Source organism: Puccinia triticina, chromosome 12A, assembly GCF_026914185.1.
Source record: "Puccinia triticina chromosome 12A, complete sequence".
NCBI lineage: Eukaryota > Fungi > Basidiomycota > Pucciniomycetes > Pucciniales > Pucciniaceae > Puccinia > Puccinia triticina.
The window spans coordinates 1,590,604-1,662,692 of record NC_070569.1 but is presented as its reverse complement, the minus strand read 5'-3'; the positions used below and the strand labels follow the sequence as shown (position 1 = coordinate 1,662,692).

At 45.8% G+C, this 72,089-nt stretch overlaps 5 protein-coding genes across 5 annotated transcripts; 2 read left to right on the top strand and 3 right to left on the bottom strand.

Annotated features, from left to right (window-relative positions):
• Positions 1 to 7,381: 7,381 nt before the first annotated feature.
• On the bottom strand, positions 7,382 to 8,182 carry PtA15_12A167 (uncharacterized protein; the record flags this gene model as incomplete). Its single annotated transcript, XM_053161749.1, has 3 exons — positions 7,382 to 7,784; positions 7,842 to 8,094; positions 8,173 to 8,182. 3 exons carry the CDS (start codon positions 8,180 to 8,182, stop codon positions 7,382 to 7,384), a joined length of 666 nt encoding a protein of 221 aa, XP_053025736.1.
• A 22,547-nt stretch (positions 8,183 to 30,729) lies between these two features.
• On the bottom strand, positions 30,730 to 32,085 carry PtA15_12A166 (uncharacterized protein; the record flags this gene model as incomplete). The annotated part of the gene is made up of 2 exons (XM_053161748.1): positions 30,730 to 31,937; positions 32,025 to 32,085. The coding sequence occupies 2 exons, from the start codon at positions 32,083 to 32,085 to the stop codon at positions 30,730 to 30,732; spliced, it is 1,269 nt and encodes a 422-aa protein (XP_053025735.1).
• Positions 32,086 to 60,679: 28,594 nt separating this feature from the next.
• PtA15_12A165 (uncharacterized protein) lies at positions 60,680 to 61,216 on the top strand (the record flags this gene model as incomplete). The annotated part of the gene is made up of 1 exon (XM_053161747.1): positions 60,680 to 61,216. One exon carries the CDS (start codon positions 60,680 to 60,682, stop codon positions 61,214 to 61,216), a length of 537 nt encoding a protein of 178 aa, XP_053025734.1.
• A 7,518-nt stretch (positions 61,217 to 68,734) lies between these two features.
• On the top strand, positions 68,735 to 70,141 carry PtA15_12A164 (uncharacterized protein; the record flags this gene model as incomplete). Its single annotated transcript, XM_053161746.1, has 2 exons — positions 68,735 to 68,843; positions 68,940 to 70,141. The coding sequence occupies 2 exons, from the start codon at positions 68,735 to 68,737 to the stop codon at positions 70,139 to 70,141; spliced, it is 1,311 nt and encodes a 436-aa protein (XP_053025733.1).
• Positions 70,142 to 70,472: 331 nt separating this feature from the next.
• Positions 70,473 to 71,795, bottom strand: PtA15_12A163 (uncharacterized protein; the record flags this gene model as incomplete). Its single annotated transcript, XM_053161745.1, has 3 exons — positions 70,473 to 70,739; positions 70,849 to 70,968; positions 71,553 to 71,795. The coding sequence occupies 3 exons, from the start codon at positions 71,793 to 71,795 to the stop codon at positions 70,473 to 70,475; spliced, it is 630 nt and encodes a 209-aa protein (XP_053025732.1).
• Positions 71,796 to 72,089: the final 294 nt, after the last annotated feature.

Here is a 72,089-nt window from a genome sequence, read left to right as displayed (position 1 = left end):
GTTTTCCTGAGATCAAACTGCTAAAGCAGTTTTTGTGGGAGCAAACTCCACAGTAGGGATGGCAAAGAGGTACCCGGTACCACCCAGGGGGTACCGCTTGTACCCGCCTGACACCCGTCCGGCGGTGCCGGGTGCGGTGCTGGGTACGTGATTTTCCCAAAAAAAAGGCACACAACCGGGTACCGCCCAGACATACCCGCCATCCCCGTCCATATCCCCCTACCCCCGCCGGGGGTAGGGGGATTTGGACGGGAAGTCCAAGCCGGAAATCAAGTTCCACCTTGACATCCAACCACAAACCAACCTGCGATGGCCACCCGCAAGCAAAAAAAAGCCAACCCATCCCGTGATTCATCCGCCTCACCCCCTGCAAATGACAAACCCAAGGCAGCCAGCAAAACTCCTCTCAATATTACTCCATCTAGCAGTCAGCCGCCTGCGTCTGGAGGACGCCCTCTCACTGACAAGGAAGAGTTATGTGTGTAAAACCTTCCATTTTCTATTTCAATATAGTTCGACATTGCTTTCTGACTAAGTAATTATCCAGGAAAGGCTCAGAAAGTAGCTACAAATGGAATCAGTTCCAGCTACAAATCATATGCGACACCCGAGCTGTCCAATCAGCTTGACAAGCACGGTCGCCGAATGATTGCTTATCCTTGCCAAATGTAAGATTGAATCTGTCTTCTAAGTCTCTCTTCCAAAATAATCTATGAGCTAACATCCTTAATCAGATGTGGAACAATAATCAACCACCCAACATCGGACTCCTCTTGTGGAAACTTAAACAAACACGCTTCAATCTGCCTCCGGAAACAAGCCAAGGACAAAAAGAAATCCAATTTGGCCAGTTGTGGAATCAGGGGGACCGGAGACATCAATCCAAAAGAGGTAAAAATCTTAATGTGTGAATTGATTGTGATAAGAAAGCTGACATTTAAACTACCCAACTAGGTTGCCCAACTCTGTGCGGTATGGTGTGCCGAGGCGGCGAGGCCCTTTTCAGCTCTGGCTGATCCTAGCCATTGGGCAATCCTCCATCCAACAGTTGACAAGAACTTACCATGCAGACAAACGGTTTCGAGTGACATCCACATGCTTTACTCAGCAATACAACAGAGCTACTGTTCTGTTTTGAAAGTGAGTCAGTTTCATTTAATATTGATTTGTTGGCTGACCCTTGTTCAATGTTATCTTAGGCACACACCGGGGCAATGTACTTAGGTGTGGATGTGTGGCAGTCCCCCAACGGGTTTGACATCCTGGGGGTTGTGATCTACCGGTTAGAACTCCATGAAACCGGCGATATAGATACAGAAGCAACGCTAGAGGCCATGCCTCTTGACTTTATTTGTCTCTCCCAGAGTCACACTAGTGAATACTTAGCTGAGACGGTACGTCTGGTAGTTGAGAAATTTGGGATTCAGCAAAAGGTTAGACTTTCATCATCTTTTTTTGGTCCACATTGTCTTCTTTTGATCGCTCCAAAGGCTGAACATTCTTATTTACTTCAGATATGGGGGATAGTAAGCAACAACGCTTCCAACAACAAAGTCATGGTAAACAAGCTCAAGAAGCTCAAGTTGACTTGCTTCCAAGGGGAGGCACAGTGGGTACGTTGTTTCGCCCATGTGCTTAACTTGATTGTCCAAAGTATCCTCCGCCCCTTTGGAGCTCAGAAGAAAGCAAAGTCTTCACAAAATCCAACAACAACGGTCCCTGACGGCTCAGACACTTTGGAATCATCCGACAATGACAATGCAGCACTGCAGATAAGGCCGTAAGCACCACTCCACCTTGTTTTGGATTCAGGCCCTCGCCCCTGAGTCTCTCTTTTCTCCCAGCTTCACCCGCGAGATAGACGACCAATCTGATGAAGAAGATATTGGAAGCGAGCGGGATTCTATCAACGGACAAGACTCAGATGATACTGAATTGCTCAGTCTGGACGACATTGATAATGCTAGCAATGAGGACAATGATGATTGCTATACAAGTGATTGCTGCAGAAGATCTCTGGCTAAAGTAAGACCTTAAATTGATTATATTGATTGAAGGAATCAGAACTGACACCTTATTTTACAGTTTTGTGCTGTTGCTAAGAAACTGAGGTACTCCCCAAACTCCAAGGCTCACTTTCCCAATATCTGCGCTGAAATGGGGTGTGCAACACCTCATACAATTGAACGCGACGTACGTACCCAATGGAATTCAACTCTTTTGCAACTCCAGGGCATTATCAGATGCGAGTCCGCCATGTAAGTCATTATTTTTCCAGATTTCCTCATATATCTACAACTAATGCTTCACCCCAGCCTCAAGTGGCAGTGTCATAAACGGCATGGGTTTGACCGGAAGTACTATTTGAACCAGTCAGACTTGGACTTGGCTCATGATTTGGTCGATGTGCTCAACCGTTTCTACAAGATTACGCTTCAAGTGTTGGTAACAGGCTCGGATTGCTTGGCAAACATTGTCATGTTCATTGATCAAATAACTGAACATCTATCAACAGCAATCAGTTGTTCTAAATATCCACCCGCTTTAAGGAATGCCTGTCGGCTTGGTTTGAAAATAACCAACAAATATTACAGCCTAACCGATACATCCTCTCTTTATAGGATTGCAATTGGTATGTTGAAGTTTCTTATCTACATCTCATGCGTTTGATCTAATACATTTCAATCCAGTCCTTCATCCATCTTTTAGGGACGAGTACTTCAAATCAGCCAAATGGTAGCCGGAATGGATTGCCAAAGCTATACAACTGACTCGGGATATGTGGGTAACATTTTATAAGCCTGAACCACCAAATTCAACCCCTGTGGCATCATCAACAGTAAACACAATTACTTCCAAGGTAAAGTTCTCCGTTTTTTGACAAAAACTCAGTTGGTTTTGTCATCCTGAAGACTAATATCCACCTTAATATTCCACAGCCTAGGACCAGCATGCTTGCCGGACTTGGTAGTGCTGCTGCACCTTGAGGCGGACACCTCTTGTCTGACCCGTTGGATGCTTGGCTTGCCGGGGGACTCATACTGGATGGTAACGAACCCGTAAATCCGCTGAGGTGGTGGCTCCAGCAAAAGATTTCTGGAAAAACTCATGGGGGTCTCTTATATATGGCACTGGACGTCTTGAGCTGTCGGGGTGAGTTTGAAATTTAGAGAAATCTTTCATGTGTTGAATTAACTAATCATCCGATTCAACCATCTAAACAATTACAGCAACCTCTGTTGATGTGGAGCAGGCGTTCAGCTTTGGGCGCGATTATATTTCAACAAGAAGGCACAAGCTCTCAGCTCAGTCCTTAAGCAGAGGTATGACGGTGACTTTCTATTCAAAGAAGGGAAAGATTGCGGTAGGGACCTTGGCTAAGTGGAAGGATGATATTCAGCAAGCAAAGAAAGGAAAGGCAACAGAGACAAGAGACAAGGGGGGGAGAAATATTATAGTAGTAGAATGAGTACAGACCAAAGAAACACAATCTAAACCTTTTTTTGAGTGTTTTTTTTAAGGGCGGTACTGCCGGTATACTGGCAGTATACTGCCTGACACCGCCCTGGCGGTGCTGGGTGCGGTGCCGGGTATGAGGTTTGGCCCACAAATCAGTCTGGTACCCGGACCCGCGGGCGGTACCCGGGTCCTGTTTGCCATCTTTACTCCACAGGCAAACTGCCAAAGCCGTTTTCCTGGGAGCAAGGCAAACTGCCAAAGCCGTTTTCCTGGGAGCAAACTCCACAGGCAAACTGCCAAAGCAGTTTTCCTGGGAGCAAACTCCACAGGCAAACTGCCAAAGCAGTTTTCCTGGGAGCAAACTCCACAGGCAAACTGCCAAAGCAGTTTTCCTGGGAGCAAACTCCACAGGCAAACTGCAAAAGCAGTTTTCCTGGGAGCAAACTCCACAGGCAAACTGCAAAAGCAGTTTTCCTGGGAGCAAACTCCACAGGCAAACTGCAAAAGCAGTTTTCCTGGGAGCAAACTCCACAGGCAAACTGCAAAAGCAGTTTTCCTGGGAGCAAACTCCACAGGCAAACTGCAAAAGCAGTTTTCCTGGGAGCAAACTCCACAGGCAAACTGCAAAAGCAGTTTTCCTGGGAGCAAACTCCACAGGCAAACTGCAAAAGCAGTTTTCCTGGGAGCAAACTCCACAGGCAAACTGCAAAAGCAGTTTTCCTGGGAGCAAGCTCCACATGTCAGCCTTAGAGTCAACACAGCTGACCTAAAGTCTGCCTTTTTTCTACTTTTTACATATGAATTACTACATATCGTTTTCATCTTAAGAGATATCCTTGTTCTGAATTCAGATTCTGCTTCCTCATGCAATTTCAAACCTAGTCACAACTTACCAATTCTTTGTAACTCTACTCCTTCCCTGAGTTCTTGAGTTGTGGCGCGCATGCGCAGTTGTGACGTGTCAGCGCCACCAGGCGCGCCAAACACATGTACATATGTAATTACATAAGCAAACTATGAAAATTTTAGAAGTCAGGATTCTACAAACCACGCCCCAGATAACCCAGGATCACCACCAAAGAGGATACCACGCTGCCAGTACACCTGCCGTCACAGGCGCCTAGGTTATTGACAGTAAGTATAATATTTCTCTGAACCTTGATTATCCAGAGTGCTACTCTGTGTCTCTTGATTGCTTCTCTTTATTTCTCTTCACACCAACCCCTCAAAAGATCAAGGTTACTCTGTTAATCCTAGACTTAGTCTAAAAATCAGAGCAGATTAGATTTACTATTCTGTGTCCCCCCACCGTCTCCTTGTGCGCGCGGAGGCTGTAGCCCCTGTTGGTATGGCACAGCTGTCCTTACCACTTTTCCAGGTGGTTCAAGTTGACTTTGAGGATCGTCTTATAAAGAGTAGATAGACCCCCTCCAGATCGTTTCTTTCTCTTTCTCCTTCTCTTTCTCTCTCTTTTTCTCTCTCCTTCTGTTTGTAGTTCTTTATCCCAAGAAATACAACCAGTGTCACCCATTTCTCTTGTATCCTGTAGTCACTTTAGAGGCTCAGGCTCACACCACAGGCAAACTGCAAAAGCAGTTTTCCTGGGAGCAAACTCTGCAAAAGCAGTTTTGCTGGGAGCAAACTTCCAAATCAGTTTTCCTGGGAGCAAAATCCACAGGCAGCTTTGCCAGGACGCCAAACTGCTGGCTGAGCAGTTTAAGGTGCTGGCCAAGCGGGTAACAAGATTTTTGTCCTATTGATTGATTAGGGGGTTTCAAAGTTGGCCAGATGCGACTTGCATGCACTTTTGCAAGTCAGTGTTCAAGTTCATTCTTGAACACCGAGTTGCAAAAGTGCATGCAAGCCACATTGTACTACACCCCTTAAGCCTGCTTGAATTTATTTTTGAAATTTGGTGTTCAATAAAAGCCTTGAACACCAACTTGCAAAAGTGCATGCAAGTTGTGCATGGCCAACTTTGAATCCCCCTATTAAACTTAAACAGATAACTCAACCTTCAGTCTCAAAAGTCTCAGCTTTCTATATCTTTAATAGCTTCAGCCGGCTCCTGTGCCACTCTTAAGTAAAAACACAGATTTCTAGCTTAATAAAAGTCCAGTATTTGTAACTAGTTCTAGCTCTATCATTGAAGCAATAACACTCTTAGTTGTTCAAGTTTTACAGTCTTGTAACACTCAAACCAGTCAACCTCAGCAAATAGCTAGGAGTGGAACAAAAAATGGCTGGTAGATCTTGTGAAACAGTAAACTCCAGTGCTTTCAAACCCTCTGCAGTAAATTAGAGTACAAGTGACAATCAAGACTCCATAAAGTGCCCATAACTGGAACCAGATGGCAACAAATTTCTTATCTGGAAGCAAAAAGTGAAGCTGTGGTGAGATCAATCAACCATTAACAATGTCAAGATAGTATAGTTTTAAATTATAAAATACATTATAAACTACATATTAATCTTTTTAGTACAAATATTTTACATTAAATCTTTTTCCTCAGATTTCACGTCTTTTTATCACCCAGAAAACCTGTGATAGTTCACTCAGCAGAATTCAATAACGCCACAAATTAGCACAGTAAAGTATTAGTTTCACACGTATATTCAAGCTCATATTAGGCGCACAGCCACTTCTGTCTGTTTTGTTTTCACACAAAATTCCCCACAGTGATTTACATTTCACATGTTGGTAAATCTCATCTTAGATGTGATTTTCTTTCCCAATGTAGCCATTTCATTTCACAACACATTAATTTCTTTTCAAACCACATTAATTTCTTTTTCACACTATGATAATTTATTTCACACTACATACATTATTGCAAATCACTAAAACCACTCTCAGACAAGTTTTCATCTATAAAAGGAGGCCTTCCTTGCCCCTTCCTGTTACCTTTTTCCCCATGCTTGCACTAAATAGTAATATTAAGAGATTACTTCCGCATTCATCACTTTATTATAGTTAGATCATCATAGTTAAGAATTAGATCATAAATTTAGAAATTGATAATTATAACTTGCCCTTGACAACAAACCCAATCACGTCATTCATAACATCTCTTTATGCGCACAAAACCTGGTTCTTAGGTTCTGAAAAAGCTAGATAATAGAATAATTCAGTAGATTGCGCCACACTAAAATTCTTGGTGTCAAATTTTTCCAAAGTTTATTATAGAAAGGCAGCCCTTCAAACACCTTTAGCCTAAACTTCCCTAGTTTTGCTATTATTCCCTTCCAAGCTCAGATCACGCCTTGTGTAGAAGTCCCACAATGCACACCCCTCTCCCGGGGGGATGCCCACGCCAAAGCCCTTGAAAAAGGGCGTGTGGGGCCACATGCCCGCCCCACTCCCTATTTTATCCCTTGGTGTGGGACCCAAAGGGCGTGCAAGGGCGTTCATGCCCCTACTTACATAATGCACTATGTAAATCCAAGTTTATTAAAGACACAGTTTTTCCAGAATTAAAAAAAAATAAGATCAAGGGTTCCCCCTTACAATTATAAAAAATGAGAAAAAAACATCATGGGTTTCCCCATCAACCAAAGTTCAAAAAAAAAAAAAAAAAAAACAGGTGGGGTTTTCCCACTACAAAAACCAGGATACAAAAAAAGGGGCATTTTACATAAGAAAAATCTGAGTTTATTGACAAGAAAATCTCTACCAGCCTTCCAAAGTGTGTGACTTGTCCCTCGTCGTCGGGCCGGCCTCTCCCTGCTGTTGTCCTCGGCGGGGGTGACCGGCTGGGGGAGGCGGGACCTGCTCAAGATGCAAGGCTTGATAAGCCTCCAGATTGCTACCACCAGAGGGTTGTTTGACGGGTCTGACGACCACGGAATGGTGGCTGGGCAAACGTGGTCTCTGATGTCCAGCGCTGGCAGATTGAGGTGCTGTGTTGTTTGGATTGTCGCTCTAAGCAGGGGGAGTGCCTGGATTGGTGGTGGGGCTCAATTGGTGATTGGCTGGAGAAGGTTTTCCCAAACGGTTGGCGGAGTGGCTCAAATACAGTTGGGGTTCTTGAGCAGCTGGGGGTGGTTCCGAGGGAGCAGGTTGTTTGCGCCGGCGCCCTAGTCTGATGGAGGTGAGCCCATTCCAGGAGTGGTTTCCATGGCGTGATTGATTGCTATATTTGCCGCTTGGGTGCTCGCCACTCCTCCCAGGGCCTATCAATAGGCCTCGGATACGTGATCTGGAGCGGGATTGCAAAGGCGAGGTCTGTTGGACGGTCCCCGCTGGGCGATGAGAGGAAGTTGTCCGACTGGGTGCATTGCTGGCACCCATGTTGGAAGCCGAAGTTGTACAATCAGGCGTGTGACTGCCCAAGTGCGACACATCAGATGGCTTGAACGGCAGCCCATTGGGAAGAACTCACTTGATTTCAGGCACGTTAGAATGATCAAGAACAAACACCTTTTGACATTGGGATGGTGGCCAAGATTGGGCGGGTTTGCTGGTGCAAGAGTCCTTATCTTTGATGGATATCAACCAATGATTTTGCTTGATAAGACAGACGATCTTGTAGATTTTGATTATCTTCTTACTTTGAGGGATTTTGTCCAATTTAAATTTGAACAACAAAATTCCAGCGACCGTAAAGTAGCAAGAGCTTGTGGATAGCGTTACGGCTGTTGATGGTAGGGGCAAAAAATTAGCATCAATTATTTGAAGCTAGCAATGATTGAATGATCATGATTACATTCAACCCAACACCATCTCCACTGACCCCTAACTGTTTGGATAGCTGGGTCACATTGAGATTGATAAATGCCTGGCATTGCCAGGCATTTGCCAGGCATTGCCAGGCATTTGCCAGGCATTTGCCAGGCATTTGCCAGGCATTTGCCAGGCATTTGCCAGGCATTTGCCAGGCATTTGCCAGGCATTTGCCAGGCATTTGCCAGGCATTTGCCAGGCATTTGCCAGGCATTTGCCAGGCATTTGCCAGGCATTTGCCAGGCATTTGCCAGGCATTTGCCAGGCATTTGCCAGGCATTTGCCAGGCATTTGCCAGGCATTTGCCAGGCATTTGCCAGGCATTTGCCAGGCATTTGCCAGGCATTTGCCAGGCATTTGCCAGGCATTTGCCAGGCATTTGCCAGGCATTTGCCAGGCATTTGCCAGGCATTTGCCAGGCATTTGCCAGGCATTTGCCAGGCATTTGCCAGGCATTTGCCAGGCATTTGCCAGGCATTTGCCAGGCATTTGCCAGGCATTTGCCAGGCATTTGCCAGGCATTTGCCAGGCATTTGCCAGGCATTTGCCAGGCATTTGCCAGGCATTTGCCAGGCATTTGCCAGGCATTTGCCAGGCATTTGCCAGGCATTTGCCAGGCATTTGCCAGGCATTTGCCAGGCATTTGCCAGGCATTTGCCAGGCATTTGCCAGGCATTTGCCAGGCATTTGACAGGCATTGCCAGGCATTGCCATGAACAGAGCCAGAAGTTCATCAAGGCCACCTTGATCATTGATGACCGGAGCCGGACAGTCATTAAGGCATAGAGAATGTCAAAATGGACCTGGGTACCGGTTGGACTGCCTGTCAGCTGGTGTACCCGCGTAGGGAACAGGCTGGACAAGGAGTTAGTAACTCTATATATATAATTACTACAAAAATCTGGATACAATAGTAATAGAGAGGAAGAGAATATAAGAGAAGAATTAGGAAATTTATTTTAGCATCTATAGCGCTTATACTTGTCTTGTCCTTATGGACTGTTTAAGCTGCTTATAGCTAGCCTCTCCAATAGAATTCTATCAGAGGTTAGATCAAAGATATTTCTAACATATTTTGGTTTCTTTCTGGCTATGATTGCACGGTTGGGTTATTACCAAAAAACCCAAGAGTAAATTTTTATAGTATTTGTGTTTGTAGGAATATTCATTATGGATAGTAAAAATGGAAAGTGATTTGGAAAGGATATTTATAAGAGGGGACTATCCTATAACCTTTTGTAAGGTTAGAGAGTTTAAACTTACAGAGGAAGTACCTGGTAGCAATATCTCTATTGAGTACAATGGCTTAACAAGTTCTAACGGATCTGAGAAAAGGGTCAGAAGATATTCATATCAATTATTCTCCTGTTCTGATTGCTAAGGTAGAGTAAAGAAGATACTAGATAAAAGATTCTGACACTTGAGTACTAAAATTTAGCAGTCTAGTACAGACTCATCCTGAGTAGTATGTTACTTTTTGTTTACGATTTTGGGTAGCAAGTTGAGTAAAATTATTGATCTGTTTTTTCTCTGAGGGGGAGAAGAGAATCTCTCCAACTATTTCGAAGAGAAAAATATTCTCTCTTCTTTGGCTTTTAGAGATCACTGAGTGGACCTGGGTACCTGTGGCGGGTGCGGGTGCCTGCGGTCATTTTGGGAATATTTAGATACCCGGACTCGGACCCAGCACCTGTAGGGCAGGTACCGGCGGTACCTGTGGCGTCGAGGATGGTGTAACCTCTTCATGACCAACACAGACCGGTCATCAAGGGTGTATATACCCTCTCAATGCCTGACCTGGGCCGGGTATTGAGAGGGTGTATGTATACCCTCTTGATGTCCAGTCTGTGCTGGACACCAAGAGGGCATACAGTCTTGATGACCAGCACAGACCGGACATTGAGATGGTGTGTGTATACCCTCCCAATGTCCGGTCTGTGCCGGTCATCAAGAGTTTACACCACCCTTGAAACCAGCATAGACCGTCATCAAGGGTGTATATACCCTCTTGGTGCCCAGTCTGGGCCGGATATTGAGAGGGTATGTCTGTGTGTGAATTCTTGATGTCAGTTCTGGGCCGGACATCAAGAGTGTATGCCCTCTTGGTGTCCAGCACATACCGGACATCAAGAGGGCATACATACACCCTCCCGATGTCCGCTCTGTGCCGGACATCAAGAGTGTATGCCCCCTTGGTGTCCAGCACATACTGAACATTGATAGGGCATACATACACCCTCCCAATGTCCGCTCTGTGCGGGAAATCAAGAGTGTATGCCCTCTTGGCGTCCAGTATGTGCTGGACACCAAGAGGGTTAGGTTAGCGGGGGCCATGATTGCGCTGCAAAAGGTTGTCCGCGACTGCTTGTCTCCAGACCTTTTGCAGCGGGTACCTGGACGGGTACCCGCCATCCAAAATTTACCTACCTGGACCCGCACACGGCACCCGCGGGCGATCTCTACTGGCTTTGTTTGTGATCTTCTCATCAACATGCATGTCAAAGTTTTTCTTCACTATTTGCTTTCTTTGTTTGTTAATCCTTGATTATCATTTCTACAGCTTATGGTTGTTCTTACCTTAAGCATGTTTGCATTATTCTGTTTTCTTGCGCGCAGCTCTTGCGCTCCATAGCACTGATCTATCACATAGCTTATCATTACACATTCTTTAGCTCTACGCTCTGTGCTCTGCGTTTACATTTAATTAGAACAGTTTAATCTCTGCGCCTGCACATCTTATACAATTTTATATTATATTAGTAGTTATGATATTTTGCAACCCTCTTGGACGTTCTAAATGTCTCAAGGGTTGACACCGCCAGTACCCGCGTCTTTTTTACCAAAATCAGGTACCCGGCACCGCCGGTACCTGCCGGGGTTTTTTCAATCAAACCTCACTCTCACAATGGTTTCACCGTTGCTGCTCGGCGGGCAGCACATTGCTGTACCTGCTTGGCGAGCAGCACATGCCTGTACCTGCTCGGCAAGCAGGTACTTGTTTCCGCTTGACTTCGCAGCGGCTACAGGTATCTGCTTGACGAGCAGGTCAACCTGCTTTCAAAGCAGGTATTGTGTTTTGAAGAATCCTTGGACGGATCTGCAGGATTTTCCTGGATTTTCGCCCAAGGTTCAAATTGCTGTCCTTCGGTTTTTACCCCTCCAAGGCCATGATGTCGTCATTGACAATCATCTCGGCCACAGCAGCCAGTAGTCAAGTGCACCCGGCCGGCCCCAGAGCAGTCAACTAGCATCCAGCCCTCCACCACCGTCCAACAAACCCAAACCTCAAAGCCTCAGCGACAAAAATATTGCAGTACGGGATCGATCTTTGTGCTAGGGAAACCCCACTTCCAGGGTGCCTCTCCAACATCGAGCACTGGCGCATTCACCAAAATGATCCGCTACTGGCTCAACTCTGCTCTTTCCAAGCTGTTCAGTAGGCTTGCAAAGGGCAAGCAACTCAAGGATTACAGCCTGACAAAGAGTGACTGGAGGGTGATGAGCAGCGAGATGAGGAGGGGCGAGTTCATCATTGATTTTGCTCTTGCTTGGTCCATCAGAATCCCAAGACTTGTTCTCAAGCAAAAAGAAGTCTCTGTAGGCGCAGCCCACCGCAGACAGGACTTAACTCTCACAATCTGGCAATAAAAAAAAATCTGGAAGTGTCGCAGGGAACTGTTTTTGTTTCACAATATGATCAACGATACATGAGTCGGACGCCAGCAGCATCACACAAGGCTGGAGCTTGCTCGCCTCGATGGTAGGTAGCGTTATCACATACAACAAAGGGTTCATGTCAGGGTAGCATTTGATTCTAGGAAGCTTTTCAGCGGGGGAAAGTCAGTGGAAATTCTGATGATACTGGCAACTGATTGGCTCACCAAGCCAAATTCCAAAAAATACTCGGATCGGCGACCGCTGAACATCTGAAAAGTTTTTGTGAGGGTCACCAGTCCTTCAATTGATATCGCTGGGAGAAAGCTGAGTCGGGCTACAGAGCAGGTCCTTATTGCAGAAGGCACTCTCATCTAGACAGCCAACCAATCAAAAACTGTCAGCTTTGGGAGCAAAAAAAGACTGTTTAGTTGGATATACACACCTGTTGACACTAAGCACTTGGCTGGATAAAACTCCATCCGCTCCATGAACGCTTATTTAGCAACCAGACATTTCCGAATGTTTTTGGTTTCAGGTTTTTTCAGGGTGATCACCAAACATATGACAAGGTTACGGTGGACACCTGTGGTGCTGAGAAGGACTTCGGTTGAGTTATACAGTTTCTCTTGAATCTCATGCAGAAACACACCTGGTTCGAGTCGTACGAGCTCGATCATAAAGGCACATTTGTCTCGAGAGAGGGCCGCCGGTCGGCCACGTGTTTTGTAAGAATCCGGGTCCCTGATCACACACCGAGTTTCTTGGTAAAGATCCAGCCGTCGAGCAAATGAATGCCGCAAAATCGGACATCAAGGAAGCTGGCAAATCATTCGGACGGCATGAAACTTTGTGTCCGGAGCGTAGGGCCGGAAACCCATCGTGCAATGCGTATTTGTGAGGCCACCGTTGTTGAGAGAAGCGGACCAAAGGCTGCCGTGGTCGTGATCGGATGAGGTGGGACGCCTGCCAATGCTTGATCACAGCAAGGCATGTGATATGACAACTTGCCGCTGTGGGTGGCAAAAACCAAAGGCAAAAATTGCTGCTGTGCAGCAGTAAGGACATAACTCTAAGTCATTGAGTTGCTCGTTTGTCCAAGACTTCATCAAAACACAATAAAAGCACCTGCTTGGCAAGCAGGTCATCATGATGGCCGAGCAGGTAGAGGTACCTGCTCGGCAAGCTTTTACCTTCTCGGCGAGTAGGTCAACCTGCTGGCCGAGCCGGAGCAGCACTGTACCTGCTCGGCGACCAGGTCATCCTGATGTCCGAGCAGGTAAAAGTACCCTCTCGGCGAGCTTTTACCTGCTCGGCCAGCAGGATGACCTGCCGGCCGAGCCGGAGCAGGTACCTGTAACTGTACCTGCTCGGCAAGCAGGTCATCCTGATGGCTGAGCAGGTAAAAGTAGCCTCTCGGCGTGCTTTTACCTGCTTGGCGAGTCGGTCAACCTGCTCCGAGCAGGTACTGTTACCTGCTTGGCCAGCAGGATGACCTGCCGGCCGAGCCGGAGCAGGTAAGCAGGTCATCCTGATGGCCGAGCAGGTAAAAGTAGCCTCTCGGCGAGCTTTTACCTGCTTGGCGAGTCGGTCAACCTGCTCCGAGCAGGTACTGTTACCTGCTTGGCCAGCAGGATGACCTGCCGGCCGAGCCGGAGCAGGTACCTGTAACTGTACCTGCTCGGCAAGCAGGTCATCCTGATGGCCGAGCAGGTAAAAGTACCCTCTCGGCGAGCTTTTACCTGCTCGGCGAGTAGGTCAACCTGCTCGCCGAGCAGGTGCTCAGGTGCCTGGCGACAAGGCACAGTTACCTGCCTGGCCAGCAGGTTGACCTGCTCGCTGACCAGGTACCTGAACCTGCTCGGCCAGCAGCTTGGCAGGTTGACCTACTGGCGAAGCAGGTATAAGTATCTGCTCGGCAAGCAGGCTGACCTGCTCGCCAAGGAGGTACCTCTAAGTGATCGGCCAGCACTGCTCGCCAGTCTGAGCAGTCTGCTTGGACCGGCAAGTCGACGTCTTGGACCAGCAAGCAGGCTCCGGCCACTGTGGTTCGACGTGCTAACTGCCGGAGGGCTCCTCCCCGGGAAAGTTATCCGGGGAGGGTAACTTCTCCCCGGAGAGTTTCTCTTGACCAGTTCGATTTCGTCGGATGAGCTAACAACCGATGATTCAAAATCATCGGCTGTTGACCCACCGATGATTCGAAATCATCGGTGAGTTAACAGCCGATATTCATTTTGCTCGGTGGGTCCGCAACCGAGCTTTCATATGATCGGTTATGAATGACCGATCATATGAAAGCTCGGTTGAACTGTCAACTGAGCTTCCATTGCTCGATTGGTGGCGGGCGAGGTTAACTCGGCTGGCCACTGATCGAGGAATTCAATTCCTCGGCCAGACAGCCTGCCGATTTTGGCTCGGCCGCGGAGCAGCCGAGTTTGAATCGGGTGGCAAAACCCTTGGGTTACTGTCCCCCGATGTCAATTCGGATGCGGATTGCATCGGATGCGCGCAACCAATGTTAAATCGGTTGTGTGCATCCCAGACTAACAGGGATGCACGCATCCGAGGCTTATATGCTGGCAGTGTTGGGTACCTGCTGGCTGTGGCGGGTACCCACAACGGGTTTTCCAGGGCCATCTCTAGCGACCATGACAGGATCCCAAACTTGCCCTGCACACCAATGATGTGAGAGGCTGAGTTGAAGCTCGGAGAAAGTCAGTCAACCAGTCCTGATCACCATCTATTTGTTTTTTATCCATCCAGAGGAAGGCAGGCCTCTACCAACCACCAAGTCAGAAAAAAACTTTGAAATCTTGGAGAGGGCCAAAATACACATTTGCTTTAAGATAACAAGTGGCATACAGATAAGTTTTTTTTTCCCAGTTGGCCTGTGCCCACTCCTTCAACAGTATCAAGTCAACAAAAATTAAGCTTCATCAAACACTTTGAACTTCAGTGCCCCCACAACTAGCTTGACTTCAATCTAAAAGGAGCCCTTTCAATAGCAGTCATTGAAGGGAGTACACTCCTTTTGATGGCAGCAATTGAAGGGAGTACACTTCTTTTGATGGCAGCCATTGAAGGGAGTACACTTCTTTTGAAGGCAGCTATTGAAGGGAGTACACTCCTTTTGATGGCAGCCATTGAAGATATTACACTCCTTTTGATGGCAGCCATTGAATGGAGTAAACTCCTTTTCATGGCAGCCATTGAAGGGAGAAAACATTCCTTTCAATGGCTGGTACAACCTGGCTGTCAGCCGGGCTACTAGACTACGTTAGAGCCCAGCTAACTACTCTACATGCTATGCATACTATTAGCGGCGCAGAGCGCCAAGTAGTCGCGAAACCTACACAGCTTCAGCGACTACGACTTTCGGAGCATTGAGTGCGGCGCAGAGCGCCGCAAATAAGAATATGAATATGCAAAAAAGCCTCCCCTTGATCGATTGATAGAATCAAGGAGAGAGCGTACAAACTCCGGCCGCAGGTATCGGCCAGAGAAAGAATAGTAGCCATGATCCAACAACCCGTTCTCAGGCCAAGAGAACGGGTTTGCTATTGTTGAACTAACAAAAAACCCGTAGAACATTCTACAGGAAACGGCCGGAGGAGAGTAGCGAAGAAGTAAACTGCTGCGTCTCCCCTGGCCAAAGATGAACTACCACGAAAGCGTCATCAAGAGTGGAACTCTTCCTCGGACCGAGGAAGAGTAATACCTGCTGTTGAGTAAAGAGGACAGGAGCTATGCGAGCAATAGAACGCTCTACTACTCCTGTCCTAACTAGTTCTTCCCGCGGCTGAGAAGCCGCGATGAATTTGGAAATAGACCAGCGACCCTACCGGTCGCCGCAAGGATATATAAAGGGAGGCTTCTGAGCGAGAAGGGGCCTCCCCAGATTCAGACCAACCACCTCGTCGCCGTACCAGCCCCGCCCTGTCTATCCGACCGGTCGCTCGCCTGTATTGTCACGATCTCGGTTTGTTGAGTCGTTTGCCGTCCTTTTCCGCGGACCCTCTTCACAAGTAAGTCCGCCGTTTTCATTTCTTTATCGGGATCTCTATCCCCTAGCCTGGGAACGATTATTCGTTTGAAAAACACCCTTAGTCGGGCCCCAGAAGTCACAGGTCTCATAACCACCCCTGCGCATCTATTGCGCAGGCCCTGTAAGACCATCGGAGGGCACTTAAATACCCCAGGCGCTCCTGGCCCCTCCGTTACAACCCTTTTGGGTTTCCTCTTAAAAATAACTTTAAGTTATTTTTGCCTTTCCACCGCGCTCCTATTGCGCTTACCACCGCACTGCGGCGCAGTCACCGGTGTAGCTAGAAGAGTTCACCTACTCTTGGCATCACCGCGCCTGACAATTGGGGGTCTGGCCGGGAACAAAACCTTTTTTACCCATAACCCCATAATCTACATAGTTTTTTTCGTTTATCCAACGAAATAAACCGAACCAAACCCACTCCTAAGCTTACTTAAGCTTACTTAACTCTTACGTCAAGTCTAAAACTCCGCGCTCTGAGCGCAGTAGGCAATATTGCCCCTTTAAACTTAATTTATTAAGTTTAGTGCCGCTCCCTACCCGCTCTCAATCGCGTACTACCCGCGCTACCTAGCGCAACCTACTCATAGCACTCGTGCTCTCTACCTGCTCTCCGCAGCTCGCCACCTGCGCTACCTAGCGCAGAACTATCCTCGCGCTCTTTCGCGCTATCCAACCGCTCTCCATAGAGCAACCTAAACCGCGATCTCTTCGCGCGTATCTTCAGAAGCCTTTAACCCTTCTGTACCATCCTCTTTACCGCAGAAAAATAACTCCTTTTTCTGACAAAAGATTTCTTTTTTTTTCATTCTTTTTCAGTGGAATTACAGAGAAACGCTGAACTGATTCAGTATTATCTCCATTATCTCAAAGAACAGAGAGAAGAACGTGCCCGGAATTACGTCCCTACCGCCTGGGAGAAGCTTTCGTACGCCGAGCAGCTCAAGATCGCCACCGACCGAATTGAACGCGAACAAAAAGAAAGTATCGAAGGAAAACTTCGATTTCAGCTTTTTTTACGTGAACACCGCGCTTGCAAAGCCAAAGCTCGTCTAGAACGCAAAAGTGAGCTCGAAATTCCTACCTTTTTTTAACTACCCTTGTTAAAATAAGCGCTAACCCTCAATCTCTTTTCTCTACAGTGGTTTGGAAAACCCAATCCAAAAAGAATCTCGCAGCCGCTGCTGCCCCGAAGCTCGAAGTAGACGTTCCGTTGAAGAAACCTACTAGTACGTTTTATCTCGCTTCTATTCCGCACCGCCGGTAGAGCTAACAATCGTTCTTGCTCTGGTAACATTAGTGCCTGCTCTGAAACCGACCTATATCGCCGGTACTATACGCCACCCGAGAGATACTCGTAAGTAACTACATCCTGCGAAATCACTCGCCCATCACCCCCTTTTACTGACTCCTCTTCTGTATTGTCGCAGCGGAAATCAAACCTGCTCCCGCTGAGAATTTAGAGGACATTGAAGTCAGCGACTCAGAACCGGAAGTCGAAAGTTAGTCCATTTCTTTTTACTAAAAAGACTGACTATTTGAAAATAAACACTAACTACCAAAATGTCTACCTGCTCTTCCAGACCTGACCTCGAAGGACCCCTTGCCACTCCGAAGAGAGGCAGCCGCAAAGGGTCCGCCATCGGAGGCTCCGTCGTCGGAGGATCTGTTGGAGGAGGATCCAGCGGACTTCGAGGTCCCGCTTTGGTTCAAGAAGAACACGGACCCAGCTCCGAGCACCTCGAAAGCCAAAGATCCGGTGAGAACGGCCAAGGAGCTGGAGGAAGAGCAAGTCAAGATGATCCAGAACTTGGTGTACGTCCACCGAGCCAACTGGAGACAATGCATCGCTCTCCAAGCTCAAGGATCTCCGGAGAAGCTCAAAGCCGCTCTACGCGCAGCTCAAGAGAGCCAAAAAGCGGCTCAAAAGTTCCTCTCCCGAAAGGAGTTAGAGGCCTTCGTGGAGGGTTGGAACCCCTGGACGGTGAAGAAACAGATCGCCCCTCCAGCGAGGACTTCGAAAAAACGAAAAGCTCCTCCAACGGATCAAACCAACCAGCTCCGCAGAGACCGCGCCAGATGGGCTCAAGTCATGAAGGCAGCGAACACCTTAGAACAAGCTTACGACCAGATGTAGTTGATAGAGATTTTATTTTCCATATGTTTGATAACTTGTATGGAAATTTGTCTACATTGCATAGTAACTCTAGCAACCAGTATAAGTTTACAAACAAGAAAATTGTGGAATGTCATACTTCTATTATTAACACTCTTGAATCTGCTGTCAGTCGTGCAATAAACATGTCTCAAGAACATTTTGTTAAAATCCCTGAGTTTCGCCAAGATATTGGAGAGATTAAGAGTAAAATGAGTGAGATAACAAAAAGCCTTGAGAATATGACTGGTACAAATCAAAGTCTACAAGACAAACTTACGGACATTGACATTGATATGGCAGATTTTAAAAGCCAAATGTTGTCTACCTTGAAAACTGAGGTTATCAAAGTAAACAGAGAGCGTGAGGAACATCAATCCGCCCAGTTACAAATTTTGATAGACCTAGTGAGTCATCAAGAAGATAACATGAAAGAGATGGTGAATAAAATTAACATCTCCACGGCAGAGAAAATCAGCTCTCTGAAACAAGAGATAAAAACTCTTAAACAAAATGTAGCAGGAATACAGACCCCCCCGCATCTGAGTCATAACCCCGAATTTGCTCAGACGGAGGAAGTTAGGTTTAACAATCCTTTACTAAATAATAGGAACAGAGTGTTCCAATACCAAGAAAGGTCTCCACCTCCTAAGGAAGAGGAACCAACCAGGTCATCACGCCCAAACGCGGCCAGTGATTCCCAACCTTACCAGGACCAACCAAGACAGACTACTTCTTTCATGAATAGTTTAGATCCAGTGACCAAATGCAAACTGATGCCGCCAATGAAAGAATGGCCTAAATTCTCTGGAGAAGGAGAATATGATCATATCCACTTCATAGATTACGTAGATCATCTCCTTGAATGTTACGAAGCTACTGACGAAGTAGTAACGGCCAGATTACCAAGGTTATTTGAAGGCGTAGCTTTAGACTGGTTCGTCAGAAAAAATAAATCTGTCGGAAAAATAAGCTGGGAAGAGTGGAAAAAACTGATCCACAAACAGTTTGGTACAGACGTCTGGGAGGACAAAATGCTAGCCGCATATGAGAATGATTTCTTTGATCCTACCAAAGATGACCCATATAAATGGTGTCTGAGTCAGAAGAAAAGGATTGATTGTATCTATAACCAACCTGCTCAGAAATTTGTCACTAAGAAAATCTTGAAAAAGTGCCCTAATTACTTAGAACATGATGTAATGTGCAGGTTGAAAGATGCAGACGTAGACTTGTCTGAATTAGTAGCCACCATAGAAATAATTATTGTGGCTAAGAAATTGGACAGGAAACCCAAGACATACGACGAAAGGCGTAATCTAGCTCCTAGAGAAAACACGGCTGCAGAAAGAAAAAATGCAGAGGTACCTACTAGAAAACCAAATAGTATTGAGTGTTATAATTGTGGAGAGAAAGGCCATAAGAGACCTGATTGCCCTAAACCCCGTAAACGCATCAACAATATAGAAGTAAAGTCAGATGAAGATGACCTATCTGATACGGGATCCCAATTCGACATCATCAGTATAGAGCCTGAAGTTGGAGATTGCCTTGATGAACCAGAAATTAATGCCAAATGTAACGTAATACAAGCTGATCTAGGCGATCCATTGTGTATTACGGTAATCCAAGGAGATTCCAATTTGCCACAGAAATGGAACTCTTCACTGGGAGTTGGGCACGTATCAGACGCCAAACTGATGACAAATAAACCAGAAGAAGGCATGAGTTATACTTTGGGAAAAACTAGCTATACAACAGTTATCTTCGATGAGAGAGAAGTCAGAGCTCTTTTAGACATTGGAGCATTTTGTTCTTGCACTAGCACCAATTTACTAGACTCTTGTTACCCTGACTGGAAAAATAACCTTCTCCCTACGCCCAAGGCTAAATTTAGCAGTTGTAACTCAGCCCTCAAACCAATAGGGATAATTAAGTTACCTCTTATTTTTCCGCACACAAAAGGTTCTTTGAGATTACACATAGAATTTGTAGTCCTAGAAGATGCTGTGTGTGATTATCTCATTATAGGTAATGATGCATTCTGCTTATATGGAATAGATGTAATTCAAAGCAAAAACAGATACTACACTATAGGTGGTGATTGGAAAAGAAAGTTTGAGATATGTAACATTAGCTTTCAGAACCCTCCGGGTAAAAGTCATGAGAATAAAGAACTGATCAAGTTCAGTCAAAATTATATGTCTCAAGCTGCTATTAGTAGTAATTTAACCGCAGAACAACAATCAGATGTATTGCAAGTCTGCTTTGAGCATGAAGAAGCTTTTTGCACAAAGGAGGAACCCATAGGGAATATCTCAGGCCATGATATTGAGATAGAACTTACGTGTCAGCCCCCCTACCCTCCAGCGTTACGGAGAGCCGCCTATCCTTCCAGCCCTAAGTCTAGGGAAGCCTTAGAGATCCACATCAAGGAACTTTTAGAGCTTAAGGTTTTGAGGAAAGTAGGCCATAATGAACAAGTGGAAATAACTACGCCCGTAATTATAGCATGGCATAATGATAAATCCCGTATGGTAGGAGATTTTAGAGCCCTCAATAATTACACCAAGGCAGACAATTATCCTATTCCAAGGATAGATCATTCACTGCATAATTTGGCGAAAGCTAAATACATCACGACAATGGATGTTCTTAAAGGGTTCCATCAAATACCTATTAAAGAAGAGAGCAGAAAATTTATGAGAATAATCTGCCATCTAGGAGTATATGAATATTTAAGGATGCCATTTGGTATAAAAAATGCTCCGTCACACTTTCAGCGTATGATGGACAAAATATTTGGATCTTTTATTAGACAAAGTTGGATGATGATTTACATAGATGACATTATCATATATTCTATAAACTGGGAGGATCATTTAGAAAAAATAAGATTGGTCCTCCGTACAGCTATTACAGCGGGTTTGAAAATGTCAATCAAGAAATGCAACTTTGGTTTTCAAGAGCTCAAGGCTTTAGGTCATATAGTCTCCGGATTATCTCTAGCCATAGATCAAAACAGAGTAGCAGCAGTTCTGCTTAAACCTATGCCGCAGACAATGACAGAAATGCAGTCATTCTTGGGATTTTGTAGTTATTACAGACAACATATCCCTAAAATTTGCAAACATCTCGAAAAGTTTATACGAGTTGCGTAGCAAAGATGTCTTCTTTGAGATGACGTACGGGAGAGTAGAGCAATACGAGCAACTAAAAAGGCTTATTACTACAGCTCCCGTACTGGCGCAACCAGATTACTCTTTGCCATTTATACTGTACATAGACGCTTGCTTCGAAGGTATAGGAGCAGCTTTACATCAAGAATTCATAATTGATGGTATTCCTGTAGAAAAACCTGTGCTGTTCATTTCTCGACAAGTCCGTAAGACAGAAATGAGGTATGGAGCCAGTCAGATGGAATGTTTATGTCTTGTATGGGCTTTAGAGAAACTACATTACTATCTAGAAGGTTGTAAGATCATTGTAGTTACAGATTGCATAGCAGTAAGAACCCTAATGAACATGAAGACGCCCAACCGTCACATGCTCAGATGGCAGATTGCAATACAACAGTATAGGGGACACATGACCATTATCCATAGGGCGGGAGCTAAGCATACTAATGCAGATGGACTAAGTAGATGGGCCTTGCCTAATACTCCAGATAATCCTGCCTATGATCCGGAAGATGAGGATGTATTCCCCATTTTAGGAATTCACGTATGTGACATTGACGACGCATTTTTTGAAGAAGTCAGAATCAGCTATAGTGAAGATTTAGAACTTCTCAAGTTAATCAATATCCTGGATAATGAAAACAGTGCTCCAGAATTGATTGCTAGCTTACCGGATTGTCTATTGATCCCATACAAAGCAGGAAAGTTTATTCTGCTAGATGGCATAATATATTTTAGACATAGACATTCCAGTGTGATAGTTCTGAATAAAGAAATTCACATCAAAAATATGTTGTATGAATGCCATGATAATGCTGGCGCAGGACACTTTTCTGAAGATAGAACTTTGGAAAGGGTTAAACAGACAGCCTGGTGGGTTGATTGGAAAAACCAAACTAAAGCATATGTTAAATCTTGCGAAACATGTCAAAAAGCCAATAAACAGACTGGAAAGAGGTTTGGATTATTGCAGACCATTGCAGAACCCAAAACTCGGTGGGAAATCATTAACATGGACTTTGTGACAGGATTACCACCGGGAGGAGCCTTCTCTTATAATTCAGTCCTAGTAGTGGTAGATAGATTTTCCAAAAGAGCCAGGTTCATTCCGCATCACAAAGATGACACAGCTATGGAAGTAGCTATGCTATTTTGGAACAGAATTATGGCTGATGTGGGTATCCCAAAAATAATTATCAGTGACAGAGACCCAAAATTCACGTCAGAATTTTGGAGAAATCTTCACGATATGTTGGGCACCAAATAATTAGCTTTTTCAACCGCGTATCACCCGCAGACTGATGGATTAGCAGAAAGGATGATCCAGACATTAGAGGATCTTCTCCGAAGGTTTTGCGCCTTTGGACTAGAATTCAAAAATAGTGACGGGTATACACATGACTGGGTTAATTTACTCCCTGCCCTAGAAATGGCCTACAATAGTAGTAAGCACTCTACTACTAAAGAAGCGCCGTATATCTTAGAGAGGGGTTGGATTCCCAGACTACCAAAAGATACTATTAATGACAAATTACCACTAGCACATCCTACAGCTTTAGACTTTAAACAGATGCTGGAAGCTGCAAATAAACATGCGGCTAAATGCGTTCAAGAAGCAGCTGAGTACAGTAAGATGCGGTGGGACAAGAGTCATAAAGAACCAGAATTCCGTATAGGAGAGAAAGTCCTTCTTTCAACGGTAAATTTTAACAATCTGGGTGGATGTAGAAAACTTAAACCCGCCTTTGTAGGACCATTTGTAATCAAAAACCTGCATGGTAAAAATGCGGTAGAAGTAATCCTCACTGAAGAATTCAGTAGGAAGCACCCAGTATTTCCAGTGAGCTTAATAAAAAGATATGTTCAGAGAGAGAATGAACCAACTCCCAAACCTATACCCGTACCTATAGAAGAGCTGCCACCTAAGGAGCAACTTAAAGTACATAAGATCCTTAAAGACAAAAAAGAAAAGGTTTTAGGTAAAGACACTAGGTTGTACGTTGTAAGATATAGAAACCAATCAGCAGATAAAGATGAATGGCTCCCGGATGGAGCAATTCACCTACGCAATTACAGAGTTTCTAAGCGTAAGTAGTTCAGCTAAGTTACGAGTAACTTATCTTGGTGGGAGGGAATGTCAGCCGGGCTACTAGACTACGTTAGAGCCCAGCTAACTACTCTACATGCTATGCATACTATTAGCGGCGCAGAGCGCCAAGTAGTCGCGAAACCTACACAGCTTCAGCGACTACGACTTTTGGAGCATTGAGTGTGGCGCAGAGCGCCGCAAATAAGAATATGAATATGCAAAAAAGCCTCCCCTTGATCGATTGATAGAATCAAGGAGAGAGCGTACAAACTCCGGCCGCAGGTATCGGCCAGAGAAAGAATAGTAGCCATGATCCAACAACCCGTTCTCAGGCCAAGAGAACGGGTTTGCTATTGTTGAACTAACAAAAAACCCGTAGAACATTCTACAGGAAACGGCCGGAGGAGAGTAGCGAAGAAGTAAACTGCTGCGTCTCCCCTGGCCAAAGATGAACTACCACGAAAGCGTCATCAAGAGTGGAACTCTTCCTCGGACCGAGGAAGAGTAATACCTGCTGTTGAGTAAAGAGGACAGGAGCTATGCGAGCAATAGAACGCTCTACTACTCCTGTCCTAACTAGTTCTTCCCGCGGCTGAGAAGCCGCGATGAATTTGGAAATAGACCAGCGACCCTACCGGTCGCCGCAAGGATATATAAAGGGAGGCTTCTGAGCGAGAAGGGGCCTCCCCAGATTCAGACCAACCACCTCGTCGCCGTACCAGCCCCGCCCTGTCTATCCGACCGGTCGCTCGCCTGTATTGTCACGATCTCGGTTTGTTGAGTCGTTTGCCGTCCTTTTCCGCGGACCCTCTTCACAAGTAAGTCCGCCGTTTTCATTTCTTTATCGGGATCTCTATCCCCTAGCCTGGGAACGATTATTCGTTTGAAAAACACCCTTAGTCGGGCCCCAGAAGTCACAGGTCTCATAACCACCCCTGCGCATCTATTGCGCAGGCCCTGTAAGACCATCGGAGGGCACTTAAATACCCCAGGCGCTCCTGGCCCCTCTGTTACAACCCTTTTGGGTTTCCTCTTAAAAATAACTTTAAGTTATTTTTGCCTTTCCACCGCGCTCCTATTGCGCTTACCACCGCACTGCGGCGCAGTCACCGGTGTAGCTAGAAGAGTTCACCTACTCTTGGCATCACCGCGCCTGACACTGGCCATCAAGGGTACACATTGGCCAGTGTCATCCAGCTGTAGGAAGGAATCACCCTTGGATGGCTGATTTGTGCCAACCATTGAACGGGGAGCGTAATCCTCATCAAGGGAGTGATCATTTTGGGACAGATGGTTCCACCCCCTTGGCTGACTTGCCTGACCTCTGCCTAATTGGGTCAGAAGTACTGCCAATACCTGCCAAAAGTACCGCCAGTACCCGTCAAAAGTACCGCCAGTACCCGGAAAAATTACTTCCAGTACCCGCGCGGAGGTGCCTGGTGTGGTACCTGCTGCCTGTTTTTGGCCAAATTTCAACCTGGTACCCGGGTGTCAACCGGTACCCTGGTCCCACAGGGCCATCTCTATGAACCCCTTTGGTGATTACTTTTGGTTTTTAGCAGCATTTTGTCATTTCAGGTTCAACAGGGAGTCATTTCAACCATCCCCAAGTTCTCTTTTGTATTTCTCCAGTTGTGGTCTTTCACCGCAAGTTTTGATGAAAAAATTTGATCAACATTTTTACAAACCAAAATTACAACAAAAAAGATTCCCCTGCCCCCATGGCACACACCAACGCAGCACAAAAGCCCCCAAAAACAGCTAGAATTAATCAAAAAACTTAGCCCCTCCAACACCAGCAAGATGATGCACTTTGATCCACCCTTCATCCACCGTAAATTGCAGGTTTGAAAGCTCCCAGGTTCAAAGTTTTCCAATGGGGGGGGGGGGATAACTATTGGGTCAGCCTAAATGCACTCCAAAAAAATCCCAAAAGCACTCCAAAAGTGAGTGTATGGAGTGTGCACTCCAATGATTGTTGGAGTACAGACTAGAGTACTCCAAGTCAATTGGAGTGCGGAACCGGGGACTCACGACTCTTTGGAGTGCACCACAAAGAACTCCAGTGGCCAGGAAATGTAATGAGTGCCCATGAGTCTCACTCCATCAGATTGGAGTGCATTCCCCCAGCACTCCATTCCTGATATTTCTCCTCCTCAAAAGGGGAGTGCCTACAACTTCAACCGGGCTATGTACAAACACACCCCACTTGATCCTCCTGATATCCATGACCGGTACAGACCGGCATTGAGCGGATTAACATCTCCTCTCAATGACCGGTCTGTACCGGACCGCCGGTCATTGAGGGAAATCACCGCAGACCGGTCATTGAGGGGAGTAACATCTCCTCTCGATGACCGGTCTGTGCCGGTCACCGACCTCTCAATGACCAGCGCGGACCGGTCACACCTCCCAATGACCGGCACAGACCGGTCATCGAGGGGACTCGCACCTCGATGATCGGTTACACCGGTCATTGAGCCTAATAACACCTCCTCTCAATGACCGGTCATCACCGGTCATCGAGAGGGCTCCCACCTCTTGATGATTGGGCAGTCCGGTCATCGAGGGTAATAACACCTCTCGATGACCGGTCATCACTGGTCATCGAGGTGAGTCACATCTCTCAATGACCGGTCAGACCGGTCATCAAGGGTAATAACACCTCTCGATGACCGGTGATGACCGGTCATTGAGGGGAATAACACCTCCTCTGGATGACCGGTGTGTACCGGCCATTGAGGGGAGGTGCTACTCTCGATGACCGGTCGGTCTGACCGGTCATCGAGAGGAGGTGCTACTCCCCTCGGTGACCAGCACAGACCGGTCATCGAGGGGACTCACACCTCTCGATGACCGGTGATGACCGGTCATCGAGAGTAGCACCTCCCCTCGATGGCCGGTACACACCGGTCATCCAGAGGAGGTGTTATTCCCCTCGATGACCGGTCATCACCGGTCATCGAGAGGTGTTATTACCCTCGATGACCGGTCTGACCGGTCATTGAGAGATGTGACTCACCTCGATGACCGGTGATGACCGGTCATCGAGAGGTGTTATTACCCTTGATGACCGGACTGACCAATCATCGAGAGGTGTGAGTCCCCTCGATGACCGGTCTGACCAATCATCGAGAGGTGTGAGTCCTCTCGATGACCGGTAAATACCGGTCATCGGGAGGTGTGACTGATGACCGGTCCGCGCCGGTCATCAAGAGGTGGGAGTCCCCTCGATGACCGGTAAAGACCGGTCATTGAGAGTAGCACCTCCCCTCGATGGCCGGTACACACCGGTCATCAAGAGGTGTGACTGACTGTTGACCGGTCCGCGCGGGTCATCGAGAGGTATGAGTCCTCTGGATGACCGGTCGTGTAAGTCCCCTCGATGACCGGTCCAGACCGGTCATCGAGGGGTGCAATTGCTGTGGGCACTCCAAAAAAAAGGAGACTTGGAGTGCACCCCAATGCACTCCATTTGGTATTTGCCAGCTGGAGTGCAAAGCCAAATCCTTCACTGAAAAGGTGGAGTGCTTGGGCTTGCACTCCATTTTTTTTGGAGTGCATCTAGCTGCACTCCCCTATTTTGGTCAATTTTGGAGTACCCAGTTGTGTACTCCAATAAACATGGAGTGCCCATCTGGGGACTCCATGTTTTGGGAGTACAAAATCAAGGCACTCCAACTTTTTTGGAGTGCTGGCCCCCCAAAGCCAAAAATGTGGAGTGCACGAAGTAAAAGTTTGGAGTGCATTTAGGCTGACCCTAACTATTTAGCCTTCAAAATTCAAAATTTCAAAAGCAAAGGGGCTTGAGAAAACATAAGCTGGAAGTGCAGGCATGGTAGGGTACAAATGGCTCATTACATGTGTACAAAAATCCAGATCAATCCAAACCACATGATTGACTTCCTCCCCCAGATTTGAGATATTCATTTGGTACCCGCGGCGGGTACCTAGTACCGCTTGGCAGGTACCTAGTAACGCTTGGCGGGTATCCCTTGCGCGCGCGTAGCGGTGCTGGGTGCAGTAATGTACTGGGTTTTGGCCAGAAAGGTACCGCCTGACGGCGGCCCGCTGGACCCCCTCAGGCTCCAGCCCCCCCGCGCTCTCCACACCCTTCCCGGCCCCAACCCGACGCTCCAGGCCCCGCTCAACGACCCAAACGCCATCTGTCTGCCCCCACCACCACCGCCTCCTTGATCAACTTCAACTGGTGCCTGCTGGAATGGCCCACCAAGCTTGGGAGTGGCTTTGCCAGGCACCAACCAAATAACACAGGTGGTACCTTTGGCATCTCCCAGGCGGTGCCGGGTGTGGTCCTAGGTACCTGAAAATGGCCAGAAAGCAGTGCGGTACCTGGGTACTGCTTTGTACGTGGGTCCAGCATGACTATCTCTACCCCAGATTTCACTCATATCCAGAAGACTTTAGGCTAATTGAGAGGTGAATTTACAGGTTTTATTGAGTAACAGAGCTGGTTAAAAACAGTCAAATGGCTGCTGATGGTACAGCTACATAGGAAGATTTCAAGCTTTATAAAACAAGGTGTTTGTATTGAGAAATATTTTCAAGGCTAATTTTTTCTTTGTATGGTAAAAGGAAGTTTTTTGTGATTGATTATAGTCCAATTGATTTAGTGTAGGTACATAGGCAGTAACAAAACTCAAATTTGAAATTGAAAGCAGAGTTTCTTTAGGCTTTTCGAGAGGAGCCTATTTCTATGAGTATCTTTGCATTCAAACCATAGCTACCACCATTATTTAACACCACACCGTTCTGTCACAGTCATTGAACATCAATTCCTATTTATGTATCCAGATCAAAATTTAAATTTACTTACATCTTGCTTGCAGCTATCTGTGATTGATTTCACCATATTGGTTAATGTTTGCAAATCTCTGCTCCACAGACGTACAAGAATAGATAAAAATTAGTGAAAATCACAGTAGGTCAAAACTTTACTAATTATGCAGAGAATTGCCATGAAATACTGACAGGGTAACATCTAAGCCATTTAATGGGGAAACTGCAACCTATTTATTTGAAAAGTTTTAAATTTGTTTTAAGTACCAGTTTGAATCAATGAGAATGAGTAAGAGATTGTGTGATGTGGTAAATCTTGAGGTTTGTTTCTGGTATACATTGACTTACAGAACATGTTTGATATACAACCATACCAAATCCTCCTGTACCTGTACCTAGCTTCCAACTATTGATTGCACTAATGATCCAACAAGGAGTAATCAGATCCAAAACAACAAGAGATTTATTCAAATTACGTTCCAAGTAAAAACCAACAAACCTTATGCAATCTTCTGGTTTAATCAAACCTTTTGTTTGAAGATACCTACTCTTCTTACAGGCTGGAATTCCAATTTTTAATTCACTACCAAATGGAACATCATCAGGTGGAAAAGATGAAACTTCAACCATGAAGGTGTGCTTTGCATTTTTTGCACCCTAAAAGCATTAGTTATTCAATTTGGTCAGATACTTGGGCAAGAAAATCATCTAGATCAATTAAATAAAGCACATACAGCATATTGAGATGGATGACATGTGTCAAAGATTTCACGGAAGGCTGCTTCTATGTCTTGCTGCATGGCAGCGCTGGTAAATGAGGAAGTTAGCTCCATCAATACAAGCCTGCTGCTTCCCGGGGACATGAATGAGCTGAAAGAGTGAGCTTTAATCACCCTGGTTCATTGGCTGTCACCATAATCTGATGGAAAAGCAAAATTCAGTTTAGTATAGTTGTTTATTTGATAATTCATACTTCAGTATTATTTTAGCTCAGGAAAATTAAAAAATGACACCAAAACTGATTGACTCACAAGGCAATCTAAGTGAGTGATAATAATTATGTTTTCACCCCCAGTGACCCCTCCGTCAGTGTACTGAATGCTCTTGTAAGCTCTGTTTCAGATGATTATTCGAAATCCATGAAGAGGATGTAAGCCAAAATACTCATGGTTGAGCCAAAATATAGTAACAATTTGTTGAAATGAAGTTGCACGAAGGAGAAAATCTAAAAAGACTCAGCATACGTTTCGCAGGTTTTCCGAGTCACTGAAGCTCTTCCGCATTGCATAGAAGCGTGGTAAAGAGAGCAGTGGGCGAGTAAGCTGATGAGAATGAATGTGAATTTCCAAGCAATCATTTTTGCTGTTTCTAAGATTTATTCAGAATTTCAAGAAATTGTGAGATGTGTTGGGATAGAGTGAGGGAAAGCAAATCATTCTGGCCGGCTAGCCAGGCTGAATTTATAGACTTCCTCTCCAACTGTGTCAAAGGGGTAAAAATCGTCGCCATGGTCATCCATCGAAGGCCGACACATCAGGGGGAAATTAATCAACCGTGCGATCGACGTCCACTTTCAAGGTGTTTCAGAATGGTTGTTGCTACCCCCAACCTCAAGTAAGCACAAGACCCTCGGCTCCCAACCGCTCTCAAGCGCCGCAGAAGCTTTCCTTTGTTAAGCTTCCGACCCCACAACAACCCATTAGCTTCTATTCAAGAAATGACCCCCGAGTCCGGGGCTGTTAGTGGTGTCACCCGATGGCACTGGGAAGGTTTTGTTACATCTCTCCATTCTGAAGAGAATTCGAGCGAGGCGAAATTCAAGTCAACTCATGGCCATGGTGATGATCTGCTCGCCCAAGGATTATAATGGAAGAAAATATTCTTCAGATAAATACGAGCCAATTAGGGAGGGACAGTCGATATCCCCAGGTCCCTCATCCCTCCACCCGGGCCTAATTTCAGCTTGTTCTTTCAAGAGTTTTTTTGCAGTCCGCCCAGGTACCTCAATAGCATAGCCGATTTTCCTCCCGACACTCCATTGTCATTTTCGGTGAGCTTGGTGCTGCGCGTTTCAATTCAAAGCCCAATGAGGTGCTGGTAGGCCTTTTGCCAAGGTTGCCCCAGGCAGTCGTAGTGAGATGAATACACGGTGCATATGTCAGATCAGAAGGTCTGGCTATGGATAACAGAAGCTTAATGGGTTCAAAAAGAAAACCCGAAAACAATTGAAGGCATTGCTTCGTAATCAAAGACGCTGTATAATTTCATCTGCCTCCGCGTAAGTTCAGAGAGAAGGACCAATCTCTTGGTCTCAAGACAAGAGCCGAATGTGATGATTTTGTTGATTGCTGACACAAAACTTACACATGGCACAACACATCGGCAGCAATAATTCGTATTTTGAAGACTCAGTCATAGCTAGTTTCTCTTCTCATTTGGTGCAACCTAGGAAAAGAAGAAGCGGACGCAAACAAAGCATAGCAGTGGCAAGCTGATTCATGAAGGTGTTTGGCCTGGTAATTAAATATGTACATTGATAAAAATTGAAGCTTTTGGTAATCATATCATACAATACACGAGTTGAGTATGGATTGTCCCCCGAGGATAATCTTTTATTCTAACTCAAACGTTCATGTGTTCGAATTCAAAGGACGTGATCATCACATCGATCAAATGCTCACTTGCCTTATCCCAGGATTGTTTCAAGTCCGGAAGGAAAGAGTTGAATTGGGTTGTGGGCGAATTGTCTTTGACTTGGGCCAGCACAGGGATCAGAACCGAATCGAGAACAGATAAGGTGGATGCCATGCCCCGGGGAAGGTTTTGGATCAAAGAACGAATACCGATTTGCTGATTGACAGGGATGACTCGAACCGAGAGATCCAGAAGGCTGAGGAGGTTGTACAGGTGGTAAAGCCTGGCGAGCGCTTGAGGGGCTTCGTATAACTGCTTGATCGTCTCTGAGTTGAGCTCCAGTGTTGCGTCCGACGTCGATATCCGTTTCGTCGAGATCATTCCGGAAGTTTTCTTGCCCAAGATCCTCGCTAACTTGACGAGTGGGAGGGCTGACCTGGCTACTTTGACTATGAATTCTGTCGTGGCGTTTGTCTCGATATTCGTGTTAGTCCGATAAGCTGGTGGGATTCGGCGGTTGGCTTGGCCAGTGAACTTCTCCACGACAAGATCAAGTGGTGTGCATACTTCTGACCACGCATCCTGGATGACAGCCCAGTCGGATGTGCGGCACCAGTGGATCGTTTTAGTGATTTCGTTGTTACAATAAAGTATGATGGTCCCGATTTGGTGCCTCAAACCGGGTCCCGGCGTCCGAAGCGAATCATTGTGGATAGTAACAGTTGGCCTAATGCACCATCCGACAAAGCTCGCAAGTTGATGCCGGAATAACAATTCATAAATCAAGCGCTCCACAAGAGACTGGATTTTCTTGTGCAGATACGCGCATCGAAAGAACTTAGCGGCCTGCAGGCCATGGTCGTGTTTTTCGTCTGGCAGAGGTGATTCGAGGGTGAGACAGACGATAGCCGACACAGTGCTCTCCAAAGTCTTATCGAGATTCGACAGGATCTCCAGAATTGGCTTGATGTCTGGTTTTGGTTTTTTCATGGGATGGAGCAGGTCGAGCGAGTTGCGAAGCAATTCGAGCTGGTCGTGGATTGAAGGGAGAAGGATCGAGTGCAGTTCCTTCCAGATTCCGATCTTTCCGTCCATGTCCTTGATGGTCAGACTTCGATCTCTCTTGGCTGGGGGCAGATGGTTGCGCTCGAAGCTGTGCTTGTGGGTCAACCCCCGCACGACACGGAGAACAGAGGCTGTATACATCGAGGTCAGTCCATCAATCGGCCATGTGTCTCTGCGCCGGTTTGGAGGATGCTCTATCAATTTTTTGACGGACTAACCCATGTCTTCTGTCCTTCGACTTTGGTCGACGGCTTCCGTATTAGCTCGCGTCTGCTCCATCGCTTCGATCGTGGCTTGCGTGCTGTTCCAGTGCTGGAAGTGGGAACACAAAGGGCACACCTTCACTCGGGACAACTCCTCAACTGTTGAAGAGAGCGTATGCAGTTTTACAAACCTTGCATAGAAAGTTATGGAATGTGTTGGACCTTTCTGCTCTTCATATGTTTGTATGTATATATGCCTATGAATCCCCTAGATTCCTTTGTTATGCAATGCCAACCAGGTGGTTTAGGGTGGTTTCCTCCTGGCTGAGCCTAGTGGCCAGGAAAACGCATTGCTTCATCGGGCGGATCCCGGCGGCAAGAGGCTCGCTTTCAGCGCCGTTGCCAGACTGTTGCCTGTCGGCGATGTTAATGGTGATGATAATGATGATGATGACGTGCCGCTGTATCAAACAGCTCAGCGAATGCAAGGATTCATATGTTTTTGATCGCGAGACTTGCGTTAGTGACTCTTCGTGATGCACCTTTTCAACGAAGGTTTTGTTTTGTGCAACATGATAACCGAGAACAGAATTTGAGTGCATTGATGTAACTGGACAAGCGGCCGGGCAGAAGGACATCGGAGCCGGAACTCGCAGCTGTTGACCGTCCGCCTGGATGGCTGCGAGGTCAAGCGACTTGGGAGAGGCATGATGCCGTGGCCAGCATATATGTACCTTGTTCAATGTTTTCCCAAGACAAGAATGGCGCGGTAGCAACAGCATTACCCATCAGACAGGTCGGTGGAATTAGTGGAATCAACAGACATGGCCAAGGAAAACATTGTGGACCCACGCAACAGTCTTTGGGTGACAAATATTTCAATTGGCCTGCAGAAAATTTCAAAGAGTCGGAGATCAGGTCTCAAATCTCTTGGTTGATAAGAGCCAAAGGTGATGCTTTGGTTGATTTCTGACACAAAACTTACAAACAACACAAAACATCAACAGCAGAAATCTGAAGTTTTGAACACACTCAGTGGCGCTGGTTTTCTTCCTCTCATTTGGCACAACCTAGAAGAATAGGTGGATTCAAAAAAAAAAAAACCAGGGGATCTTTTCTCTCTCTTTCTCTTCCTCTCTCTCAGTTTGTATTCCTTTATCCCAAGAAATCCAAACTATTTCCCCCCCTCTTTTCTTGTGTCCTGCTGTCACATAAGAGACACAGGCTCACATTGAGGCGCAGCCGCTGCTCCCCCCACCCCCCCCCCCCCCCCCCCCCGGCCATCCATTGCTGTGCGCCACGAAGGGGGCAGTGGATGCAGATCGTGGATTGACTGGATAAACCAATCCCAATCATGGAATAGGTTGGTCCAACGTTCTCCAATCAGGTAACGTTGGACCAACCAACACCAATCACAGGAAGTGACCTGGTGGTGTACGTGGCTGTCCTTTGAAAGGCTTCCCTAGGACCCGGCGCCTGCTCCATCACTTCCTGAATTGCAGGCTGTGCGCTGTTCTCATCCTGGCTGAGATCACAACACCCAACATCAATTCGCTCCGATAATCCCTTTTCTGCATTACCCATGCAAAATATTTCACTGGTGAGCATTGGCCCAGGTGTGGCGGTGCGCAGGATCGCGGTCCGCCAACGGGCCGCCTGATCTCGCGTGGGTTTGCGTGGGTTTGCGTAGGTCTAGGTGTTTCTCGGAAAGTTTCCCCCAGTTCGGTCCGACCAGCTAAGGAGCAGCCCAACGTTAGGTCACCGGAGGACCTGGAGGTTACTCAAACGTTGCGCTCTTGTCACATTGAGGCGCAGCCGCTGCTCCCCCCACCCCCCCCCCCCCCCCCGGCCATCCATTGCTGTGCGCCACGAAGGGGGCAGTGGATGCAGATCGTGGATTGACTGGATAAACCAATCCCAATCATGGAATAGGTTGGTCCAACGTTCTCCAATCAGGTAACGTTGGACCAACCAACACCAATCACAGGAAGTGACCTGGTGGTGTACGTGGCTGTCCTTTGAAAGGCTTCCCTAGGACCCGGCGCCTGCTCCATCACTTCCTGAATTGCAGGCTGTGCGCTGTTCTCATCCTGGCTGAGATCACAACACCCAACATCAATTCGCTCCGATAATCCCTTTTCTGCATTACCCATGCAAAATATTTCACTGGTGAGCATTGGCCCAGGTGTGGCGGTGCGCAGGATCGCGGTCCGCCAACGGGCCGCCTGATCTCGCGTGGGTTTGCGTGGGTTTGCGTAGGTCTAGGTGTTTCTCGGAAAGTTTCCCCCAGTTCGGTCCGACCAGCTAAGGAGCAGCCCAACGTTAGGTCACCGGAGGACCTGGAGGTTACTCAAACGTTGCGCTCTTGCTTGCAGGGCGACGTTGTCACACGGTTGGCACATTCTTAACCAACCACTGGTTTTGGTGGTTTTGGTGGGGGGGACACTTGTTTGACCCTACCACTCTGGCAAGGCAACGTTGATTGAACGTTGTCCAGTAAGTCGGCCAAGTCAAAAGGATACTGCATGACTTGAGAGTCGGACCTGCCACCATAAATGTATCTAACTTATCAAAGTCCCTCCCCATGCGGCAGGTCGGAGTTTGGAGTTCGGATGGTGGTCCGGGGGGTAGCTCATTTGGGTGGAGCTTAAGTTTGGCTGGTGGCGAAGCCACCCCTCGCGCAGGGAGGGACTTACGGGCTATTGAACCATTTGGGTGGAAGACCACCCACCAAAAAGTGATGGAAAATCACTCTTTGGATTTTGTAGCCTGCAGCTTCAAAGCTGCCCCCCCCCCATTGTTTGAACTTAAGCAGCTATATATGTCATTGAATTTTTAAGCTCTTCAGCTCATTGCAATAGCATCAAGGGATTTTTTGATTGGTTTTTGAAGAAAGTGGCAAGCCTCAAGACCACCCCACTTCTTGGGCAGTGCCTGGCCCCGCAGGTCTGAGCGGGGAAGTTTGCTTTTCTCTTTATTCTCCTTTGATTTTTTGTTCAAGTGACTCTCTTCAAAAACTGAGTCAATAGAAAGACAGGCAGGATGCATTCGCATCCGTTGATGGTTGGAACCTCATATGTAGCTCGCAAAACGAGCAAGCTACATGCCCTCAAATTCAAACCAGATTTTTGCCCGGTGCTCTCAGGCGAGCACCCCCGCATAAGTCGTAAGTCCCTCCCTGCGGTCGGCGGCACTCTGCTCCCCACTCAGCCCCAAAGAGGAGGGACTTTGTTAAGTTAGTAAATGTATGGGCTAACAACTGATCAGTCCTTAACCCGTTACGCAAACAAGCTTTCATGGTAGACGGTGTGGGTTTCCCTAGCTATGTAGCATCTCTTATGAGATTCTACTATGAACCTCACACTCATTGATGTGAGTGTTTGTTAAAGTATTTTTTAACAAAAAGCATAAAAATATCAGAGACGTTGTGGGGCATCATGAAAAGCCCAAAAACAAACAGCAAAAGGTGCTTTCATGCCCTTAACCTAATTTTCTAGCATAACATTGACCAACGGTGGGTAGTTACGATAACCATGAATCCTCTTCTTTGGTCTTCAATTTAAAATTAGGAACCAAATAAAATGTTCTGTCAACTAGATCAAGAAGTCAGAGCTCTCCTCTAAAAATTGGTGAAAGAATTTTCCATTTTTGTCAAAAGAATGAATTGATATCCCTTATTCCGTGTCAAATTTTGCAGTTACTAGTAACTAAAACCAGTAACTAAAAACTGGAAGTGTAATCAAGGATATCCAGGCAGTCTTTTTACAAAAATGGAAAATTATTTCACCAATTATTAGAGGAGAGCTATGACTTCTTGATCTAGCTGATAAAAATCATTAGGTGGTTCTGAATTTTAAATTAAAGACTGAAGGAGAAAAAAAACTGATAGTAACTGTTATTGTAACTACCCACCGTTGCATGATGATTGACTGGACACAAGGGTCCCCTCAACACTCTTCCAAAACCTTTGGAGAACAGTGCCCTGGAACCCAACTGTTCTTCCAATTCTCCGGTTCCCTTAACAGATTACCTGACGTTGAGGGAACTGGTGCGTTCAGATAACAGCCTGATTCCGAGCCACCGTTCCCTCAATTCTTTGGCAGAGCGTTGAGAGAACTGGTACATCCAAAGAACAGGCAGTCCCAGAACCACCCCAATGTTAAAAAAAACTTTGCGTTGAGGGAGGGTTCTGACAACGTCACAAAAACCTCAATGCAAAGCCCATGTCTTGTGGGTTTAAAGGATGTTTTGCTGCCTTGAGCGTCCAGCAGACGTTCAATATTTTGTTGAGTGTCAAGGAAACGCTTGAGATTTCCTCGATTGCTCCTGTGGTGTACCCCTTGTCCCAACGGACCTCCAGTGACCATGACGGATGCAATGCGGGCTGAGATTGGCGCTGGATCTTGCAGCCGTTGACCGTCCTACTATGCGGCCCGGTGACCGGCCTCAGGAGGGTATGACGTCATGGTCCACGGGGTGTCCCTTCCTCTGCAGGAGGTTTTGTGGGAATGTTTGGCTGGTGGCGTCCTCGCACTAATTGGTGGTGAAGAGATGAGATATCAGGATATGGCAAGATGAGATGGAAAAACTCCCCCAAGGAGAAAAATATGATTGCTAGGTATGTCGAATATATATACAAAATGATTATGTAATTAGTTTGGTGAGAAGGAAATATACAAAACCATGGCAGAAATATACAAAACCATGGCAGAAATATAATTATGTAAATGATCCGCCATAACAGGTGGGAGATACACCATGTTGATGGGTGGGGCCTTTGGGCCGCCCTTTTCACACCTTGAAGCCATCAGTAATTTCTGATCCAGTAACAAACAGATGATTTTGGGGTTGCAGGCCTGCAACTTGGTGGCCAATTAGCGGGCAGCACGCGCTGTTAATTTTTGGCAGGATTTGTCTGTGAGAGGACTGGCGATATGGGAGATGTTTGATGCAGATTCCCAGGCATCCAAGGAAGCCAAGCGGCTTCTCCGCAGGCGGAGCTTGTTGGAGACAATGATCACTGCCCTGGGAAATGCTGATTGAGTGGCTCTCAAGCCGCCTTTGCTTAAAGGACTCTATAAGCTGGTCTGACCTAACTCAACACAAGTACCTCGCTTTGGAGGGCCCTGATACAGCCTCCAGCTTAACAAAGCCTCTCCAAGGAGGCGCGAAGCTTCTCCAAAGGTAAACCAAGGCCCTCGTTGCTGCGGGCATGTGTCTCGCGAAGCAAGCCTCCGACAGCCCTTGTATAAGAGCATCAACATTGGTGGCTAAGTTAGTATGGACTAACTAGCTCAGATTATGCTTGGAATAAGCTAATCCAATTGGCCAATAAGATCATTCACATTTTTTTGCTAAGTTTTTGGTTTAAATAAGCCCAGGTTTGTCGGCAGGTTAGCTGACAAGGTTGCCTTCAAGTGGGCAAACACATTCATTTGGTCAGCTTCAGGCTAAAGTGAGCTGACATGAGTCGCAGACCGCCCTAGCCTGAGGCTAGATTTCAGGTTAAGGCTTGCTAAATTTAGCTGACCTTAGCCTGAAATCAAACCTGAGGCTTGTTGACCTGAGGTTAGCCCAAACAAATGTGATTGCTGCTTGGGTTAAGTTGCCCGAAACCGTCAACTTAACCCAACAAATGCAAATGCTCTAAGCCTCTTGATTGGAGGGTCGGGGGGCGACCCCGCGTCCCAAAGGGATGCTCTCCAAAGGAGAGGCAGCTTACTTGTAAAGTCGGACCTGTGGCCTGAGGGCAGTCAAATTTTGGCAGGGAAATGATAAAAAAAACCAGCACAAAATTAAAAATAAATCAATAAACCCTCTTTAATGCCTTTTGGCACAGCTGTAGCTGCCCATCTTGGGCATCTGCTGGTTTTTTTGGGGGGAAATTTGGCCATAAATGGCCTGCTCAGCAGTTTTTTTTTTGCAAGGGCACTCGACTAATTTAAAAAGTGTAGTTTGTGGTTTAAAAAAAAACTGAATAGACAGACTTGTAGCTTGCTATCTCAGCTTCCATCCGTTGTTTTTTTAGCTTACTGCCCCTAATAGTTAATAGCCCAATCCACCTACTGTGGACTGGTTCTGAAGGGGTCTTCCAGGCATTTTTGAGCTGAAAATTTGAAATTCCCTGAGCTTGCGCGGGCTCAAAGGGGGGATTGGTTACAGAAATCCACCATGTAACAACATTTACAGGAAGTTTCTTGCCAGGGTGGATATTGAGGAGTTTGAAATGGGTGAAAATAAGCTAAGAACTTGGAGACTTTAATGGTGCAAAAGGCACGGTGAGAAATATAATTCTAGGGAGAGGTATTGGGGTAAATAGGGCAGGGTGACATCTCCTCTGCCATTTGGCTCATTACTGTAGCAAAAGACATGCAACTTTAGAGGCAATTCCCTCCTTTGGACGTTGCTACGCTCCCCCAAGGAGGGTATGCTTGTGTTAAGTTTGATACAGCCTGGGCTGGTGCAAAGCGCCCCTGCACGAAGTGCAAGCCTCCAAAGGAGGGACTTGACTAACATCAAAATTTTGGCCTGAGGGCTTTGCATGAGGTGTTTCCTGGAGGAAATCCGTTCAGCCAAATGAACTGGCCAAAAGGCTTCATTTTTCTTCATCTTTCTGCGCTAGACAGTCAGCCAGGGGTTGTGTCCTTCACTTTCAATAAATTAATGAAATTTCCATTTTCTGGAGCAGGGACCCCAGGCCCAGGGTTCTTCTTACTCATTCACCTATCTTCTGCAATCTTCTCTTTCTATGCATTATGTATGTAAATAAACAAGGTACCAAATGGTCAACTGTACAACTCATACTATAAAGCAAACCACTATTTATGGGAAAAATGCAAAATCCAATCTCCAGTGGAGGCTCTTGCTATTCTAACATCCAAGGAAATTGATATTATTTCTTCAAAACATGTTAAAAAATACATAGCTGCAAAGCCAAGATGTTTAGCTGGGAAATTTCAAGACAGGTTGTTTGGATTTGTGGTTTGGGAGTTACAAGTGCTTCAGTTTCAAAAAGGCCAAAAAAGTCATAGAAAGCCAAAGCTCTCAGGCCACAGCTTGGACTTTGCTCACAAGCCCCTCTTTCAGAGGATTGCTTTGAAAAGAGCCTTCAGCGCACTGGTTCACCCAGCCCCAGAGGATTGTGCTGAGCTACAGGCAAAAAGGTGACATTCCTGCACGCAGCGTCAATGTCAGCCTTAGAGCCAGTGCAGCTGGCCTAAAATCTGCCCTTTTCTACTTTATTATACCAAATTACTTCATATCTTTTTTACCTTAAGGTTTAACCTTGTTTTGAATCCTGATTCTGTTTTCTCATGTAATTTTAACCTTATTTACAACTTACCACTTTTCAATAACTTTACTCCTTCATAGAGTTCTTGAGTTGTGGCACGCATGCGCAGCAGTGACGTGTAAGTGCTACCAGGCGCTCCAACCACTTGTACATATGTAATTATGTAAGCAAAATTTGAAATTTTTTGAAGTCAGGATCCCCCATGCAGCTGGAGGATCCACAGACTTCATACACCAGACAACCAGCCAACCAGGACCACAGAAAACCCTTAGGACAAACCCCAGGATCACCCACAGAGGCTGCTTAGCTCCCAGTATCAACACCAGATATTGACAGTAAGTTTCTTCCCTCACTGACCTTGTTTATCCAGAGTGAACTCTGTTTCTCTTGATTGCTTCTCTCCCTGTTTGCTTCTGCTCTTCTATTTTTTATCACAGGTCATCATATATCCAGACCTGTTATCCCAAGGATCCCTCTGATTGCATATCCTTCTTTTTCTGTGGGTTTTTTCAGTAACAAAACACATAAGTTTCCCTTTAAAGAACCTTGGCTATCCACAGAGAAGTCTAAAAAATTGTGGCTGATTAGACTTGTCTAATTCAGGTACTAATGAATGTCTCTGCGCACCCGCGGCCGGTACCGGCCACCCGTAGGCGGGTGCCTGTTTTTTGGGCTTATAAACGGGTGTGGCACCCGGTACCCATCCAGGTACCGCCCCAGCTCACCGGGGTGGGGCGGGGGTTGGGTCGGGGCTCCTGCCGCAGTACACCCCGTTGGGGCTTGGGTCGGGGCTCCTGCCGCAGTACACCCCGTTGGGGCTTGGGTCGGGGCTCCTGCCGCAGTACACCCCATCAGGGCTCCCGTTGTAAGACTCAAAAGTGGTTGTGAAACCCTTTTGCTGAATGGAGAAGGGGATGAAGGAGTTGCAAGCTCTGCCCTTCTATACTACCAGCTACAAGACCCACCAAGCTCCGCTTGGCAAGTTTTAATAAGGTGATAGGAGTGGATGCTCAAGATGAATTTGTTTGATGAACAGTATAAGGTTGTATTGCTATGTAAGGGTTTTTATGAGTGTAGTAGTAAGTGTTGTGAGTATAGGTGGTGAGTAAATCACTGATCAGTAATAAACTGAGGAACAAAAATGGGGGGGGGGGGGGAGAGAGCTCCTTATATAGACAAATGTGAGGGATTTTTGCTCCAGGGGGGCTGTGCAAATACAGGAGTGGCTGTGTACAATTTATGCAAGGGGTGCGTGCATGAGTGAGGCTGTGCTTAATTTATGCAAGGAGGTGCATAAATGAGGCGGGGAACAATGGGGTTGCAGGGCACAGCCGCAGGGGCAGTGCTACATGATGTAATGCGGATGGCAAACAAATACAAACTAATATATGCAGTGGAGCTAGAGTGGAGCAGGGAAAATATGGGTTTGTATTTGTATAGTGAGGGAAAGGTGACTTGAGATGCGTGACAGGGGTTTGATGGGATGCTACAGGTTGTCCAAAGGGCTAACTTCCAGTGTAGTGGGGTTCTGTCTACGCTTCCAGTGGGGACTAGGGGGTACTTTGGCTGTAGATTCCTTTTCTGGGGTCCATATGGCCGTACCGTGAGGCATTCTATGACTAATTACGCAAATGAGAGAAAAACTTTTGATTTTTCCCATTTCGTATACCCACTGTCCCAGGTTGATATCTCCTTGCCATCGGGATATCCAGGTCTTGCATCCCTCTTCGGAACCAACCACAATGCCTTGCTCCCGCAACCAACTCAGAACCCAATCCAATTGCACGTCTTTGCCCGCAGATAATCCCCCCGAAGAACAGGGCACTCAAGAATCTAGAGCAGCAGATTCAACTCCGGCCAGAGCATTGACCAATGAGGAGGAGCTAGGTCAGTTTTGCTCTTGTTTGTGGTTTCCATCATTCTCCTGACCCCAAATTTTCTATAGTAAGAGCACAAAAAATAGCCAAAGCCGGCTTCAGTTTGACCTACCAGTCATACCACCCACCGGAGCTTTCCACTCAAAAAGACAGACACGGCAGGCTCATGATTGCTTACCCTTGCAAATTGTAAGCCTTATTTCACTCATCCATGATATTGCTGATATTGTAACTAGCTATTATAAACACTTATTTGTATCCAGGTGTGGAATCAAGATAAATCATTTGACCTTGGACTCATCCTGTAGCAATCTCCTCAAGCATCAATTGATATGCTCCCACAAACAAAATGAAGTCGTTTCCTCCCATTGCTTGGCTTCTTTTGGTGTAACAGTAACTGGGGACATCCTTCCAAGTGAGGTAAGTCGTTGTTTTTGCTTTCAGGTTAGAAATCTGCTAAATGAATGAAAATTATCACATAATAGGTTCTCCAAATATGCGCTGTATGGTGCGCCAAAGCCGCAAGGCCTTTTGCGGCACTTGTAGATGCCAGCCATAAAGCAAGCCTCCACCCAACGATTCTCAACGACCTCCCGACTCCACGCGCCGTTTCAAAGGACATCCACCGTCTATACTCGGCTATCCAGCACGACCAGATGAGTGTTTTGAATGGTCACTGTGGAGCAATATATCTAGGCATCAATGCTTGGCAGTCGCCAAACGGATTCGACATATTGGGTGTTGTCATCTATTGACTAGTTGAGGGCAAGACAACGTCCAATATAACCCTGGAGGCTATTCCACTTGATTTTGTTTGCCTCTCAAAAAGCCATACCGGTGAGTACTTGGCAAACATAGTCTGCTTAGTCGTTGAAAAGTTTCAAATCCAAGATAAGGCATGCGGCCTTGTGAGCAACAACGCCAAGAATAATGAAGGGGGTGGGTGAATTTTACAAACTGTGTTTTACAATGCCCCCCCATTGTAAAGTGGGGGCTTTGTAAAAATGTATAAAACACTGCATTTAATTAGTTTTACAATTTATGCTGTCCCAACTGCGCAATGTAAACTACAAGTATGTAAAGTAGATTTTGTAATTCACACCTCGGTGACCTGTAAATGGTACTTTTACAGTCTGCCCTGTCACACCACATGTTACAATGCATGTAAAACAGTACATAACCTACCAAACAATTAATATTACAATACCTTACCTTACAACCTCTCAGACTTGACACCCATCCAAGCTCCGGTAAGCCTATTTCAGCTCCCTAGATCACTTATATCTCCGCAGCGCTGACCTAGGTAGGGCTATACCCAACTATCTTCCGGTAGGTCGGTCACGAGCGTCAAAGTATTACCCATCTGCCTGATGCAAGAACATCTAACTTTCTCCATCTGCCGGATCAATCTTTTTTTCGGACTTTCCCACAGGTATCAACAACATTCAAAAATCTTAATAGACTCCTCCTTGTACCTTAATAGATATCGTGATATCTATCTACACGCATAATAAAAAATAAGCTGCTTATTTGTTAATACATAATCTTTGATACCGTGGCCATGCCCCGCAAAAAGAAAAACACCGCCCGCAACCCTCCTCCCGATCACTCCACATTACCTGCTACCCCCACCATATCGGCGCCCACCCCCGCACTATCCATCCCCAATCGTGGAAATACACAGACAACTGAAATCGCTGGCCAGCCTCAAATCAAACAGTCCAAATCAATCGAACTTGAAAGTACCGAACCTGAAGACAAGCCAAACTGGCAATACCCAACCGCGATGGATGAAGGCTTCAAAACATTCATCGATCACGGTTGCGCGTTAGACAGGCAGGGTTATCCCCTTTACCCCAATGGATCCACTGTGTTTGTCCTCACCCCCGGCGCCGAGATTGCAAATTTTGGATCTGTCGGGTTCAAAAAGAGATCCAGTAATGGCGCCAAGTCTGACGAGTGGCGAACCGTACGAATCTACTGCCGTGGTGTTTTAAGATGCAATGAGGACGGGTGTGATTATGCTGGCCCACCGCTAACCGGGCACGGGAAGATTGAAGAGCTACTCAGCACGTAAGTTTCCTCCCATCAGACTCCCATTACCGCATCGGGACTGAAGTGAAATTCTGGTCTCCATTTAAATAATCCCTCATGAAAAGGGCTTGCAGGTCAATGCACAGGGAAGATCCGCTGGCAGAGCTGCTCGGAAACTCAATGTCAATTTGATTTCCACAAGAAAACGGGATGGGGGCTCCTCCGACACCGAGGCATTCACAATCATGATTGGCCTTCCTCAAAGAAACCGGACCCTCTGGCAAAGAAGGATCTCATCGAAACCGTCAAAAATAATCCAAAGGCCACAGCGCTGCAACTCAAGGTAAAATCTCATGTCTTTCTATATTTGTGCCAGCCAACCTTGCCCTCCCACCGCTGTCTTTTTCCTGGAGAAGCTAACTCTAAAAACAATTCACATCCCATTTCAGATTGGTAAAGCCGGTGGGCCTGGCGAGCCAAGCGACAGTGTCATTAACATCCATGAATCCCTAGGCAACTCGGACCGTCTTTGTCACCTTCGTCGTCAGATCCTTCAGCAGATCGATTTTGGTTCAGGGAAAGTTTCAGATGCTGGTGATCGTTTCATGCACGACCTGTTTCAATGGCAGCTGTTGAGTTCTTTTCTTTGATTCAATAGGTCTATCTTTACATTTGCTAACTTGATCAATCTAATTCCACAGGAACGGCTTGGAAATCATATCAATTGCATGCAACGCAGGACATGAACACATCACCATGCAGACCCAATGGATGTCTCAGAGGCTCCTTGAGCGCCGTGAAGACGGAAACAATCTCTACTCGGGAGGCTTGATCTCGGACGTCACTTATCGCTTTTTTGCCACCGGTTATCTGCTTACAACCTCCATGTACTGCGACGACATCGCCCGATGGATTCCCGTCTAGCTCAGCTGGATACGTGGTCTAAGTGAATCATACTACACGGTCCACTTCTCCGTTCTTTTCCGCCAATTCCTCATCCCATCATTCTTGAAAAGCGAGCGCGAGAACATGGCGCGAAGTGTAGTGGATTTCTCAAAAGCTCAACAATGCGGATTTGTGGCGGCATACATGGATGTGTTTGGCGAAACTGATCGTGGGGAAGCGATGAAAAAACTCAAGGGATGCCGCGAGCACTTCCAACAATCAGTCACACGGGTCAAGCGGAACCAGGCGGTCATCATGCCTGATGAGCAGGTTGGTTTTCTTTTTTTTTTCACTGTGATTATGGCATGGGGACTTGCTTACATTTGAAATCAATGTAGGCGCTATTTGAAGCCAAGTGTCTTGCACTTCTTCAGCCGTGTGAAAAAGACGGACCAACCCACGACGAGAGAATTGATGAGATGCGGCGCAGATTCCCCAAGGTAAAGGCGTGGCTTGACTGGTGGACTATGGCCAATATCGAATCTATGCTTTTCCCTAGCCGCCGCAAGATGCTGGAGGACTGTCCAAACGGCGACGATAAGCTTCCCAGTTCTACTAACGCTCAGGAGAGCATGCACCGAGTCTACTACATGTTCAGGTAGGTTTTCATATTCCCTCTCGGTTTTGTGTATCAAGAACTAACCAGACCAACTTGTTTACTTGGTCAGTTCTGGAAAGAAGTCGTTGATTCCGGGGTTCTCCAAGCTCTTCGCTTTTGTCAAAGCTTTGGAGAAGGACCACGAGCTCACTATGCGAGGGATCCCCATCCGGTATGGGAACCAGCCGAAGAACCAGCAAGATGTCGCCCATTCGATTGGTTGGATCAAGCCTACCAAGTGTCAGAGGGCCGCAATGAACGACGGTTGCCCTCCAGACACCACCCAAGCCCTTCTCGATCGACCTACCAAACGAGTGAAGCTCGGCAGGCCCCCAAACTCGCTCAACATCAACAGGGCAATGCACACCACTTTCATGTCGTACACCGCCTCAAAGGATCCCCTAACACGCAATCAATGTTTGCTGGCAGCCGCTTTGGACTCTCTCTACGCAATCTACAGCCCTCTTTGGCTCCAAACTAGCGGTGGTAAAAAAACAGATCTCTTCCACATCCTTGTATCACATCTCACCTCGCGGACCACCAATGAACTCATCCAGAACAAGAATCTCAAATCAATCCTAACTTGGGGATCAAACAAACTATTTGAAGCGGCACGGAACCTCCATCCTGACTCCTTCATCCCCGGTGCCTTTGCATCATGTGATTTCTTCATGGAAATCATGTTAGATCCCCAAACCAATTCGTCGGAGGTCCTCAAGACTCTGTTTGCCGTCCAAGAAATTTGTCAATTCTCTTGTCCCCGGAAGATCCACAAGAATCCAGTCAATCATCCCCGAGGAGATTGTCGCTTGGTCGCCCTCAAGGTCACCAAATGTATGTTTGATGCGAATGGTATCAGCTGCGCTGACGCTGGGCTTCTGATCACCCGGTGGTTTTCTTCTGGACTCGCTGGAACTTCTGGTCTACAATGCCAGAGTTGTGGTGCCGAGCGATCCAAAAAAAACCGTCGACGTAAGCCTTTGGAGTGTGAAGATAACCCCATCCCCAGAAACTTCCTAGAACAAACATCGATCATCTCTTTCCCCAGTGCCAAAGCACCGCCTCATCTATACTTTCAAATTGACTTGGGAACAATCGTTGATGAAGAGAAACAGCTTGCATTCATGGGCAAGATGAATTGGCCTTTCAAGTTCACCGTATCGGGGGAAGTATACACACTGATCTCGCGAGGATATTGGGGGGACAGTCACTATTGGGGAAAGGTACTGCGAAACGTTCAAGGAGTTACCGGGATTTGGCTACACAATGATCGTGTGAATGCCGGCTATGCTCAGATGGTCGAAACCGTTCCCGGGAAGATCAGTGGAGCTCACCCACATACCAGCTGGCTCTTTTATTCGCGACAGTGGACGGACAATGAAGCTATTTTTGTTGAAGACAGCATTGAGCGGATCCGCCGCGATAACCCCACAATTTCCTCGGGTTTTCCTTTCACACACATGAAGAGCCTTTTAAACATATCCTATAACGGTGATGTGACCGTGGAATCTTTGAACCCACCTGAACACCCTCGTCAGGCGATAATCAGAAGCACATCTACCAACAACTACCTGGGTGACAAAATCTCTGACTACTCAACCGATTCCCAAAGTTCCAGCTCCGACAATTCTGGCTCTGATACCACTGAGGTTAGTGGCAAAGAAACCGGGGACAATTCCAGTGAAGTTAGTGGCGAAGAAACTGGAGAAAATTCCAGTGAATATGGTCTGCAACATGATTATCCAGCCAATCCTTCGAGTCCACCTAGCGAACCAATCAAGATCCGTCTTCGCGTGAACAAGGCTCTGCCTGTTTCTACCAAGCCTAAATTTCAATCAGAAGAAGTAGATTCGCTCGCGCCGATCATCAAGGCCGATCAAAAGCTCCCAGCCCGGCGTGGCCGCCCTCCAAAGCTCCCACCTGTGGTCCAAACTGCTCAGATTGGCGACCTTTCCAATCCCGACCAAGATGAACATGACACTGGACCCAAACACCCAGCTTCTGATTGTGCCTTGGATAAGCGACCAGTAAAGAAAGACACGGCTGAAACGAAAGCAAAAGCAAAGCGTGGACGACCCAGAAAGGAGGCTGCAAACCAGTTGAACCTCGTGCCTGCCCCGTTGGACGATCTAGATTGGCAGCGCCTTGCGGCCCGCGCAGCCGCCAACTGGAAATCTAACTGTGAAAGGTATATGGTGACCCAAAATAATCAACAAACTCCGTTGGCGAGCCAACAAGCACAATCGGAAATCGGCAGGGTAGCTACTCAAGCGGCAAGCGGCATGGTGGCTACTCAAGCGGCAAGCGGCATGGTGGCTACTCAAGCGGCGAGCCAACCTACAACTAAACAAGGTGCAGGTCAGCCATTGCCGGCGAGACCAATGAGAGTAGGGTTGCGCAGGTCCTCAAGGGGTTCTGCCGTTGTTTGATCTAGCTAGCTTTTTCCTATTATGAGTCTTCTTGTGCACTTTCTACGCATCCTTCTCACCTCCTTTCTTGTTTACTTTCCCTTCTTGTTAAGTCATCGCGTTTTTCCTATGTTATCCCTCTCAGGTGTCTGGCGGTTTTGCTTTGTTTTGATTTTTTTGCTTGGCCAGGGGGCCTTTTTTTGCAAAGCAATGTAAAATTGCCAGCCTGCGGAGTGATATGTACTTTTACATTGCATGCTTTACAATGGGATCACGTGGTAAAGAAATTAATTTGCAAAACTATTTTTTTTGCCTCTCTGTTGCAATTTGGCAATGTCAGATTTTGCAATGGCTGAACATGGTAAGAATGTTATTGCAAATTTGGCCATAAAATTTGCCATGTGCAAATTTGCAATTTAATTTTTACATCCTCCAGTTTTGCATGGCCCTCATTTATGGGGGGGTTTTGTAAAATTATTTGTTTTGTGGATAATGTGTAATTTTGCAATGTTGTTCTTTTACAATGTAGGTACATTGTAAAAGAGGAATTGTAAAAATCAATGGCCCCATAATGAATTCATGGTACGGGAGATCAAAAAGTTCAAGTGGCCCCAATTCAAAGGCAAGACACATTGGATTTGCTGTTTTGCTCACATCCTCAATCTAGTCGTCCAAGGCATCCTCCGTCCCTTTGGAAGTCATCAGAATAAAAGTGGACGAACAAGTTCCTATACTGACGTGCTAAATTTGGACAAGGACAGTTCAGAAGATGATGCTGCGGAGCAGATCAGATTGTAAGTTAGAAGTGGTTTATTAATATTTCTGACCGCTTTTCAATTTCTCATTCATTCCTCCTATAATTCTAGACTTCCGCACGGGGATATTCCCCCCCACTCACATGCTGAAGACTCCAGTGAGGTTGAATCAAATACTGGACTAGACAAAGATGACATGGAATCACTCAGCAAGGCAGATATCAAGAATGCAAGCGACAAAGATGATGTGGATTCCTACACATCTGAATATTGCAGGGTGACTTTAGCCAAAGTAAGATTTTTCTATTGTTTTTATTTTGAGGCGTGTGATTGGAACTGAAGTCCAATTTCTATACAGTTTCAAGCAATCACTAAAAAATTGTGGTACTCTCCAAGTTCCAAGGTGCATTTTGACAAAATATGTCAGGAGAACGGTTTTGATACCCCGCATAACATTTCAAGAGATGTATGCACTCGCTGGAACTCAACGTGTGCACAAATCAACAGTATAATCAGGTGTCAAGCCGCTTTGTAAGTACTTATCCTGCTCAGGAGTAACATTCACTTAAACCGACTGACTTGGTGCTTTTTTTTTGATTACTCAAAGTGTAAGGGTCGGGAGACCCTTCACTGTTTGGAGGCTGGAGAGGCGCGGTGGGGCGGGCTCGGAGGCCTAAAGGTTCTAGAACCAACGGTTGAGGAGCTTGGATTGCGTGGCTAGCCCGAGCAGAGAGAGAATGGGGTCGGAGTCTCTCATTAGTCTATGTACATGAGGAAGAGAGGAGAAGGAGAAAGGGGAAGGCTTACCTAGCCCAAGCAGAGAGAGAATGGGGTCGGAGTCTCTGCCGGGCTAGATGGGCAAGGGGGACGGGCTGAACTACAGTCAATGTCATGTGACATGACCCGTGAGGCCTTGTGAAACCTCAGTGGAGCTGGGGGTTTCACACAAAGGCTTGAGTGGCAGCGTGATAAAACGTACGGCATAGATTGAAAGTATTATGTCAATAAGTCCGACTTTGCCTTGGCTCAAGATTTGGCCGAAGTCCTCAACATTTTTCACAAGATTACCCTTCAAATATTGACAGCAGGCTCAGCGCGCATATCAAACATCATCTTATACATCAACCAAATCACAGATCACTTATCATTGATTATCAGCTCGCCCAAATATCCACCAGCTTTGAGAAACGCCTGCCAAATTGGGTTGAAGATAGTGAACAAATACTATAGCTTGACCAACGCCTCAATTATGTACCGGATAGCTATATGTATGTTTGTTTCTCTATCTCACATTGTCTCATTTGATTTTGACTTATAAATATGTCTTTTTTCAGTACTTCACCCGTCTTTTAAAGACAAGTATTTCAAATTGGCCAACTGGGAGCCCAAGTAGATATCTGAAGCAATTCGCCTGGCCCGTGATATGTGGGTATCACATTACAAGCCCCAACCAATTACTCCTAACTCCTTGGCACAAGCTTCGAGCTCAAAGGTCGGTCGTTTCCACTCATCTGACCTGTTCACATCCGCTGATTGCCTTTATCACAGCCCAAGACCACTATGCTGGCCAACCTTGGAAGTGCAGCGGCGGCACGAGCGGGAGACCGCTCATCCGACCCATTCGACGTATGGCTAGGCGGGGGTCTCGTGCTCAATGGTACCGACCCTGTGAATCCTCTTACATGGTGGATTCAACAGAAACAGGCTGGTAATACACATGGGGGCCTCGTACATATGGCGCTAGATGTTTTAAGCTGCCCAGGTGAGTTTCCGTTTAATATTCTCATCATCAACATCAAGTATCTGACATCTCTTGTCTTAGAATGTGCAGCAACATATTTTGATGTTGAACGATCATTCAGCTTTGGTCGGGATTACATTTCAGCAAAAAGGCACCGACTCATGTCTACGTCCATAAGTAGAGGTATGACGGTTGCCTTCTACTCAAAGAATAATAAGATCAAGGAAGGGACCTTGAGCAAATGGAAACAGGCACTCAAGGACAACAAAAAGACCAAGCAGAAGCGCAAAATTCAAGTTGTTGATGTCGACAATGAATGATGAGGTGTAATTAGCTTAAGTAGTAAATTAAAATATGTAATTTATTTTTTTCTAGTTTTTTTATATTTTAAAGGCCCACTGGGGGCGTTTGAAGTGAGAAATAGTGACCAAATACCACCGGTGTACACGCCGCACCCGCCTGTGGGTTCCGTGTCCGGGTATGGGTGTGGCTTTTTTAGGTGGAGACGGGTGCGAGCGTACCCGTGTCCGCAGAGACATTCATTATCAGGTACCTTCCACTTTTCCATTGTGAGAAGAGGCTGTTGCAATCTCAGGCACAGCTTGGCAGCACCCCTTTAAGGAGTAGCATTGCTAGTGGATTTTAGTTCCCACCTACAGGTCAAAAGAACCTTTATTATCATAACTCAGATCATCTCTTTCTTTCTCTCTCTTTCTCTCTTACTGTTTGTTATTTCTTTATCCCAAGAAATTCAAGCAGTTCCCAACCATATTTCTTGTGTCCTGCTGTCACATAAGAGGCACAGGCTCACAGTCAACAGGGCAGTGACTGTGGCCACCATAATTAGGTGACGCTGCGCGCGGGAGCAACAGGTGTCTGCCTGTAGTGGCAGTTGGCAAGGACCTCTGGTGGGGTGTATCAGCAAGATGTTGCTGGTTCAAGCCCATCTTTTGTCTACATATTTTGCCCATTCCCTTTTTTGAGCCTTCCACAACCCGCTAAGGTTCCAAATTGCAATCAAAAGCAATTCAGAAGGGTGTTGGCAATCCAAAAATATCTTGGATTGCCTTCCAGTAAGATTCTTGGAATTTTCCAGTGGAATTGCCGACCATCTGGGAACAGTCCCCCCTTGCAGGCAGGCCAACAAAATCATATTGGCTGCCAATCAAAACCATTTCAAAAACTCCAACCATGGTGTAGTGGTCTGCCTTGGAACGGCTGCCCGTTTGGGAACCAGGCTTGGCCAAACAAAGCCAAATTTTCCCGCTCCCTCGGCGCTGATTCCCTGGTGTTGGCCCGAGCTTCCAGCTGGAGAAACTACAGACAGCTGGGCAACATGTCAAGAAGCAAGGAATGAGGATTCAAAATTGAATCAGAGAAAAAGTAAGGGAAGACAATAAAACCTGATAGAAAGAGAGAAATAAGCACAATCAAGAGATATGAAAGAGCAGAAGGATCAAAAGAACTGGAGACTAGATCAAAAAAAGTAGCATTATATGAGATTGCAAGTTTTCCTTTTTTTTTATGTAGTAAGAAAACATGCATTTGACCAGAACATTAATTCGCAATGGGGTGATATACTGCTGGCCTAAAAAAGTCTTGATACCAGTTGAGGAAAGAATTAAACAAAACATCTATTGCCAGCATGTATCAAGCTGTGGAAAACAAATATGAAGAATTGTGTTTTTGTGGAATGAAACTCATAATCAATTGTTGGATCTAATCTTGAACTTTCTTGATGGTTCCTGGGAGGTAGAAATGATTGAATTGAAATCATCAATTTTACGGCTGATTGTTTTAGTAAGAAAGTAAGGATAAACCTTGGTATTCTGATGCTTCTGTGCTGTGTTTTCAATTTCCTGGGCTCTGTGTTTGATTATTTGATATTTCCATGTTGGTTTTATATGCTCCTTGATTCTTATCTGTTTGCCATAGTTTTCTATTTTCAGAGAATTCTGATTCTTCATTTTTTCTAAATCCTCAAGTAATTTGATGCTTGTGGACATGCTGTAAAATTTCAGTTGGAAATCCTGGGGTGTCTTGATATCTAATTCTTCAATCTTTTTCCCATAAAGCTGGTCAATAAACTCCAAAAACCAGTATGTGAACCTTAATTTCCATCTGCAATCATTTGTAAAATCTTTGGATTCCTGGATATCACCAATTTTTATGAACAGGCTGCATAGATCTTCAATATTACTTTTGAGTTGATTCTCATCTTTCAGTGATACCGAAAATGGCATGTAAGAATAATTATGCAGTGAAGAAATGAGCTGGTCATTTTTGAAAATTGAATCCATGACAGTTATGAATTCTTCTTCACTCTGTTCAATTCTGTTAGATCCCTGAGGCCCATATATTTTGTGACTATCATAATTTCCCTTCATAAAATAGTATTCAAGCTTTCCCAAGTACTTTTCATCAATGGCTTTTATCAAGAAACATGTCAAAGAAATGGGAATAAGTTGACCGGCAGTCAAAATGGACATCATTGTTGTATTGAATCTTAAAAAAACTTACATTCAAGCACTTCTGTTTTGCTCAAACTTTGTGCTGGAGCAAGTAGGAAATATCGGCTACTGTAATAGGGCAAACTCTCATCTTCCATGTAATTGGCATATCCAAAATTCTGTCCTACAGCTTCCAGATAAGCTTCCAAGAGCATTTTATTCTTTTTGATTTCTGAATTTCTAGTTTTCATTTGATTTTCTAGGCGCAGAGACTCTTTTTAGTTTTAAATTTCTTTTCAAGTGCAAACGGTGATCAAATTCAGGAGAGAATACTCTTTGTTACTCACCAGCTATTTCCACATCACCATGGAAAACATCATTCATTGGATGATCCTGGGAGCTGTGTTGTGCTAGTGTATCATCAAACATGGAGGTCTTGGAATCCCTTAATTCATAACCTTACATGGTTGGATTTTACAAGCACAGGGGGAATCAAAGGGGAATTCAGCCTAATTCTCCAAAGTGTCAAAAGAGAATTATTTTTTCTTACTTTCAGGAATCCAATTCTGGGCATGGCTTGATGATTCCATCTCCATGCTTTGAGTTACTTCAAAGTAGCATAAGCGGGTGAATATGAGTGTAATCTGTAAATAAAACTGTGAGATCTGCATGGCAAATTGGGGAAAGGGGTGCCCTTTGAATTATAGCTGATAGATAAAGTGATAGTTGTTTGAAATTTTCACTAATGATATCTGGGATTAGGGGTTTGGATTTGACAGAGAAATTTCTCAAGATTGCCTGTCTTTATAGAAACACATGGGTTCCTCTTGAGATTCTAAAAAAATCATATTGGGATGTATTGCTTGAGACATGTTCTATTAAGAGCTGATCTGATTGTGTCATAATCTGTTTACAGCTTGATCTACATACCAACCATGAGTTGGAATGTATTGATTAATTAAGACAAGTTTTATCAATAGCTGAGGTGATGTGTTTGAGGATCTGAAGCAATTATAGCTGTGCTACACAGCTTCATCATGGCTGGCATGTTTTTTTGAGGGAAGTTTAATCAAGAACCATCGCCACAACGGTAAGATTTATAAATCAAAGAATGTTCAATCTGTTCATACAACAGTTGAAACACAAAAAAACTGCTTGAAAGGACTAGAGTTTTGTTGGGTATGCTTGAGGCATTTTTTAGATTAATATGCATAGCAAATCTCAGCTAGTGTCAGTATTTCCTGTCACTTCAGTATATCCGTTGTGAGCTGCAGTGCGGGCTCTGCAGCGCAGGCTCTCATATGTACATAGCTTCCATGTACATGTATACATGATATGTATGTATGAAAGTGGCATGTGAAAAGGTCTTTTTCCACATCAAAGGGATATTTACACAAGATGAAAGGGGTATTAGCACATGTAAGGAGTATTTGCACATTAAAGGGATATTTACACATCAAAGGGGTATGTAGACATGAAAGGTTTATGCCTGGTTATGCACAACTGATGAAAGGGATATTTACACATTTATGGTTGTCAAAGTTGAATTTCATGCATGTGTAAATGCATAAATCATAAATTCATAAAACTTTGTTTGCAGGGGATCTCACCAATCTGCTTAAGTAATCTTTGGCTTTCCCAGCCAAAGAATTTTTATGAATTTATGATTTACGCATTTATGCATGCATGAATTCCAACTTTGACAACCATAATTAAAGGGGCATGTAAACATGAAAGGATCATGTACACATGATGAAAGGGGTATTTACACATGAAAGAGGCATGTGCACATGAAAGGGGGTATTTACACATGAAAGGGGTATGTGAACATGAAAGGGAATTTGCACAGGTCTCAACTCAGTGAGTTGAAACCTGTACTGAGTTTCTTTGTACCTCAGACTCAGTATTGCAAAAATTAGGCAACTGACAAGACCTGCCGACTCGTCACACATGTCTGGCACTCTTCCTTCCATAACGGCGGCCATTGGGTTGGATTTGACGAGGCTTATGAGTGAGGGGTATTCTTCTGCATGAGAGCTCTGGCAAAATCACGGCTTGTGGCCATTTTTTCGGAATCAAAGCAGCATTGCAAAGCACATGCTCAGTGTGAGACAGCGGGCTGAAGTGCAGAGGATCTCAGCTTCAGTTTAATCTGGAAATGGCGGACAAAAGTTCACCGGAGGGCAGGTCTGCCCAGCAGTGGAGGTGGATGGAGGATAGCAAATCCTGTGTCTTCATTACTGAACCCCCATGGGGAATTTCCATACTAGCCAAAGACTCAGAAACAAGAAACTTTGAGATGGGAAAAGGGAGGAAGTGATTGGGACCAGAAGGACAAGAACATCCAGGCCTTTACCACAGGCGTGAAGTGTTTGTGCACTGACTTATCACATGTCCCTTGCTTCAGGAGCCCTGGGCTGGCACAAAGCGCAACCTCTGTGAAGGAGGGACATGCAGGTAATCACCAGATTTTGGTGTAATTAAGGGCTTTCACCCTTTAATTTCGGTGGGAGTTTTTTCCTGCCCCCCTTTCCGGTGTCTTCCCTCTTTGAATTCCCCCTTCCCTTTGGTGCCAATTGTTGAGAGTTGGGGTGTACAAACTCCACTTTTGGAGTATGGAGTGCTGAAGAGGCGGTCGGGGAGGAGCAATGTAGACTCATGGGTTTTTCTCTCGACACAACAGATTAAGACTCAATTGCTCAACATCTCGATAGCCAATACGACCAGGAATCTCTCCAGGCTCTAATAGGTGCATGGTCAGTACTCGACGTGAAAAACCTCAGATCTCTGGACCACTGCCGCCGCCAACTCGAGCGAAACGGCCGAAACAAACAAAAGCGTACAAGGCTTTACTCGCACTTCCCCCTTTACCACCGTCTCCCGTTGAAGAAAAACCAGACCCTTTGGAAGAAGATCAACCCCCTTCACCATTCATCTCGGAAGTATCTTATATCTTTTCTAAAGTTATCACCCGGCACATCGACGAATCACCATCGGCCCCAATTTCATCAGGCAAACGAATTGTTGTACAACCTTTCGGCTTACCCATCGCGATTGTAATCCCAACACCCGAATACCGCCCACTTATCAACATACCTCGAGAACGATTCACACCCCAAACTTCTTCTGACACGTCACCGACTTCCCCCGAGAACATTTCGATACCAGAATCTCCCATTTTCTACATGTCACAAGCCAGCACAACCGACGTCCCCCCCAAGAACAAATTCCTTCAACAGCCAAGCATCTATAAACAAGATGTCGAACCGTTGGCCGCCGACGGCAGCAACTTCACCAAATGGAAGCGGCGACTCACCAGGGTTATCCTACTTACACTCGGGCATTCTAGCTTCTTCGACAATCAAGAAAACTACAAGAAATTATCGGTACAAGAGAACAACAGCCTTCTGTATTTCATCCAAATTACGGTCCACAATGAGCTATTGTCTCTGGTCGATCGGTGTACTTCAGGGACAGACGCGTATGAGGCAGTTCAGGCGAACTTCCAAGGAACGGTTCGTTTTTGACAGATCAAACTGGTTGATAAACTTTTGGAACTACGGATTACCGGCCCAGCGACTGAACCGTCACAACTCCAGGGTCTTTTCAACAAAACCTTTGATATTTTTTCAGATCTTAAGAAGGTGGGAGCAGGTCTACCTTCCCTCGTCGAAAGCCTTGTTCTACAGGCCATCGCCCCTACCCCTCCCTCAATGTCCCGCTCTCAACTCTTCCAGAATATATCACTGCAACTCGGCTCCAAAAAGCCCACCTCTTCAACCAGAAGGCCTGATCCCTTCAGGTTGCCAAGGTTTTACAGTGTTGGCAGCCAGAAAAAACCACCTGGTTGCCAAGGACGCACAACCTCATCAACCAGGAGGGATTCCTTCTGTTCGCTGGGAATGCATCTTGGCTTCCAGAAGGAAAAAATTCTCCAAGCTGCAGAGGTCAAAAAACCTTGGAGACCAGGAGGAGACTATCCTGGTCACAAAGGTTATAAAACCTCTGTGGCCAAGAGGAAATTTTCCTAATTTCAGAGGTTAAATAACCTCAGCGCGCGATGTGAGAACTCCTTTTTGGGACAGGTGGCAGTTCTTTGAGGTGGAAATAACAAGTAAGATATTAAGTTAAGTAATACTTATGTTAAGGGTGGTTTGAAGGACCTGCCCCTCTGTTGAATTCTGAAGAAAAAAAAAATATTGTTGTGGCAAAACCTTGACAGAGAACACTTTGTGTATTAGTCTCTATCAGACCTAGATCAGTGAAATGTGTATCACAAAAAACTTATATAATTTCTACAGCGGATGGTTCCAAGGAATCAGTGAAGTTCCAGGATGTTTAGGTATTTACAAGATTTTGATGCTCCTTCTTAATTTGGAGGATATATACTTTGTTAAGATCACACTAATTGTGAGAATACTAGTTGAGATCACAGGTGATGTATGTACATGAAACTTTAAAGTGAGATGTGTGTTCTATTTACAACTAGAGGCCAAGGCGGCTACGCCGCTGCAGGGGAAACAAATTCACATGAAAACCTACCCCAAACAGTTTCCTCAACAAAAGGCTGGTACCCTGAGAAAATTACATGCCTTCAAGTCAAGGATTCATCCCAAAAAATTGCAGCCTCCAAAATCACACTTTCAATTATTATGTCAAGAGTGTTGCCTCAGCCAACAATACTGGATTTCTGAACTTTCATTAATTGCAAAGTATGATTCTTTTAAGATAATTTAAACCACACTTCTCATCTCAATTGAATTCATGTTTTGGATTACAGAAATCCACACAAAACTTCAGAGACAGATCAACACAAAATGTCAGAGACCATATCAAAGTATCTTTATCACTTGGAAAATAGTAAGTCTTGCAAGACCATACAGCCTGAGAGTATTTCTGTGTTATTATTTGAGACGATTGCTTGGGGCTTGGCGGCGCGGCGGGCCTGGCCAACCCTGCACATGGTCTTGCGGCGACGGACGCCGGAGGGCTCCCGGGCGAGCTCGGCGGGGGGCAAGCAGTAGCGCTTTGTTTGCTAACTGGGCTGCCATCTGGTGCTGCTGGGCCAGCCGAGCGGGCCCGCGCCGTCGGCGTCGGAAGAAGCGGGGAAGAGCACGCTGGGCTCGGAAGCGGACGCGTGGAGGCCGGTCTGCCAGGCCGGCTGGCCATAGCCGTCCGTCTCGGTGTACTGCTGCTGGCTGGCCGCTCGGCTGGCACCCGCGGCGGAGGGCGCGAAGTTGGTCGCATGCTGGTAGGCTTGCTGCTCGGCCGGCGGCATCGAGAAGCTCCGGAACTCGCCCAGGGCGGGCTGCTGCTCGGCCAGCAGCGGGTACGCAGGGGTCGGTTCCACCAGACTGGCGAAGCTGTGGTAGGGGTTGAAGGACGAGTGGCTGGGCGGATAGACCAGCGGCTGGCAGTCCAGCGTCGCGCTCCCGCCATACGCCGAGCCATACACCGTCCCCCCGCCATACGCGCCTGCTGATTTCTGCAGGGAGACTGCCCCTCCTCCCGCAGACCAGTCGATCTGCTCATACCCCCCTGCCGGAAACTGGGCAAGCTCGTGCCGGAAGAACTTGCGCGAGGTGTGTCCGGCGAAGGGAGTGGACGAGCCCGGGCGGAGGTAGGGCTTGGCCCTCGCGCCGGGCACCGAGCAAGGCGTGGCGTGGGGCGGTCTTGGGTGGTGTTTTGCCAGGGCAATGGGCGGGCGTGGTATCAGTAGCGTCCCCGTGGCAGTTACGGGTTGGCAAGGCGTGGTGTGGCGAGAGGTGTGGTGGGTATATAAGGGGAGGGAAGTGGGACCATTGATCCGCAGGGGATTCCGTTTCATCCGCCCCCTAGCTGCTTGGTTAGGCCCTCCCTGGACAGCTTACCAACCGGCCCACTTTTGCTCGTTGCTCCGGCACAGCTGGAGGGTCATCCATAGGGCCTTCGGGTCTTCGGGGATATTCAACGTGCCAAGTGAGATTAAGGGGCAAGTTTTGCCCCTTTTTGTGAGAAAAAAACACCCCAAAACTTAGATCTACAGATCTAGAATTCTGTGGATTTAAGAAAGTGGGATTGCCTGAGTGGCATGCTGAAACTGAGGAGGGAAAACATGCTCCTTAATATTAAAATGTGAGGGAGTTTTGCTGGTGGGGAAGTCAATTGAGGGATTTATGCTGGTGTAACTTCTTCTTTGAGGGATTTTTGCTGCATGGAAACTTCTATAGAGGGATTTTTGCTAGTGAGCCATGTGATAAACATGTGACTGATGATGTCATGTGACTATACAGGGGTACATGTGTGCACCTGTATAAACTAAACCCTAACTATTTTCTTGTCCCTGATTCTATACTATGTACTACCAAATATAATTCTATAGTATTTGATTATGTTCTATCAAAAACAGTTTAATCCCAAATACCTTTTGACTGAGTGGAGTGTGAAGCCCCCCTCAACAACAGGGCTCCACACAAAGGGTTACGGGATCACGTGACCCCCGCGCACCAAATACTTAGAGCATCCACCCTTGTCTCTGTAAACCCGCTTGGTAAGGCAGATTTACAGAGCATGTAAGGGATCTTCCACCCCCGTGCCCTCTTTAGGGCTCTTGAGCTAAATGTTTGTTTGGTAAATCTTTAAGACTCGCTAGATTTACCAAGCCCTACAGAGCCTCTGTAAGGAAAATTTTGACGAGCCTACCGACTGCCCCCCTCTGCCCCCTCCAGACTTGCCAGTACATGTACATACCCCATACATGTACATGTACATACAGCCAGTCCAAGATTGCTTGCAACTTTGGCTGTGAAATTCAGAAAATTACCGCATGCACACAAACTTTCTGCGCTGCTGCAAACATCCGTGCACAGGGGCCGTGCACATGTCACCAGTCCGTGTACTACGTCACTGGGGTTGTGGTGCGTATCACCAAACCAAACCCAGACGCTCTTGCAGATTGGCATCATCAGCGCTCTTGCAGATTGGCATAATTGGCCATCCACATTTGAATCCTCCATTGTAAGTTCCTCTCTTTATTCCTTCCCAAAAATGAGGGAAATCAAGCTAACAAACTAACTCTCCATTCCTAACTTTGATCTATGTGAAACATGGGTTCCAATCCGGAGGACGGCTCAATATCTCCATCCGACTATTCCAAATGGTTCCACCATCCAATCACCCCCCCTTCCAAACAACATGTCCCAGGACTCTTTGATGGCACTGCCCATCTTGTCGAAACACAAAATCGCCGCTGTGCCGCCTTTATCAGGAGTCAGCAAGCCGCTGGCGCCACAATTGATCCTTTGCTTTTAGCCTCGCAACCGGAACCGCATGGACCGGGCTATGAGTTTTACTCCCAAGAACCTTCCCCAGTGCTTACCCAACCAAACCAAAATCTGACCGAAGGCCGCATCAGCTTTCCAGTACATGTTGAATTCATCCTCTTTGTACCAATCACGCCAAACCCCCCTAGTCACAAAACCCGCAAACGACGAGTATCTGCTTCCACTTCCCCTCAAAGCAACAAAGTCTTGTCCAAAGAAGACAAGATTGTGATCGAGTGGCTGACTGCTAATACTGACTTGATACAGTTCAAGAATGCTGTGATCCAGGCGATTAAAACTGACGAAGACGAGGCAATTGCAATCTTTGTCCAGGAAAAAGAGAGCGCTGGGGAAATAATCTGGAACATCATCATTCCACATGGAGGATTATTTGCGGCCACTCACAAGCAATGTTTGGAATCTGCGGCAATATTTGAGGACTTTGTTCACATTGCCCAAATTACCCCAGATAGTCGCAAGATTGTGTGTCGCTTGGTGCAAAAGAATCCAAAGGATTCTGCTCAGGTAAATTTTATTTGATTAAATACTTGGTGGTGGGTTGATAATGACACGCTTTTGTTTACATTCCAGAGAGAAACTGTTTACAAGCACCTCAAGCAAACTCAAGCCAGTACCTGTGGCACTAGTTTGGTGAACACCCCTGCTCCAATTGAGGGGCCTTCTCAAGGTGCGCAAGAGGCCGCTTCTCTCAGTGATTTGGTCACACAGCTCCACATCCTACACGAACCCGACTCGCAATATACTGGAAGTCACGAAACACATGTATTTGTCAATCCTGAGGATCCAAACGAGTTCTTCCCCTTGACGATGCCCCGAGCAACTACATGGGCTAGAGCAATTGTGAGCCTACCTCTTTCCTCTTTTGCCTGATCTATCATTTGCTAATAAATTCTTACTCTAAATTTAACCCCAGCGACAAAACCCAAGCGAAGTGACGCTCTCGGTCCCACCAAAATCTGATCTTTTCCGCTTCAAGAGAAAGGACCCTTCTGTCCAGCAACCTCCTGCAGCTCCGGCAGCCAGCGCGGCACCACATCCTTTAGCTTCTGCAGTCAACCCTGCACAACCTCCAGCAGCTCCAGTGGTTGAGAAACCTCCTGCGGTTCCGGTTGCACCAGGTGCAAGAATTTTTGATTCAACTCCGACTGCTTGGCCATCTATGCGCAATGCTGATCTGTTTGCGCTTGCCATGTTGGGTATGTATCATCATCAGATGATGATGAATACCAACCACATGATGTTCAGTTCTATGGCCTTCTCCCCACCCAGCCTGATGAACGCCCCGCACCCGTTGAACCCTACTATGAACGCTAATCCAATGAACATGCCGCAACCAATGAACGCCCCGCACCCGCCTACTATGAACACTAATCCGATGAACATTCCACAACCAATGAACGCCCCACACCCGTTGAACCCTACAGCAAACGCTAACCCAATGGCCTTCTCCCCACCAAACCTGATGAACGTGCCGCAGAATGCTAATCAACCCAGAACCCCAGAACAACAGGGGACTTCTGTTCCATTGCTGACCACGCCTTCTGACGATACTAGCACACTTGAAGACTTCCTCCGCTATGTGCATGTAGATCCCAACTCCGGCCCAATCATCAAGGGCCTGAACCAACTGGGCATCACACACTGGTTGATGTTCAGATGCTACGAGGTCCACGAACTCATCGCGGCAGTTTTCCCAGATGGCCCTTCCCAAGCACTCATCAAGGCTGCAAAGCATTGCGGCAATCAATTAAGAATGCAACAAAGTAGATTAGAATCTCAGAAGTAAGATGTACTTGTCTCTATTCAAATGCACTCGTCTCTTGTCCTTGTCTCTTGTTTCTATTCAAATATACTCTCAAATGTACTTGTCTCTCATCCTCATTTCTTGTCTCTATTCAAATGTACTCTCAAATTTACTCGTCTCTTGTCCTTGTTTCTCGTCTCTATTCAAAAGCTCTATTTAAATGTACTGGTCTCTATCAAATATAGTTGTATCTCTTTATTGCAACAAGCTTCTGGTCTCTATCAAATGTACTTGTCTCTCTTTATTGCAACAAGCTTTTTTCCCAAGTAAATTTGGCACTCATCAATTGATTGCAGTGTCTTCTTTGGCTCAAATGATTGGATTGCAATAAAAACTATTTCTTTGTCTCAATTGTTTGCAACAAAAATAGAAAGGACAACAAGAAAAACAATTGTGAACAAAAAGAAAGAACAAAGAGAAAAACATTCTAGTTTTTGCGAGGTGGTTGTGACACGGAATGAAGTTTGCAAGGTGGTTGTGACATGGAATGAAGATGAAAAAATGATAATTCCTTTTTAATCAATGTATCCTGAGCCTTGGAAGAGGCTTTGCATAAGTTGAGGAGTAAAGATCAACCTGGTGAATGCTTCGATTTCGTCTCCATCACTCGGACCACCATCCAATTCAGCATATTTACGCAGAGAGGCCTTCAGAACACTGAAAGCCTTTTCAATTGGGTTGAAGTCGGGGGAATAAGGAGGCAAATAGATTAAGAGGCAGCCGTGATCCTCAACAATCTCTTCAATGTGGCCATTGTGGTGGATTCAGGCGTTATTCATCACCAAGACGCTTTGGGGTCCTGGGAAAGGGTTCATGTTGGGCATCTGTGGACAGAGACAAGTCAGTGTAAGCAACAAGCAAGATGAACTTGAGAGAAACTTACCAACACATGCTCCAAATAATGTTCAAAGTCAACTTGCTTGACATTTTCCGTCTGGAACATCACCGCAACAAAACTGCTGAGAGCAACCGCAGGGATCAAGTTGAATTGGTGGGTTGCGCGTGCCAGCGGGGCCCTAGATGTCCTCTCTCCTACTGGGGCCCACCCTTGAGTCCGAAGAACACCATCAAGGCAAACCCCACTCTCATCTGTATTTATCATCTCCCTTGTGAGCCACAAGGCAGAGGATGACAAAGTAATAAAGGAAGAAGAACTCACCTGTGAAGACAAGACATTCCGGGTTGTAGATGGCCATCTTGATGATGTAATCTGCTCGGTTTCTCATGTTCTGATTGGGATGGACGGTGCGCATGGTTTTTTGGCTTAGACAAAGTCGTTGGTGCAGCTCGTTCGAGATGGTTTGCACGGAAATGGTCGTGCTGAAGCGTTCAAGGAGCGCCTGCTGTATTTCTGCAAGATAGGCAGTTGGTTCATTGGTGATCATTGTTGAAACAAAGGTGCACTCTTCAGGAGTTAGAGCCAACGATTGACCCCGCATTTGATAAGCTGGTTTCTGGATTGAGATCGCCCGTGGGTACCCGCCCACGGGTGCCGTGTGCGGGTCCGGGTATGTAAATTTTGGATGGCGGGTACCCGTTCAGGTACCCGCTGCAAAGGTCTGGAGACAAGGTCGCGGAAGTCCTTTTGCACCGCGATTGCATGCCCCCTGGAGGGCCCCGCCACGTCCTCCAGCTGGGTAGTGGACACATTTACACAGAGAAGTTGAGAACCTCCAACCTCAAGGTCGACATCACCAAGAACTCCAATGAGACAAATGCAAAAGAGACCACGCCACAGCTTGAGGATACAGTCCTCTTTGCCTCCGCCGGGACAGTCAGATGCTAGGAGCCAATCAATACAGCCAATCACTGTTTTATCTCCCTTGCTCCTGTATCTGACAACTTTGATCAAAAGTCCGAGCTCAGAAAATTGCCGCCAAGGAGGTCAGCACAGCCTATTCAAGCTACAAAAAGCCCGAACTCTTGATGCAACTTGACAAAAAAGGAGGTTGTATGATTGTGTATGCATGCAAGATGTTAGACAAGAGTTCTGTTCCTGATTTTTTACTGTGTTTTTTGTTACTGATATTGATTCTTAAATCAGGTGTAGCACAAAGATACACAGGCCAACGTATGATTCTTCTTGCAGTAACTTGCTGAAACATGCTGCAACATGTTTCAAAAAAAAACCGTGAATCAACCAGCCAATACACTCTGGCCAGTGTTGGGGTTAGTGGCACCGGTGATATTTACCTGCGAGAGGTGAGCAAAAGTATCTTTATTTCTCTGAGTTAGACTGCAGAACATCTGTTTAACCTTCTATCTATTGTTCAGGTACACCAACTATGCGCTCTCTGGTGTGCTGAGGCAGCACGTCCTTTTTCTGCTTTGGTAGACAAGTCACACAAGACCATTCTCCATCCCATGATTGTGAAACACATGCCTTCTGCAAAAGTTGTTTCAACATCAATTCATATGATCTATACTGCTGTTCAAGACAGTTACCGAGAGGTTTTAAAGGTGGGCAATTTTTATTGACTTTATTTCCAATATGTGTTGCTCTGATACTGGCAATCAACGATATTTATTGTTCATGGATGTTCAGAAACATGTAGGTACCATGTACCTTGGGGCCAATGCCTGGCAGTCACCCAATGGTCATGATATCCTTGGGATAGTTATTTACCAATTAGTTGAGAAGGATGGCGTGAAATATAACCTGGAGGCGATGCCCCTTGATTTTGTTTGGCTAGCAAAGAGTCACACTGGCGATTATCTTGCTGAAACGATGCGTCTGGTTGTGGAAAAGTTTGATATTCAAAATAAAGTAGGACACATATGATTATTCCGCTGTTGATCTCGCTACTCATTTTTACCAGCTGAAATATTCTTTTCTTAATCAGATTTGCGGCATTTTCACAGACAATGCCTCAAACAACTTGTCAATGGTTGCCAAAATGAAGAAGTTGAAATGGCCTCGATTTAAAGGCGATTCACAGTGGATCAGGTGTTTTGCGCATATACTGAATTTGATTGTCCAGTCCATTTTGCGACCCTTCAACAAACATGGAAAGGAAAGGAACCAGAAACTAGCATCCGATTCGGAATCGGGAGAAGATGAGGAAGATCAGGAAGCTGATAAGCAGATTTGTAGGCAAGTCGTGAGAATGTTTATTATAAATAAACCTGTATGTAACATGTCTTTGATTTGGCAAACCAGATACAACTAAGACATTTCTATCAATGACAATAAAGATCCAAGCACAGAAGCCCCTGCCAACTCTGCCAGCAACAATTTATACCTATCTGATGAAGATGAAAGTTTGGAGCCCAAATTAACTAGCGATGACATCGAGGATTGGAGTGACGAGGATGAAGAGAATGACACTTATACTTTGGTCTCGTGCAAAAGAAGTTTACAAAAGGTAGTTTATTTTTCTCATAAATCAATCAATATTCTGATTTTTTCTCCTCTCAGTTCCGAGCTATAGCTCGCAATCTTTGTAAATCACCCTATTCAAAGGCGGATTTCATTGAATTATGCGCCGAAACAAATTGTGATAAACCTCACAACATTGAGAGAGACGTACAAACACAATGGAACTCCACCTTTGCCCAGATTGAAGGAATAATTTGATGTGAGAAAGCGATGTGGGTAACTTTTCCAATATTTTGTTCATTGAACCAACAATTTTGTGCTGATAATATTTTGTGTGGCAGTATGATTTGGCAAAAGGACCGGAAATTTGGGTTGGATCAGAGATATCACATTGACCAGGGTTATATGGTTTTGGCACGTGACTTGGTTGCAATACTCCAGATTTTTTACAAAAAAACACTCCAAATATCTTCCTCTGGATTGGCTTGACTAACTCACATCATTGTTTTTATCAATGAGATCACCGAAAACCTTTCAAATGTGATCAAAGGAGACGGCAAAAAATATCCACCAGCGCTTCGAAATGCATGCCAAATTGGCCTTTGGCTTACAAACAAATACTATACACTCACCGACTGCTCGCCTTTGTATTGGATTGCAATGGGTGCCTTTCTCAGCCTTGGTGCTCTTTCATTTCATTCTGATTATGCTGACTAAATTTATTTGCATACCTTTTGAATAGTCCTCCACCCATCTTTCAAGGAAAAGTACTTCCAGATCGCTGGCTGGGAGAAAGAGTGGATCAAAGAAGCTGTTTGGCTCACACGTGACATTTTCAATTCGTTTTACAAGGCTCCACTTGAATCTCCAACCTCAAGTCAACCAATCAAATCAACAAAAGTGAGCTTGTATTTTGAATCATTTGATTCTTGCTTCACTGACAACTGGTTATTTCAGCCAAAGAGCGGAAATCTTGCGCAGCTTGCATTGGCTGCCCAATCAAGCCCATCCTCAAATGATCCAATCGATAATTGGCTTTCTTCTGGCCTGATTCTAGACAATGGCTCCCCTATAAATGCACTGAAATATTGGATCCAACAAAAACGTGGTGGAAATAGCCATGGAGGGCTAGCGCAAATGGCTCTTGATGTCCTGAGTTGCCCAGGTATGTGATCATTATTCATCATTTTTTTGTTTTCATTTCTGATTGTTGTTAAATCTAGCTATGTCGGTCAATGTTGAGTGGGCTTTCTCCTTTGGATGCAATTATGTATCGGAAAAGAGACACCGTCTCAGCGCAACCTCCATCAGTAGGGGAATGACTGTCGCTTTTTACTCAAGAAACAACCTGATCCAACCCGGGTTGCTCAGGAAATGGAGGAAGGTATCCAAAATCAAAAAAAGAAGGATTCAAAGACAAAAGGCAAGAATGTGTCATAAATAGACCTCAATGTTTCTTTTAAATTCTCATATACTGCTGTGAAAATTCAACCAAGTGCCTAAAAATCATAAATGGGATGGTTTAAAAGGAAAAGGGGCTACAATAGTAGCAGGGGAGAATATATTCACGGCAAACTTACGGTTTATGGGTGGTGGATGGTCTGGGGGATCTTTTCCTGAGAGCCAAATAGGCCTCTATTTATAGAGGGGACTTCAGTGGGCGCAACCACTAAGTCCTTTTCTCCCTATGAGAGTATCCTGAGGTGTAGCCGTGAACAAGGCTTGGCTGTGGGCAACTTATTTGTATTATAATAGACTAATTTCCCTGACTCTGTCACATGACATGTTTATAACCAATCGTCATGTGAAAGTGCTTCAGTAGAAGTCTACATAATGCTTTCATGGGGTATTTTTACACGAGTAATATTACTCTTTAATTTAAAGCAGTTTATTTTTATGTGCTTTGTTTATTTTACTAATTTTTTATATGTAATGCCATTTTTGGGCGCTTTCTGGGGCCAATTCTTATTTATACAATTAGTACATGAAGGAATAGGAATAAGGGGTTACTTTGAATGGGTGACCCCCCTTAATTTATGATGAGGAATCAGATTCTGCAATAATAATTCACTAATTATTATTGTTTACTAAGTTATTGCAGTCTTTTGGATACTTGATGTATCTCTAAGGCTGACAACCACGGCCCAAGTGGTCTCGTACAGCAAACACCAGCGGCAAACAGAGTCCAAACTGACATTGGTGCCATGCATCTCATTGATTTCATCGAGTGATGGGTTGACCAATGATGCCAATCGGAGTAGAGTGCCTGGGTGGGTTTTGTGCCGGCCAATGATGCCAATCTGCGAGAGCACCGATGATGCCAATCTGCAAGAGCGTCTGGGTTTGGTTTGGTGATACGCACCACACCCCCAGTGACATAGTACACGGACTGGTGACATATGGGGCAGTGACATGTGCACGGCCCCTGTGCACGGATGTTTGCAGCGGCGCAGAACGTTTGTGTACGCGTGGTAATTTTCTGAATTTCACAGCCAAAGCTGCAAGCAATCTTGGACTGGCTGTACATACCCCCCAGTTATCCAAAAAAAATATGATCTCCTTCTGATGACCGATAAAGACTGATTGACCGGTCATCAACCCACCTGCATACATAGAGGAACTTGAGTGTCTTGAGATTGTGAACCCCCATTTGATGACCAGTGAAGAACGGTCATTGAATGGAGGGATATTTATTACCAATCACCCCTGTTGATCACCAGTCTTTCAATGACCGATCACCGGGCTTTTGATGAACGGTCTCTCAATGATCGGTCTTTTGATGACCGGTCTTTTGATGACCGTTCTATCAATCACAGGCCTTTTAATGATGAATGGTCTTTTGATGACCAGTTTTATGATTACCGGTCATACAACAGCTCCAAATATAATCTGTTACCGGTTGCTGATTGTATCTATTTGATGAACGGTCAAGTGGTCATTGAATGGATGCATTCAAGCCCGATCGGGCCGGGATCGGCAAAGGTCTGTATGTGATAATAGTGTTGTGTTTTATGTTTACCTACAGAGAGGCTGAATGGACACAAGGGTGGTGATGGTGTCTTTATCTAAATGCTACCTACCAAGCCGATACCGGCTGGCAAGGGTGGGTTTTTTCTTTAGCTAAGCAACCAAGCCTCGCGGGACTCACTGGCTACCTAAAGATTTACCTACACGGTGGGGGTACTTCCTGCCCCGCCCGTTTGTGGAACCGACGAGAGGAGGGTAATCCGTGGAACCGACGAGGATCGGCTCGGTAACCCCTTGGTAAGCTCGTCGGTTCCACAAAACAGGTTTTTTCCACGTGGAACCAATGGGCTTCACACTTTTCCCCGTTGGTTCCACGATGTGCCTTCCTGGCACGCATGGAGACCACATCAGCTTGTTGCTCACGTCGGTTCCACGGCATTTTTTTTTTTTTACTTCCAGCCAAGACCACCTCAGGCTGGTCCTGAGGTTTTGAAAGTCCAACAAAACTTGATTTTGAAGAGAGGAAAAGAAAACTTGAAAAAAAAAACTTAAGAAAAAAACCAATCGCAAACCCAATCGCAACCCATTGTTTGGCGGGTTGATAGCGTGTGAAGAAGCGCGGTACAGGAATGTGAAATGGCTGCCACTACAGGCATGTAGCTGTCGCTGCGGGATGCAGCGTCACCCTGTCGTTGCAAGCCCGCGTGACTGCGCAAGTAGGCGCAGTCACTGCGGCCGCAACCCCAAATGAAACGTCAGGTGACGCTGCGGGCTGCAACGACACCTATTTGCCCGTAGTGTGCGTTGTGTGGGACTCCCTCTTACCAAGGCTCCCTGCCCTTGTTATGGGCTCGAGTCCCATTGGGACATTCTTTAACGGGCTATTCCCGCTAAATTTTTCAGGCCCGCCTACGTGGCCACGTGGATTCCACGGGTACACATCTGTAAGTATCCGTGGAATCCTCGGGGCCATCACGAGGTGCCCCCGTGATCCACTTGGTGGAGGGCACGTGAACGTGTGGACCTCCAGCCGCTGGTCCGACCTCGCGCGCGGCCACCACGTGGAGTCCTCGTGGATTCCGCGTGATTTCCCTGTGGATGGACTCCCCGGGTGTAGTCGTGTGTTTTTCTCACCACGCTCAAGTACACATACTCGGAAGCAACCATCAAGCAATGCGGATGCTCTGAGTGAAGAACTAAAGCCGGATGTCGCAATGAATCGCACTACAATTGTATACGGCAGGACGAGACCACAAACCATGATGGAACGATTTGACGGTTCCAGAGAAACCTTTGAACAAATGGATAGGGAAGAGAGGATCTGTCAGTCCAGATAGCTTTTTTCCAAACTATTTTGATTGTAATTAAGGGATCCTTCAAACGAGCACAACTCATTAGTGACTCTTTCCTTCTGAACAGCCCGCATCGTTGACGTGCTGGAGGGTTTGACTCACAGGCACAGTTTCGAGGTTACGCAGCCAGGTAGCAAGGATCCAAGTCTAACAATTGAGGCCATGGGCAAGAAACCTGAAATCTTGGAGAATCTACATTTGAACCTACTGCCTTTGTTCAAATCCCAACTCTCTTCGCTTCTGAGCTCACTCGACCTGATCGATCCCCAGAAGAACCCCAAACCGGTCACCAATCCAACTCTAGAGGCCTTATCACATGTCGATCAGACTTTAGAGGGCATTGTATCTGCCACCGTCACACTCACCCTAGAATCACCTTTACCGGACGAAGATCATGATCATCACTTAGAAAAGTTGAAAGTCTTCCGCTTCTCTCTTCTTAGACAGAATATTCAGCATTTTGTCAGATATTTAATCTACCACCAGTTATTCCGCGATCTTAAGGACTTCATCGAATGGTGCGCCATGCCAGATAGCGTCAACGAAGATGAATGGATTTTGAAGGAGGGGTCCGAGTTGAGGGAAGTCATCCAGACAAGTATGGCTTTTTGTCACGATACGATCGACATAACGATCAACTGGTGCCAAAAATCCGACTGGGCTTTGGTCCAAGAAGCTTGGCTACGGGCACAGGATTCATTTGAAGAGTCTCTAAAGATGTTCACTTGCCGTACCAACCGCGCACTCATATCTACAATGGAAGCCGATCCTAGGTACGATAAAAACGAGAGAAGCACCAAAACAAAGTTGATAGTCCAAGTGGCCAAGTCCGCCATACCGCTCGTCAAACTAGGAAGAATCATGGTCAAGAAGACTTCCCAAGCGATCGCAAAGAAACTCATATCGGAATCAGGTACAGAGCTCAACTCGCGGACAATAAACCAATTGTACTTTACCCCGGTATCAATCTATAGTCCTCTCAATAAGCTGGCCAACATCTTATACGTTTTCGATCGCATAGCCGCAGTAATGCGTGTTGATGATCAAGACGACATTCGTTCCTCAGTCCAAAACCTTCCAAAAGACATGGAATCCACCTTAGCCGACCTAACTACTTTCCTGTTTCCTTTTCTGCCCCAAATCAAAAACGATTCGCCTGGAACCCAGCTTAAGTCCTTCTTTCCAAACTTGAAACAATCTTGGGATAAGGCGAGTGATCAATTGATGGATGTTATCTCGTCCTTCGAAGTTGAACGCGTAGTCATTTGAGCTAGAGTAAAATAGCAATGTATGCTTAAATATATGTATATGATTGCCAAAAGCTTCAATTTTCGTCAATGTATTTATTGACCGGCACAACCAGGTGGGGTCATATCTTCACCGATGCATATCTTAGCATGTTGTTGAGCCCATCTTTGTTATATGGTTCCAGCCTCCTGTGAAATCAATATGTAGTACTTGAGAATATTTTGAGTACATATATGTATATAGTCAGGGCATAATCACACACAAGTGACATGTATCAATTTATTTACATCCACAAATTTTGAAGAAAAAACGCGCAAAGAAAAGAACGCGACAGAGAGACAACCAATGATGCTCATGAGATTCTCTTCTGACGAGGGGTGGCACCATACAACTTGGCCCTCAGCTTCTGAATCACAAATCCAGTTGCATCGTCTTCGTGTTTGCCAACGTAAGAGTGATGGGGCTGTCTGCTTCCGTTAGAAATAATCCGTACAAAAAAAAAAAAAAAAAAAAATGACTGGCACACTTCATCGCGAGGCGCGCAGCAGTCAAACACCCTATCGGCGAGTTGATCTGGCATCTTGACACCAGACTTCGACATGTTTCCCATCCCAGTATCCTAACAGGATATTACGTAAATATTCATAAATTATCAGAGGATCATGTGGCATCAGTGAAATCAAGAGAATTGTCATCACGATTGAGACCAAGTTTATCGCAAAACTTACCCCGCCGCATTTGTTTTGAGGCGCACCAGCCCTGAAGTAAGGATTTCCAAATAGAACCACGGCTATAATTTTACCTCGAGGAATTTCCTTGTAGTTCAGAGCTTGTACCTGGACCATAGCCTGGGGGCAGAGTTATGTTTGGATAAAAACATGTCAGAGGGAGACGTGTAAGAAATTCTGTTTAATTTCGCTCCACTGACTCCTTTCGAGTAACCAAGCAAAACAAAGATCGTCCTCGGGCACTTAGAGATAGTTCCAATGATGAATTTGACTTCGGTCTGAGCTCCCTGGCTCACAGTGGTGGAATATTCGAGCGCGGTTGAGTATTCCAGCTCTTCTTTTGCTCCTCCAGCAAGGAAGCAACTACTACGCTAATTACATTAGCGGCGCTAATTCTGTAGCGTAGTAGTTGGCCGCTAATGATTTTGGCTGTTAGTTTTAGCTGTAATACAAAGCCGCTAAATCACGCTAACGCTAAATTACAGCTAAATTACAGCTAATTAGCTACCCATTACAGCTAAATTAGCTGTAATTTGCAGCTAAAATTGCACTTTTTTCTCAAATACCTGTTAGCTTTAAATGTAATAGATTTTAAGCTACAATCTAGCGTAGCGTAGCGGCCTCAAAAACCGCTAAGTTAGCACTAATTACGCTAAACGTAATTTAATAGTTGCATCCTTGCCTCCAGGAACAGTGGACAAGACCTTCTCGTAGAGGGAAGCATAGCCTATAGATCCATTGGGTCCCTCGCCGGTCCCTCGAGCGCTAATGAATAACAGATGGCCCTTGTGAGCGATTTGGTTTTGATTTTTCACATAATCTGAAGCGAGTGCGTACCCAATCATGTAATAAACTGGACATCTTGCGGAAGAGGCCGCTGGTTTACTTACAATCGCTCCCATCCCACCGCGAACATTCGTACCGGTTAAACTACTGAGCAGAATCATTTTATTGAAACTGATGAGAACCATATTCCTGCCTGGACAGATTCACTTGAGAATGTGAGGGTGTTTGAGTAGAGACTGCCAGGTGTCTAGGAGTTATTTATAATGATATTGGGTGTACGGGCACACGAGCTTATCACTTGGATCAAACAAAGGGAAAGAACTATTGGAAGAGTTATTGCTTGAAGATTGGAGCTCTATGAATTCACAAATATTTAGGGTGTTAAGTTGTGGTGAGAAAGAAATTATGTTAGACTGGACATCTGTTTTTGAGGAGCTTATGTTCCCGACAGTGAG